Genomic DNA, 71,249 nt, shown 5'->3' on the forward strand with positions numbered 1-71,249 from the left:
TCTGGCGGCTTGACTCCCGCTGCATCCATATTCGGCTCCTCTTGGTGGATGGGGAATCTCAGTGGACTGACTTCACAAAGACAAAGACATTAGGCATGCAAACTACAGAGAATACATGTAAATCTTGTCACTATTGTAGTAAGAGACAGAAACCAGCTTGGAAAAGGTTGAATAGAGAACAACTTGGATTACTAACTTACAAGAGCCAGGTTTCTTATCACATAATACCAGAACATATGTACAAGTCATTAGCTGACGCCTGACAAACACTTATGTTGTGTTTGGTTAGGGTGAATGACAAGAGCCAGGTTTCTTATTACATAATACCAAAACATATGTACAAGTCATTAGTTGACGCCTGACAAACACTTATGTTGTGTTTGGTTAAGGTGAATGATTCCGGAAGGAATGGAATGAAAAATGAAATATCTTATGTACAATTTTTAAGAAATTTCATTCCTTCCTCCATTCCATTCCTTGCATCATATGCTAAATATCACACCTTCAATTTGAGATAGAATGCTCCATTCTCTCCTATCCTCAATTTCTTCTCAAATCTCATCATAACAATTTTGCACTCCCTCAAATTCTTTTCAAAACTTTCTTCCTATCTCTATTAGTTTCAAGTATTTTTACTCATTCCATTCCATTCCATTCTCTCCAACCAAACACAACTTTAGGGCGCGTTCACTTGGATGGAATGGAATGAGAAGAGAATGAAATGAAAAATAATAAAGAGAAATAAGAATGTATGAGACAATAGCGACTAAATATGAGTGAGCCTAATTTTTTTTTATGATACAGATTGTAGAGAAATAGGATGAAGAAGTGGAATGAGCATCCACCTCAACATAAACGTTAAAACAAATGACTCGTCGTGCTGAAGAAACTAGAGACAACGATATTATTCGATTGAGATACTCCATTACAAGCCACCATTTATTAAGCCTACTCTGACAATACAGCTACCCAGATAAAACAGAGTCCATAGGAAATAACTAGTAAAATGCACACCTACTTGAGACTCAGACTCAGACTCAGACTCCCTGAAGTCAGTTATCCAGTTCACCTTATTATGCCACTTGAATATTATTAGATATTTCTTGCCATTCTAACCAAATCCTTTGATATCTGTTAAATACCTCTGTTAATATTCAGAATTTGAAGTTCTCTACACAAGTCATCATGTATATGACTTGGTAAAATTCATCATAGATCACACTGTATGATCAAACTGAGTGCTACAACAATCAGTCATTCAAATTATAACAATCATAAACATACGCAACACATTGCTAAGAGCGTGCTTGAAAAATGATATATCTGTGGTCATCAAATCCTCCATATACCTGCAATCTGTAGCTTGAGGACTTTGACATTGCCAAAGTACGTACCCCTGTGACCTTTTACAATTTACAGCTGATCAAAAAAGATTGGAAGAATGCGAGAAATTACAGATAGAGTTACTAAAAATTTAAGTAGACAATAACAAAATAAAGAAGACACATAACTAAATAAATAAAATGAACAATTTAATCTTGAATTTTGAAGATTTAACACAATCTGGAAGAAAATAATCAAGTTCCATATGAAAGTGACCATAAGTTTTTTCCAAAGCTTATCTGGAACCACTTTCACCACCTTATTGGAGGTTATTTCTTTTGCATGCAGTGGTGTACACAACTGCAGAGAGAGTATGTTATGAAATATGCGATCTTAAATAGCCAGATGGCATTCCATTTGGATGAAAAAATATCTTAAATGTTGATATATGAAGCCAAGAGATTGGATTTTTTCCAAGGATTTCGTTTCTGTGTAGTATCTTGGAATTGTGGTGGTTACGAAATTTAAGGAGGGAGGGAGGGCTGTAGGTATCAGAAAATTTTAGTTGTGAGAGTGCTGTTGATTTACTAACAATTCTGTGTTATGATTCATTCCAGGCACGAGAAGAGGCTTTATATGCTGGCGTTTTAAGTCATTTGTTGCTGCTTCTCTAGAGCAATGTAGTAAGAGGATTTAAAACAAAAGCAAAAAGGCTTCTCCAAGTTACTAGCATCTCCAACGGCGTTGGCTATGATGGTTGGCTAAATTGGACGTGCAGGCTTGCTTCGATGGTATTGGCTATATTGATTGGTTATAATTTAAAAAATAGTATGATATTAATATTTTGGATTTATCACTTTAATATGGTAATAAGTGATATGTAATCTTCCTACAGATTTTCTTACAGTACTGGATTGACAAATATAGTCATCCAAAGGAAGTTGGCTATAATTATAAATAACATGTGGAGATGGTTGAAGCGAGAATTTTTGAAACCATTAGCTATAATTTTCATTTTTGGTATGACGACTAACAACTAAGATCTTAGCTAAGGAGTCTTTGTGGTTGGAGATGCCGTAACATTACACATTTGCAGAGTATATGTAAAAAACTATTGCTGGGAATAACAGGCATCATCCTTGGCTTTATAAAACAAGAGGGTCTGTTGAGAACTCGAGCAGATAATTCGAAACAAATTGTATAATTATCTCTGACCATACATCTTTCGTCCGAATAATCAAAGATTTTGAGAGAATAGAGTATATATGAAAATTAAAAAAAAAGTAGAAAAGAATGCTAGTAAAATTATATATCGAGATTTCAAGTCTCACAATTCAGTGACATGATTTTAACGAAAAAATATGGAGCATATCTTGCCGCCATTATGAGTAATTTCAAAATAAGAGAAGAAGAGAAATGCAAGTAAAAATAAAGAACAATCTTGAGCTTCAAAAGAGCATCATCTGCACGGGACACCCGAAGATGGTTCTTTTGCCGCAGATGCATGCAGGGGCGTAGACAACTAGTGTACACAATTATGTGCACCGAACATTTTTCAAATATATATCATGGACATCTAAAATGACGTCCAAGCCAAGTGCGTGGTCTTTAATTGGTGGAGAAAGGTAGACTTTAATTTAAAATAACTTTATATTTGTAGTGAATCACCTGAATTCCACCGGCATCTCTATATTTTAGTGTATGGGAGGGGAGAAGGAGTATGAGCTATTCACTTGATTAAGATGGATTTATAAATTACAACAATTATGGTCACCGATGATGATTCCTCTGTAAAACTATTGTCTTCTTGCAATTAGTTAATTTTTTGATCAAGTCGAGGACCAAAAGTTGTTTCGATGGAGCTAGAAAGAAAAATACTAAAATAGAGCACTCCCTGCAACAAGTAGCACGTCTTAAAACGAAAAGTTTTTCGATTTCTACTTCAATCATAAAATAATAAATATGATTTATATATGCATGATATTAATTATTTTAAATAAATATTATAAATGAATTTTTTTGAAACATTTACAGAAGTAAAAAATCAGTTTACCTGAAATAGGATAAAATGCGACCGAGGGCGGAGGGAGAATTGTAATTCAGATTTTATGAACTACCCCCTCTGTTTTTAAATACTTATGGGGTGTATTCGATTGGGATTTTAATGGATTGTTTCTTGTCTATGGATTTTAATGGATTGTATGTTATTTTGATTTTATGCAGATTTTATCATTATTTTGATTTTGTGCAGATTCTTAATAAAATGTTGCAAAGTTTATAGGATTTAAGCACAATGTTTCAAATCCCATTGATTTTGGTGTGATTTCAAAAAACTTAAAATACACTGAAAAATATTACAAAATCCATCATTTTATAAAGTCCAAAAAAATCCATCAGCATTTGAATACCATCAGATTTTAATGGATTTTAAACAATCTCAATTGAATACCATCGGATTTTAAAGTATATTTTAAAATCCCAATTGAATACCACCAGATTTTGTAGCATAATTTAAAATCTCAATTGAATACCTCAAGATTTTAATGGAATTCAAACAAAATCCCAATTGAATACCTCAAGATTTTAATGGAATTCAAACAATCCCAATCGAATACCCTCGAATTTCATGAATGAAATAAAATGTTTTAAAATCCCAATCAAATACACCCCTCCTAGACGTTTTATTTTTGTTCACACATTTTTAGGTGCATTAACTGTATAGCTAGAATTAATATTTATAAATTTTTTTTTTGTGAATTAAAGTATTTTTTACGAAAAAATTACCTGAAGTTTTGAGAAGTTTTATGCAAGTTCATTTTGTTTGATATATATTCCAATTATCTTTTGTTAATTATATTATATTGATATTAATATCTTGTCAAATAAATTATAATATATGTAATTTTATTTTATTTTAAATAATGCTATATTATTTTTATTGTAATATTAATTAATTTTATAATCTTGAATTTGTTACTATCTAAATTAGAGATGTCTAGAAAATAATGAAATTCGATCTGAAAAAAACCCTACCAGTCTGGCTCAACCCGCGGACTTTAAATAATTCTATAATTTTTATCGATATCTAGCCCGACCTAAAATTTGAAAAATCCGATATAAAGTCCAGATTTAGAAATATTTAGATAAAACCCATCTCTATAAAAGTCCGGATATTGCCTAGATGATAAAACCCATCAAGGCTGAGTAGGGGTGTTCGCGGTGCGGGCGGTGCGGTTTTTCTCTAAAACCGCAGACCAACCCGCATATGCGGTTTGGTTAAATATTCAAACCGCGACCGCACCGCGTTAATAAAAAACCACATAAACCACACCACATAAATGCGGTGCGGTGCGGTGTGGTTTATGCGGTTTGTGCGGTCTAACAATTTCACTTTTAAAATTATAAAAATTAAAAATTATAACAAAATTTAGAAGTCACTAAGTATTTTTGTCTCAACATTCAAGTGTGGTCACATTACAAATACAAACTCAAAAAACAATGTTATATTGAAAAGGAGTAGAACATTTCAAGAATCGAATACAAATTAGAGAGCTAATATTGGATTACAGTAAAGACTACTCCCTCTGTCCCAGTCAATTGTATACGTTTCTTTTTCACTGCTCGACACGCTTTTTAAGGCGCTTATAAAACATAGTTCTACAACTTATTTTTAAGATTTTCTTTTTTTGTATAAAAGTATAAATGTTATACTTTTATACTCCCTCCGTCCCGGTCATTTCTATACAGTTTCCTCTTTCGGACGTCCCATCATTTCTATACATACCTAAAATAGCAATTTTTAATAATGTAAAACACTATTACACCAACTACTTTCTTCCACTATCTTCATTTTATAATAATATAAACACTATTACACCCACTACTTTCTCCCACTATCACACATCTATAATTAAATATAAATGGGTCCCGCCACTTTACTCACTTTTCATCTAACTTTACTTATTTTTTACACTTTTTCTTGGTCTCCGTGTCCACACCAAATGTATACTACCTATTGGGACGGAGGGAGTACATAAAAAGAAAATCTTAAAAATAATTTATAGAACTATATTATATTGAAGCATTAAAGTCCGTGCCGCGCCCCCGTCCCCCAATGTATACTATTGATTGGGACGGAGGGAGTATTAAATTGGACAAATATGAAATATAATGCATATCTATATGGACTCGGTCTATCACGAAGTCAGTATAATCTTTTAATAAATAAAGATGTAATATATTAATATAAAAATAATATATGTATATAATTATATAATATAAATAATATAAATATTATATATATATATATATATATATATATTATATGCGGTGCGGTGCGGTTTGAACCGCGATACTTAAATATAAAACCACAACTCGCACCGCACCGCGCGGTTTGTAAGAAATTCAACCCGCGACCGCACCACAAAAATTTAAAACCACGTTTTGTGGTGCGGTTTGGTGCGGTGTGGGCGGTCCGGTGAACACCCCTGAGGCTGAGTAAACGATGGGTTCGAGCAAACGATGGGTTGGGTCGAAAATTGAACCGAACCAAAATAACCGAAAACTGATATTTCATACTTTTGGAAGCTGAACCGTATTTGTCTTTCAAACCAAACTGAACTGAACCAAAAATACTTCGGTTTTTTCGGTTCGGTTATAGAAAAATCGAACTTTATATATAAAAAAAACTTCGGCATAAATAAAAGTAATGTTCATTGCAGAAAATACTCTTTTAACAGAAGCAGTTGTCACAGATAAAAGTAATGTTAATTTAATCAAGCGATACATCAATGGATATGTGCAAGACTTCTTAGTTGTTGTCAATTTTTTTTACTAAGAGTTCTCAAATCTCTAATGCTATAAAATTCTTGATCTCTCTTGACATCATAGAATGATTAGAAGTTCTGTCCATGAAAAATCCTCCGACGAAAGATTGGCAAGATGCACTAGTTTATCAATATCGAAGGCAGAATATGTATCTCTAGGATCAAGACAAGGTACTGAAAGAAGCAGCAAGTTTGTACTTGTTTCTGAAAACCGGTTATCTAACTCTTGTGAAATTAAATCAACAACCTAAATTACAAATGATAAACAGTTATATTGATAAAGTGGTAATGTATTGAGAAAAACGCAATAAAAATGGACTTGGTAAATTACCTCACAAAAAATTTCAACCCGATAATGATAATAGTTGATAACATTTTGTCCATCTCGTCTCATTTGGGTACGAGATTTTATGATATCATCCATGTCAATGATGGTGATATCATTTGCCACACAAAAAGAATTGACCTCAAAAGATATCCCATCTTTTTTCTCGAAACTCTCTTAGTTGCTCCTTTACATTTTAAGCAAGTTCATAACTTGTACACTAATTTGATCTTTTTTGTTGAAGCAAATTTGACAATTTATTTGTGTACCCCAATATTTGCTTCAAGTGAAGGATAAACACGAAGTCATAACTTTCCATTTTAATCAACAAAGTTTTAGACCTCATGAATCACTATTATTTTCATCATCAAGCACATTTTTATTTAATATTTAATCTATAAAATCACTTGTGAGCCGGCTCAACTAAATATGAGACCCTAAGTAAGATTTTTTAAGCATTTGGGCAGAACTTAGATTATCTCTTCTTAAATTTTGATTTCATATTATGGCCGAGATAAATACACCGACCCTGGTGCTACGAAGATGCTCGATATATTTAAAAAAAGTTAGATAATTTTTGAAAAAAAAATCATATGCTAATTTGATGGAAAAAAATTAATTATCAAAAAAATCTTTATTATGAATCTCAGTCCACGTGAAATTACAAAGAAAAAGACTTTTAACTATAGAATATATTTAAATCTCATCTACTAACTAGCATAAACAACTCTCCGCAAACCCTATTTCTCTCCTCCGCCTCTTTCTTTTCTTGCTTGGCAGCCGGGAGCTTCCACCGGATCTCAACAGGTGGAAAGTCCTAAAATCTTTTATTTTTTTTGTTTGTTCTTAGTTTTTTTAATAAAATTCGTTTTAAAGATTTTTTCTTAAGTTTTGGTATTAATTTGTTTTTTGATCTAAAGATTCAAAACCTTTTCCGATTTGACCTTCTTTCTTTTAGATTTCAATTCCACGGAGTTACGGATTTCTCGTTCTTCCCGGTGATTTTGTTCTCGACAGTGGTCGGAGTTATCTTGTTTTTGTGGGCTTGTTCCCCAGATCTAAGAATTGTTTTGGTTTATCTAGTATTTCATTTACGTATTTGCAAATTTAAGATTGCTAGGTTGTGGTTTTGGTTTTTGTTGTCTCACCGTTTGCGTGAGTTTTGTTATTTTTCTCACCATTTGTGTGAGTATGGCTCAAACTGGTATGGCGGAAGCAGAAGTGACGAAGCATGTGTATATATCATCTTCAACAAATCACGTGATTTTATCTCCAAAAAAAATGGATTGATCGGTGATTGTTTCTGTATTTTGTTTGTTCGACGCGATTGTTTATGTAGATGCCGTATGGCTTTTTATTATTAAATATATTCAATACTTACGTAGTATACATGACTATACATTTCTTTTTAACTCAGAAATTTGTACGATCCTGGGTTTTTCTTTCCTGTATTTTTGAGATGAGTTTTGCCGATCCTGATTTGGTTGCTTAATTACTGTATAGCTATAATTCGAGTCGGGCAGCTCGCGAGTCGCTTGACTCGAACTCATTTAACTAGGCTCGGCTCGACCCGAACGAGTCGGCTCGACTCGACTCGACTCGTGAAATTAAACGAGCCGAATTCATTTAGAGATTTAAGCTCAATTAAATGTAAAATTGCACTTCTGGTGCTTCTTGATGTAGCTTCCTTTTTTCATCTTTTTCTGGAGTTTTTCAGGTTTCTGTCTTCCTTATTCTTTAGTTCATTTTTCCTTTTTCATTCTCCTTTCTTATTGACTGTGTGCCTCTTTGTTTTGCGTATTCAGGCTCTAAAGTTTTATTATCCAAATGTCTTGAGACATCTATGCATGACTTTCGGTCAGACGGTGGACTTAGGGAATGAATTTTCTTAGTCTTTCTTCATCTTCGGGCCTTGTTTTGCTTTCTGGGTGTTTTTCTTTTCGACGGTGAGGAGATTTTTATCTAAATTTCCAGGCACATCCATGCATATCCTTTGGTTAGATAAAAAAACTTTACTGGAAGAAAGAAGCCATTCCTTTCGGATATTGTACTTTGGTACAACTCATTCACGTGAAAGTGTCTTATGACAAAAAAAAGTGTCAAATTACACGAGCTGCCTCGCTCGACTCGTTAAAACCGGCTTGTTTAGCTAAACGAGTCGGCTCGACTCGACTCGTGAAATTAAACGAGTTGAGTTCGGGTAGAGATTTAGGTTCGATTAGTTAAACAAGTCAGCTCGATTCGAATAAACTTTGTTCAGGCTTGGCTCGAAATTCGACCGGCTCGACTTGACTCGAATTACAGCCTATTAATTAGTTAGGTATTATTATTTATATAAGTGTGTAATTTAAATTATGTGTTCGGGTAAGTTTATATTTTAATGATTTATATTTACCAAAAAATAAATTTGATAAATTAATTATGAGTAAGAAAATTAGTTCTAGACTTTTAGTTAAAAAAATAGTATAAATAAATAAATTGTTCGAAAAATATATACTACTAATTTTTAATTAAAATTAAATTCTGATTTTTTTTAATTTCAAATAAAATAATAATTTATTATGATATATATTTTCCAGTTTAAAACAGACATAAGGGTCATAATCGCGTCGAGAATGTGTTGATTGATAGTATAAATAATCTTTAATGTTGCATAGGAAAATTCTTAATTTAGCTGATGCCTGATGGAGACACGTTAGCGGTTGGTTGAAATTGTCTTTGATATCTAAGTGCTTGTTTGGTTGCCTCTCCAATACCCAGGAATTTCAACTTCCTAGGAAGTAATTATAGATGAAGTTGTTTGGTTGACAAAAGTAAGGGAAGAGCAACTTCCATGGAAGTATGAATACCCATGATTTATAGGAAGTTATTAACCCACCCCACCTTTGGTCATTGGAAATTCCCATGATTTTAAATTCCACTGTAACAACCAAACAATTTTTTTCACTTCCTATATATTTTAATTACCATGAAATTACTACTTCCCATATGAAGTTAATTCCCGGATGCAACCAAACAAGCACTAAGTCATAACTTTCTGGTAAGGGCAATTCTAGAGACCCCAAATATTTTTCCCAAAATTTTTTACCAAATGACGTGGCAAACACTTGGAATATTATAATAATTGGGTGATTGATGAATCTGTAGGGGATCTCATTATTATGGGAGTGAAAACAACTCGACACGTCATTTGGGAAAATTTTTTGGGAAATTTTTTTGGGGTCTCTAGCATTTTCCTTCTGGTAATTCCATTTCGCTCCACAACTTGCTGGATATATTTAATTTTTACCGATTATACATAAATTAAATTGGTACGGTATTTATGTGTTAAATTGGACTAAATGAATTAAAATAATTTACGCATTATATAAATATAAATTTGTAAGTGAGTTCACGGGATTATTGGAAAGAATAAATTATTTGTGACTTGAATAATAGTAGTATCTTTTTCACAATATAAATGAAGTTGAAGTTGGGAATTACTTGAAAAAAATAAATGTGGCTCACAAAATTATAGAGCAAATAATCTGATCCGTACAGTCTAATTTCATCCATCCAAATTCCAACCACAGTTGCAAAGATCCAGCTTTTGTCTTTTCACAATCCTCAGGAATAAAGTAATAAATAAACAAATAAATAAATAAAACCACCACCATTTTTTGAAAATAAATACTTATATTATACACGAATCATATACAGTATATACACGCTCTGTCGCTCTGCTTTCGTTCTGTTCATTTCTATCACCCAAACTCCAAACCCTCTCTCTCCCCCTCTCTCCTCTCTCTCTCTTCACGAGCTTCTTCATGCATGTGTAACACACACATATATGATATATTCACTCACACACGTATATATATGTATAACAAAACACTGATTCTATAGCAACACATACAAACCCTCTCCAATTCATCATGTAAATACAAATTACACACACAAATATACACAGCAACAACAACAACATGATGGACAATGAAATCCCATACACAAAAAGATTCATGGGAATTATAAACACGAGGCCATCATGGGCTTTTCTGCTGCTCCTTTTCACAGTTGTTGCGATCCTCACCCTTCAAATTAAGAACGAAAAATCTGTGCTACCCACATGGGCTGTCCCCGGTCGGGTCGGGTTTCCGGAATCGGGTCGGGCCCCCAGCTGTGTTGGGTTCTTTAAGAACGTGCCGGAGAGGAAGGTGGTCAAGTCAATAGTGGATTTTGGAGGTGTGGGGGATGGGAGGAGTTCCAATACGGCAGCGTTTTGGAGGGCCATCAAGTTTATGGAGAGGTGGCAAGAAAAGGGTGGGGCCCAGCTGAACGTTCCTAGGGGGAGATGGGTCACTGGGAGTTTTAATCTTACCAGCAATTTCACCCTTTTTCTTCAAGAGGGTGCTGTAATTTTGGGGTCCCAGGTTGGTAAATTTTTCATCTTTTTACTGTCTTTTTTTTTCAACTTTTCTTGTTTGCAGTTATGTAGATGCATATATATCTAGTTTTCTTGTAATGGGTTGGAGGTTTTAATGGCTTTGTTGTGCCCTCTTATAAAAAGTTGAGCTTTTGGACTTTTCATAGGCATATTCTAGTGAATAAATGTGTTGAAGTTTTAATTAGCTTTAGTTTGTGACATTGGAAGAATCTACAGATGATATGCTGGCAATTGATGTGTATTGTTATTTTAAGTTTAATGTCAAAAATGATATTTTTGAATTTTTGTGTTTGTCCATGTTCATTATATTTCATTTCTGACCTATTCAATTCTTTGTCTTTGCTATCTGGCTCTAATATTTGTATTCTAGTAACCTATCTCAGTCCCGTGTCTAAAACCGTGTTTGCAACTGATTTTTGTGTTGTACTTCATAAATTTTGTCATGTGATCATGTGACAATATTCATATGCCCAATTGCAGAATCCAGAGGAGTGGCCTATTATTGAACCATTACCTTCATATGGAAGAGGGAGAGAGAGATTAGGAGGGAGACATATTAGCCTCATTCACGGAGATGGTCTCAGTAATGTTGTCATTACGGGTATGTAAAGTTGTATTATTGTCATTACTATTGTTATTGCGTTTGGGAGGTGGAAGGGCTTTGATTCTTGAAATGGAGGTGATGTGTAGTGGCTGTCGGTTTATACAGTCGTAGGAATAAATAACCATGTATCCCATCTGGGATGTAACATGTTAAAAATGATTGTGCCCATGGACTTATTGAGGGATATAATAATATTATAGAAGCTGTTATGAAGTTACATTCTGAATAGTTTTCCGTTGGTATAAGATAAAGAACAAAGAATCATATTGGTAGTGGGTATTTACTGATTGTGGTCGTCAACTAATTGATAGTTAATCTTGAATAATCTAATGTAGACCGATGATAGTGGGAAGGAAGATCTTGATGTGGGGAATCATGGCTTCTAATGTTGGGCATACTAATTGTTTATGTATAAGTAGAAGGGTATAATGACCTTTTGTTATAATAAATTGATGATGAAGCTCAGCTTTTCCACTGCACCTAACCTTTTGCTTCTCATTGTTATTTAACCTTTGCATAGTATATAATAAAATCAACAAATATTTTATTTTTTTTCACCTTGTGGTCCACCTGTAGGCTACAAAGTCAAACACTTGGCTAAAATTGCGTGATAAACTTCCACTTTACGAAAAGGAAAAAGGGTTCTATGCAATAAGATCATAACTGGACCCCTGGATTGGGTCAAATAAATTTATCAAGTAAATCTGGGACAAAGTACTCTTTGTGTGTTATATTGGTCTTACAAGATTAGAAGCACTAGGGATGCTTTTTCATGTTTATATGCTTTTGTCATTGAATCTTTCCTTTTGTACCGATTGATAGTGTGATGTCTTCTCAAATTTTGTATTGTTATGTCCGGAATTTACGAGTGTGACATGAAATATTTAATTACAAAATTGCTACGGATGGTACAAAAATAAATATTAAGCTATTTATTTTTGTTATGTTTATTTTTGATAATGTTGCTGCACTTGGATAAACAAAAAAGAATGATTCAAAGGTGTGCGCATGTCTCGGAGCATAATTCGAAATGGCAGTAGAGATCAGGTAGTTGGCTGGAAATGTGTGAACGTGGAAACTGAATGGAGAGCAAATAAGAGTAAAGCACTGGTACGACTCTAGTCACAGTAGTATATATAAACACTTCTAGCTGAAGTGAGAGGGAGGACCTAGTGCTCTAGCTTATAAAAAACTACATCCTACACTCACACAATCTACCTACTGGAGTTACTCATACCCACCTATCTACGCAGTAGCTTTAAAACACCAACTGAGAAAATGAGCAACGTAGTACGTACTTTGTTTTAGTCATCTGCAATTTGTATTTGTGCTCGCTTGTACTACAAAATCATAGTAAAATCTTTTATTGGCTGGGTAACCATTCCCACCCGCGGTTTTTACCTTTTTACGGGGTTTTCCGCGTCACCATTTTCTTGTGTTCTTTTACTCTATTTGCATATCTTTATTGATTAAATTGCTTAGTAATCAACCCGAAAATTCTGGTTAAAACATGTATACCCATTTAATCGTGATGGAGATCAAAGTGATCTTTTCCTGTTCAATGTCTTCACCTGTATTGAAATTGATCATTTTCTTTGCATTGTTAATACTGTTGTGGTAAGCGGTCCACTTAAGGGTGAGATTTTGCAATGTTCATCTTGTTAAGTAGTCTGCTTATTTGCAGGGCATAATGGTACTATTGATGGTCAGGGACAAATGTGGTGGGAGTTGTGGTGGAATAGGACGTTGGAGCATACCAGAGGACACCTTGTTGAATTAATGAACTCACAAAATATACTCATTTATAATCTCACCTTTCTCAATTCACCCTTTTGGACCATCCATCCTGTTTATTGCAGGTCCGATTTATTATCTTGCACTTGCATTTTTGTTATGATATAATTCATGGTATTTGTGAAGATAATCATTGCTACTTTCAATATTTAAAGTTCCTTTCCATAGTGTTATAATTATAAATCATTTGCTAGTTTCAGAGTGGAGCCTAATGCTTCCTTTTTTATTAGTATAGTACTAGATTTACCCTTTCAAATAGAAAGGATTATAATTGAATATGGGCAACCATGTTGGTAGTTGAAGATAACATTCGCACTAGGGGTATATTTTGAGTTAGGCGCATTAAACGAGTAGTTAGACTGTAATAAATTTGGAAGGTAAAGAACAAAGCTTTAGGCCCCATTTGTTTAGGGAAACTACACCATGTTAACAATAGTTGTCACTTCTAATTGCAATCACATGGCTTTTTTTCTTATTCGAAAGTGATTAGATAACTGATAAAATTTCCACCTCAGAACTGCAATTTTTATGATTTTTCTTGGAAGTGCATGCTCTGAGTTTTTATATGGGAATTAAAATTTTGTCTTTCTCTTTTTCAGTAATGTAGTGATTAAAGATATGACAATATTGGCTCCCCTAAAGGCTCCCAATACAGACGGTATAGACCCAGGTACACTGTCTAGACAAAATAATATTGCACAGTCTTTCGCCAATTCAACATTTCTGATATCATAAAATTAGCTTGATCATAGCTAGATGAATTTAAAGCAAACTTTCTATTTACAGATTCAAGCATGAATGTATGCATTGAAGACTGTTATATTGAGAGCGGAGATGATCTTGTGGCTGTGAAGAGCGGTTGGGACCAATATGGTATTGCCATGGCTCGCCCAAGTTCAAATATAATCATTCGCAGAGTGTCTGGCACAACTCCTACTTGTTCTGGAGTTGGAATTGGTAGCGAAATGTCGGGTGGTATATCGAATGTGTTAGTGGAGGATTTGCATGTTAGGGATTCAGCAGCTGGGATTAGAATAAAAACAGATAAAGGGAGAGGTGGATATATTGCAAATATCACCATAAGCAACATTACAATGGAGAGAGTTAAGGTGCCAATAAGATTTAGTAGAGGTGCTGATGACCATCCTGATGAGAAGTGGGATCTGAATGCTCTCCCAAAGGTGAAGGATATCTCGATAAGCAATGTGGTCAGCTTCAATTCATCAAAAGCACCGTTACTGGAAGGAATTGTGAATGCACCATTTGAAGGAATACGCATGGAAAATGTTAGCATACTAGGCCTGCAACCATCTGCAAGTTGGACTTGTGAATTTGTTTCTGGCTCAAGTGATGGGGTTCATCCGCCACCATGTGCTGAATTACAAAACAATCTTTCATCGTAATGTTCATTAGTATGAGTGTATTAGGGACATGGACATGATTTAGTGGTGGCTTACACAGATGGCCTGATCGGTTCAGAGCACATAGGCCTCTTACTTGTGTTCACTGGTTCCCGTCTATCTGACAAACACAAGTGAAACACGCAAACACCGAGGCATACAGCTTACGTCTGCAATATCCGACACTTGATGTGCACATCGCTGCTGAATGCTGAGACACATGGTTTATGACCGTTCGCATATAGACCCTTCTGGGAATCCAGTGATAGAGCTTGTACTCGGAATTTGTTCGCTATCTTTCTTTATTCTTTAAAATGTTTGTTGGAAGGCCAATTTTATGTTGATCTGTTAATTCAAGGATGTACAAGTAGTTTGTTTTGAACCGGCCTATGATTTTTGGTTAGACATTATATACAATGAGCTTACAAGATCTTTAGTTTTGTCTATTGATATCATTCTTGCATTGCCTTGTCCTTTCATATGCAAGATCTCAATGCGTAAGCCTTTGTTAATAATTGTATATATTTTGAAATGTTGTTCAATCATATGACTGTAAAATCTGATTGCATGGATCTTAATAAGAAGCTCTTGAAACCCTGATAGGTTCTTACTGTCATTTTCTTCGTTTCTCTATTTCTGAGTAATTGGCTAGCATATTTCATATTTTGAATTATGAATATATAGCTGACCGAGTCATTCTAAAATTGGTGAAAGTATGATTCGGAAATCACGGTGTGCTGATATGCTATGTCAAATGTCAATCTTATAAAAATTGGTGTAATATTCTTCTTACATGTTTAAATGATTTTTCATCTCATTAAAAATTAAGTGATATATATTTTATTCGAAATTGTATAAGTTTGTTTTATTTAAAATTGTATAAGTTTGTTTTATTCAGATATTTTAAATATTATTCATCAAACAATATTATTCATTCAGAATTAAGATGATTCATGATTGAATTGCCAAATGACCTCTAAAGATCAAAGAACGAATATATTATTACTTGTCAATTGAAACTTAGATACATGATGGAGATGGAGACTAGAGGGAAATGCAAGCTTCACCATTTCCAGAAGACATTGGAACCACACTTGTATTTATCCTTTCCTTTGCACTCCAGCTCCAGGTCGTCGGTAATGAAAGGCACTTTCTGCAATATTGGCCATGATCCAGTTAGTAATTATGTAATTTTTCACAACTCTGTTGTAAATGGTTTTGGTGAATGTAATGCACTAACCTTTTGCCTGGCAAGATCTTGGCAGCCAGTGAAGTTGTAAGGGAAGTTGCATGACCCAAATTGCACGGTGAATGCCCTGTAGAAGTTTGCTCCACTTGTTGCCAATCTCTTCTTGTCATTCAATTCCTATAATTTTTACAACATGAATAGAGTTTGTTAATAACAGCTAGAGAAACCAGTTGCGCCAACAAGCAATCCAGGAATCTGATCACAATTAGATAAATGACAAGAGAAGACAAACCTTGTTAGTTTTCGATCTCTCAAGTGCATCCTCAATAGGGCCAGCATTAGCAGAAGTAGCCGTGGCGAAAAGAGCAGCTCCAAGGCAAAGAAGTGCTGCCCTCCTTCCTTGGCTACCGGACTCGCTTGATTCAGAAGCTTTGACATTCTGAGCCCTGATAACTGGCACTTTAGCAGCCAAGGCAGGCACTGAAACAAGCTTAGAGTTGAGGCTAAGCTCCGATGATCCGCTGCCTGATATAGCATAGCTGCATGCAAGCACACTAGAGTTCATGGCTGCCATCTGCAATATTTTGATGAGAATGAAAAAGGGCAACAAATTTTGGATTGCAATAATTTGGTTGTGGTGGTTTTAATTTGGTTTATGGATAGGGCATGACAAGTGTGATGATATGTTGTGGAGGAGGATAGATAAGGTGAGATTTCCACACTCCTATTGGCAACTTCAGCTCTCATACTGGTCCACTCTGCTTGGCCAAGCTATATATAATGTGTGGTGAACTTGTTTTCTTCAGGTCCTACCAAGCTTGTAATCAGTATATGTGGTTCATAAAATTTGTTTTGCTGTATTATCTGGGCCTGTCTGTAAATAAAATTGACATATTCCACCAAAATGGTTCAAGTAACATATTTATCCAAATTGGCTTCACTTGCAAAACATCAAAAGAGAATCAAACTTAAATCATTCTTGGGGCATTTTCAAAAAAGCAATGGACTCTGACCGAAACAAAATTAAGAGAGCTCTACAAAATAGACAAACTTAATGGAAAAAATACATTAAAACACCAACATAATACTAATTGTTACACAACATCATCACAGTTGCCCAGAATGAATCTCAATAAGATCAGGATAGTTTACTTATATCATAAATGCAAAATATTAAAAAATGATCTTAATAAGGGTCTATCTTTACATTGTTTTCCTGGATTTAGAGATCAAAAAGAACATCCCTAAGTACAGATACTTGGCATTGAGACTTTAATCTTACACAAAAGTGAGAGCAAAAGTCTGCAGACAAAAGTAAAAACCATACCCAGATGATAGAAGCTACAGGGAAGAGTAGAATCACTACACCTGCCCCGTTGTCTGCTGGTAGAAACTAACCCCTACTTTATGCATGCAGGATTATAACGTATACTGGAACCCGAACGAACGACATATTATTTTAGTAAACCGATATGAAACAGAGTTGGATATACTTGAGGATCAACTATCCGCTGTTTTCACAAGTCATCCTAAACGCGACAACCTCTTTCTCTTCCGATGCTTTTTAGGTGTGGGTGCATTCTTCGTATTAGATGGCAATGTAAGTGCGGTATGTGGCTTGCCAGTAAATGTTCTCCCTTTCTTAGCAACCCATTTCAACGGTAGATTATTTACTACACTGCCAATATCATTCGCATTGTTAAGTTCAACAAGTTTTTGTATTTGATCAAGCATCTGTTGTGTCCAGGCCACTGACAGATCCAGAGAGATCGAACCATCCATTGGCTTTTTATAGAGATTTGCTAGGATTTCCCTAAATGACTGAAATGACATAGAGTTCTTGTAGCTTTGATATTTTTCACAAACCATATTCACCTTGATAATGTGCTTGCAAAGATTGCCTTGTAACGACCACTCACAGTCGCAGAATGCAAATTCAGACCCTGGATTCCAGACTAGATGTTTTGTGCTGCCCTCTTTTTGGCTCAAAACATTTGCAAACCTGTGATCCTTATCATCGAAGGTAACAGCAGTATCAGCAATTTGCATCGCACGATACCAAGAGGTAGAAGCTACATATTCTTCCTTCACATTTTGAAAAGAATCACTTTCATCTGCATATCGGTCAAGCCAGTAACTCGAGTGCAATTCCGTCGTCAACTTGTGGACCAACCAATCAACCCGCTGGAAAGCGCCAAGATGGGTATCATCATACAATCTGACTTTTAATTTCACATGATATGCTTCTATAGCACCTGATGCCTCCTGGCTTGCAAGTGGGAGGCTTTTCATCATACTTAGCCACATTTCTACAAGAGCAAATCAAGGAAAAAAACTAATGAATCAAACACTTGGTATAGTGCAATTTTTTTTTATTTTTTTTTTAAGAGAGAGAACTAACCAATTTTAGGAACCCAGGTGGCAGTGAAATATTTCATAAAAGCAGTTTGATCAACAAAATCTTGGGTGAATTTATTTAGAGCAACGAAAGAATCCACTCGATTCCAAATGCTGTATGCTATCTGTCCCAGGCGTTTAAAAATTTCTCGCTGAATTTCTATATTACTACACTTTTTAACAATATTCCTCAACCATGATCTACGAACACGCCAGAGGGAAAATAACACAGGACATGAAAAAGACTCCCTGAAAGTAATTATCCTGATAAGAAAATTATATTATATATTGATACTGAAACAGGAACTGCTAAAAGTTATAACAACATGCCTTATTGGATCGATCTCTGCTGCTGCATCATCAATCAAGAACCCACTGACCTTCCATCCAGGCTCAACAGCAATAACACGATCTACTAGAGCTTTCATCCATTTAGACACATCTGGCTTCGCAATGCTACGAGTGATGATCCATGCAACAGGGAGTGCATGTTGTCGTGAATCAAATACAAGAAGTGTGCACAGGGGATACTGCCATTCAAACAGATCATTAGTATAAACAGTTCAGACAAATTTATAAACCAACAGGAATAGTTTGAGTACCTTAAGTTTCTTAATACCAAATGTTGAATCAGCTGCTATTAGACTGCGATGCCCAAAACGTATCATTTGTTGAAGTTGCCATTCAGTTTGAATCCCCAAGATGAAAGGATCACTCTCTGAAGCATCTTGGTAAACGAATACGGATTTCTTGTTACGCTCAACCCATAATCGAACGCTAGCTTTATCATCAAGATCCAACTCATGTGTGGAGCGTTTAATGATCATCCCAAGTTTATGAACATACTGTGAAGCAAGGCTATCAACATTCGCATTGGAACCACAGTACCTCTGAATCCCCTCAATGTGCTTCTCCAAAACATTCGCCTCAGGAATGCCAAGATAAATCATTGACATAGTTTGCTGTTGAATCTGACTGCATATATATGGGATCTTTTTAGCCCCAGGTCCAATTGCATCTCTGTCAAGTGGCCCATGACAGACGAATCCAGATTTATTTACATGGCGCCTGTCATTGTATAATATTACTGCAAAATCTGGTTGTGCATACAGACGCTTCACTACAAAATGACATGTACAACCCCGCATGGATTGCGGCCTAGGCGCACGGTTCCGAGTGTTAAGTCGATATTTTCGACTGGGTAATATATCCCCACCTTCACCATAGTTCTCTGGACCAAAGGAACACCAATACCTTCAAAGAGGATGATTAAAAGAAAATATTAACATGAGAAATAGACTTATAGTTACCCTTGAGAAAATGTGGTCCACACTCCACATATATAGAAAGGAAGAGAGCCAAACAAACACATGTTTGACAGTTTAACATATTCAAGATTACCCAGAAAAATAATACCTATTAATTAACATGAAGCATATTGATTACCCCTATTCTGGAGCATGCTAACCTAGCTACTGCAGAAAATACATAATGAGATTCGGAGAAGAGAACTGAAGTGCACAAACCCTCTCTTCAAAAGTGCACAACTTAAATATTAGGTAAATAGGTCATATATCCCATTTTTATTCTACACAAAAGATACAAATGTATTAGTAGTCGCATGAATCATGAGTAGTGTCTTATCATACTATCATTAACTGGAATGAGACAGTTCCTGAAAGACTATTAGTCTTAGTAAACGGAACTCTTTTGCGAAACACAGAAAGTAAAACGTACATTCTATATTCCAGGTATTCGTCATTCTTGTACTTCTTATCTTGCAAGCTTCCTTCAGAACGTTTTCTTCCCCTCTCAATATGAAACTGCGTTGGGCACTCTACGTTGGAACACTCTCCAAGTATAAATGCATCAACGCGTTTATAGGGAATAACTGCTACATCATCATACCGGTCAGCAGTTCCAAATTTAGTCCAATTTAGGTCTATTGACGAGAAAACTTCATCTTCTGGATCTTGCACAGGGATACTGAAAATGGAATTAGTTATATCCATCTGCAATTCTTATAGTTCATTCAGTTTGTCTACCATCCACCATCAGCAGCACCTGAACATAAAATGCTTAATTGATCAGATCATAGTAACCATGGATCCATCCATATGCAAAACAAAAAATAAGTTAAGTACTTGACAAAGGAATGTTTGTTGTTAGATAAGTAGCACTGAATCCAATGGTGAGCAAGAGCAAATATCATATGTATGTCGTGGAGAGTGTTGCTATATGTAATGCAAGCTTATCATGGCACAAAGTCAGGCCTCGGCCCGCGCAACTTAAAGACAAATTGCCCTACTTGTCATGAAACGTTAACAATTTGTTCATATATATATCTACTAGATTTAATACATTAAGCTAAAACAGGTGTATATCCCTCAGTCAATCTATCTATCCTATATAGGAAGCATGAACATTCCCATTTGTTTGTGAAAAAAAATTTTGATCACGCCCCTATGTCACACATTAATTCATAGTTTGAATCAGAAGTAATAGATGATAAGTTCAAATACTAAACCTCAAGCATGTCTAAGGAAAAAACAATAAATAATGAAAATTTAATCAATAAGGTTATATATAATAATGAATGCCTAAACATATTACTGTAGTCATCGGTTGACCAGTTCTCAAACGCCAACTTGTTGACTACTTGAAAACCAAGATGTCCTGAAAATTTGTTGTTGCATTTTATGGATACTGAGATGATAATAGAGTATATAAGTGGGTAGGAACCACATTGGTGCTTCAATATTCCCTTTCATTTTATTGAAGATTTAATCAACCACCAGAGAAGCAAGGAATTCGGTCCATGAGGAGCTCAAAATCCATGCTCAACAAGTTCCTTAATTTTGTTTAAAATCAATTGATTAATCTTAAAGCTAAATCAAAAAACAACAAGTACAAGTTCAATAATATCAAAAATAAAACAAACAGATGAATAAGGAAAAAAAGACTATAAAGTAGAATATGTTACATGTGATAAAAAAAAAAAGTTAAGAAATTAATGAAATACATATCCGGTAAAATCAGGGAACTTCATAAGATTGGTAATACAAAGTGATTAAATAATGTATAGACATATAGCTATAGATGATGTATATATATAAATCTAAATACATGTATGAGGCCTCACTAATATAGTCGAGGACTATGAAGTAACACTTAATGAGAGATTCAGATTCTAGGAAGGAAGGTCCGATTAGAGACTACACTGAAAGAATCTGACTAAAAGAAGTTAAATGCCTACATCAGAGACTAGCGCAGACATAGTAGCTCAGAGACTAAAGCAAAAGAAGTCAGTCAGAGAGTATCAAGTCTAAGCTGTCAAAACAACTTGCAAAGATCAATGACAGAGACATGGAGTGTCAAGTGCATTAGTTTCCTCTTACCAAAATAGGAGGTTACAATACGTAGGAAAGACTTAGAGACTTATCTACAGCAACAAAATCTTCACAGATATAATCATAACCTAGGAAGCATGAGTGCGAGTGCGGGTGCGGGTGCGTGGTACGTGGATACGGGAATTCGTCAAATTCCAAAATATGGGGATACAAGTGCGGGGGATACGACAAATATTAGAATATTAAATATACTATATATATATGTAGATAAATAATTCATAAGATGCATTTAAGTAGAACAAAATAGTGGAATAACTATATTAATCATCCTGAAGTCTTGACAATTAAAATCCACAAATAACTATTGCAATTTAAGTGATTCAATAGATTGAAGATGGAGTCGAGGCCTCTGTTCTCTCTCCTGCAGGTACTCAATTAGTCTAATTAGGTTTTGACCCCTCTTTTCTTTCTTTTGACCAACTAATTTTAAGTTTTTTTTATAAAAAAAAGTTGTTGTAAATTACGATTCGTGCCACTCCCGCACCCCTGTGTATCCCCATCGCTGCCTCCACCGATACGCCACGTGGCGCATCCCGTGCAAATCCCGCCGCACCCCCAAGTATCCCCTACGCAGTTCTACACCCAGATGAAGTATCCCTGCTTTCTAGATCATAACTTAGTCAAGACAACTGCAGAAGGTGAAACCTTAAACCAAAAGAAGGTGTTATTTCCTTATATCTTGTAGTTAATACTAATAGTTATGTGTCCAGTTGATCAGTAGCTGTACAAATATCACATGTATTCGAAATGTTACGGTATCTGTCCTGGGAAGAAATAGTTTATACTGTATAAGCATTGAGTGAAAAAGGTATTATATTGAATGTTAAACAGCGAAGGAGCTTTTGCAAATCTAATTTTTCTTAAGAGTGTGAGGAACAATTGTAATCATCAACACGTGATTAATAATACCGTTTGCTCATATATTTTTGTACACAAGTTATCTTATTAAGTACCAGCATAAAAAAAAACCACGTTTTTACTTGCAATCAACCCCTCCCCTTCCCCCTTTGTCGTTAAAATAACAAAGCTAGTGACATAAACATAACAGAACATAATATAAAAAGAAGAATAAAAAAAACAAACTAACAACGAAAAAAGTGCAGGGTATACATAAGTAACAAATTAATATATCAGCGTAAGAGTTATAACTCTTTCAAAAGCTAAAATGCTGAGTTATAGCTCATACGAATCGAGCTTTACAATAAAAATAACTGACTCGAAGAAAATTCCTAGCTTCTAAAAAACATTCAACAGATAACTAACAGTAATTACGAATAAATTCCAACATTCAGAACTGCTATAGCTCGATAAAGCTACCCCATAAGTTAAACCTCTATAAATAAACAATCTCCGGTCCTGAAAATTTAATTTATTCATCAAGGCCTAATAAACACCCACAGACCCTCTACTAATTTGCCGAGAAAAGATGAGAAACAATTTATCGAGATTCTACGATAATCAGGCCTCAATCACAAGCTAATCAAATAAAGATGATAGCTTTACTAACCTAAACGCATATATACACAGAGAAAACACACATAGTTGTATATGCAGTTAATTAAATTGAAATTAGAGGGTGAGAAAAGAAGAGAGTACAGTGTGAATGTGCGAGAGGCTTTAAACGACACCGTGCTGGCTGTATTATCGCCGTCGCCGCCGTGGTTGTATGTATTGTGTGTGTATTTATAAACCCACGCAGAAAAATTGGGGTTTATTGGTTGTGTTGTTGTGACTCTTTGCAAGTTTTCTTTTTAAAAAAAAAAATGTTTTTCAATATTGTGGACTGCGGAGAGAAAATAGTAAGCATTTAGAATAAAATATTTATGATGTGTTTAGCATTTTTTATTTGACAAAAATAAAAAATATTTTGTTTAATGGGTCCTGCCCAGTGGAGAACAGTTTTAGTATAAGAACCAAAACACTGCTGAACAATACTCCCTCCGTCCCTTTGAATCCTATATACTTTTCTTTTCGGAATGTCCCATTCAATTTTATACATTTCAAAAGGGTTAATTATCAAACTCATCACTAAAGTGAACAAATGGTATCAAACTCATCACTGATCTCCACGGGGTCTCAAGTGGCTCACTAAACTCACTTAGTGGTATCAAACTCATCACTGCCGTTAAAAAAAGTAACGGAAGTTAAACGGAATAACACATTGGCGGTTGACGTGCACATTAATAAAAAAAAGACTAAAGAAAAACAAATGAATGAAAATAAAAAAAAAAAAAAGAAAAAGTAGAAAATAGAAAGAAAGAAAGTAAACCACAAGAGTAAAAACATATGTCAACAGAGCTACATACACGGACACTGCTGCTTCACACGGGAGAAGAGACGGAGCATCAAGAACATTCAGAGCAAATAGCATATAAACCCTAATCCAAATCAAGCCTCATCAACAGTACCAAATCATAAGCAATCTATTTTGCATTTTCGTGTCATATCTCTGTTTATTTATGCTGTAAGCAAACTTTTTTGTGGCTTATATATGTTTTATCTGCATGTTTTAAATTATTGTTAAAGTGTCATGTGTTTGTAGAATGATGATAGTTGATCATGTTAAAACTTTAATTAGTGTTCATTATTTTCAGAATGTCAATCTTTAACGTGAATATCACTCTGTACCATCATAAATTCCAACAATGTGCCACGTCAACCGTCAATGTGTTATTCCGTCTAACTTCCGTTACTTTTTTTAACGGCAGTGATGAGTTTGATACCATTAAGTGAGTTTAGTGAGCCACTTGAGACCCCGTGGAGATCAGTGATGAGTTTGATACCATTTGTCCACTTCAGTGATGAGTTTGATAATTAACCCCATTTCAAAACTTCCCCAAAATAGTAAATTTTTATAATATAAAAATCCCAACCACCCACTAACTTCATCTACTTTTCCCAATCTATCACTTAAATATTAATGGGTCCCACCACTTTACCTACTTTTCATTCTCTTTTTTATTACTTTACATTATTTTATACACTTTTCTTACTCTCCGTGCCCAATACAAATGTATATATATCAAAGGGACGGAGGGAGTACAACATTCAAAAAATGAAAAAAATTCATAAGAGTGTTCTGCACATTCTAAGAAGCGCAGAACTATTGTTCTCAGTGTCTAATAAAAAATATATAACGTATTTATTGAAAATAAGATACATCGAGCAAAAATATTTACTTATATCAAATAAATTTAAGAAGAATAAAAAAAAAGAATAATATTGATATATTAAAATATACTTAAAATTATATATAAATTTCGATGTCAAAAGAAAATTTTAATTATATATGAATTACGATGTCAAAGGAAAATTTTCCTTGGATACAAGTGAGAATATTCAAAATACTTATGACAGATGATGAATTGGTCTTACTAAAATCAAGCCTGACATAATATTTAATAGAAAAATAAAAGAGAGAGCTTTAAAAGTAAAAATAATTGGAATTAAAATTACACCCGACATGTTAACGGAAGGAAAAAAGAGTTATAAAATCCCTTTTTAGAATGAATAAACAGTCGAGGCAACAGCAGTTGGTGTAAATAAATGAATTGTAACTTTACACAAAAAATCAGTTGTGACTTGAGTGGTTAAATGTGTGTTTAGAATACAATCATGTACAAGTATGCTCTTTCTTCTTAGCAACTCTAAAAATAGCAGCAGGATATATATAATCCAGCAAGGAGACATCTACACACTTGTGTCAAAATGCATCTAAAATCATTCTGTCACTGCTGACAAGAAGCCAGGGCATTTATCTTAGTTAAAGCCAGTGTCACTCTATTGTAGTCACCATTAAGTTGTCAAGATTGTGATCTCTCATGCACCTTGGCTCTTGCAAAGAACACTCCAGCAACTAGGCCTGCATGTCGCGATTCAAACTTCATTTAGTTACAAGACTTTAGTCTTGGGTTTTTATAAGCTCTGGCACGTAAAATAAACTAACCAATCAGCATGCTCGCAGAATTTTCCAGACTGGTTGGGACGTTAAAAAGAAGGATGCCAGCCACTGAAAGAGGGATCTTGTTCAGTGATCCTACAAGACTGCACAATGCAAAGGATCATTTTAATTACAAGATTTGTCTATATATATATATTAAGGGTGAGGAATTAAGTCGGAGATTCTCTTTACATTCTGAAATAACATAGAGGCCCCCAAAGACACCATTATAAAACGCCTAATTAGAAACAAGGAAAGAAAGCCCTATCTTTTCAAAGATAGTTGTGGTTGATACGAGACACGTAGATCTTACCGGAACCTTTTTTTTTTTTGGTCATAAGACTTTCAGGTTAGTGAATTGTACCCAATACCGAAAGGATCCAGATTCTATTTTAACTTTTCTAGTTTGATATGATTCTTCTACATTCTTTAAATGTTTTTTAATGATAGACTTAATAGTATACTAATACCACATACTATAAATTATTAAGTTCATATAATGTATTGAACAGAACCAAGAGTCCAAGACAGTAGTACAGAACTGACAATGGTTTAATTTCCCTGGAATAAGTCTTCATTCACTTCAAGTATATTTACATATGCGTCGAAATTGAAAAATCATCCATTGACAGACTGGGTTAGCAGTTGAATCTGTGTCTTTTAATAACCAAATTCTTTAATTGCATAAAGCTGGCAGGGGTCATCCTCTAGCTAAAAGTCAGCAGATAATTGTTATAGCTAATTACATATGACAAGCAACCTGATCAAAAGTCTCCTAATTAATCTATTTAATTTCAAGACAATTATGAGTTTGGTGGACGTCTAGTTACATACTTGCATGAAGTACTATCTTAAACTCCTACACGATTTCTTTTCATCAACAGTGTATGCTAATTATTTGGCTCAGCATGAAATAAGTTGTGTTATGCTCACTCCATATGATAAATTAAAAATTGCAAGTCTAATTAGCTGAGTATGGCCTTAAACAGATATGTTTTAATGTGTCAGCACGAGTGACAGGCATGTCCTATATTAATAAATAAAGCCATCTAACCTGTAGGTAGTAGCGCTTGTTTGATGAAGAAACCACATAGAAGTAAAGCTGATGGCTAATCCCAGTAATCCACTCAAAGTCATCACCAGCCAGAAGGTGGGTTGCCTCAGAAGTGGCCTGACAGTCATCACAAATAAATGTAAGTACTTCTTTTCGAGATAGAATAAGCATAAGATAACCAAATGACTGCAAATGACAGTCACAGACTCACATATATTAGAACAAAAACGAAGGAAAAGAATAATAGATGTCAATGTAAACCTTATTCAATCTTATAAATACAATCAATTATTCCCAAATATACGAAGCCACTAGTAAGGATGTACAAATCATCGCCTAGGTAGAGAATGGAACATTTAATTCAAGAGCTTGCTCACTGAAAGCAAATTTAAAGGTTTGGGTAAAGGTGCAACCATGCAAGGGCATGGGACTCTTAAGTATGCTGTACTAATTTTATAGTTATATATTAGAGATTTCACAGTCCAATTATTCTGTTAGACCATAGAATACATACTAAAATGTTAAATACAAGCAAATTCTGTTAAAGGTATGCAACTACAATTTTAGCTATGTTGGCAAGTGCTTCCTCATATGGAGGTACACCATACATGCAACTCGGAGAGTAAGAAATGATGCATTAATGTTTGAAAAATAGATGGTGCTATGTCATATACTGAGAACTTTTGTAATAGTGAGTCAGTGACATAGGTTGCCAAAACTTACGTCGTAGTGAGGTAGTCCACCTCATTGAACACATATATAAGCAGCAAACCTAAGGGTAAAGAGAGAGTGTTATTTAGCAAAACCATTGAAAACTCATTCAGGTTTCCCGATTTTGTGACTAGCTTTGCGGTATCCATGACTCTCCGCAAGGTTAACTGCACCACAACCATATAAAAAGACACACAAAAATATTCATAAGCTATTAACTGAAGAAAAAAGATTGACATGAAAAAAAACAAAGAACACCTAAGATAGTTTATAGTCTAATAATGATCAATATTTCTCAAAAGGAATGACCAGAAATAGGACAGGGTATTTCAAGGGCCGTTCCATACCATATGAGGGACCAGGGTTAAAACAAAATTTTGGGCCCTCGCGTAAAAAATTCTTATGAAATATTTATGATACTGCGAATTCAGATTGAACTGAATAGGTTAATACATAAATTATACTAATGAAATCAAGGTAAGAAACCTACATAATAGCCTTTCATTTTTTGAATCTTGAGAAGTGGATTAGCCGAAGATGTCATGGGCCTAATTTTGTGAAATTCGAAAAGCAATATAGTACATAATAACACACAGGCTCGTGAGTAGTTGGACAAAACCTATATTAAAGCTTAATGTTACTATAAATGGTTAAATTTTGGGCCCTCTAAAAAGCATGCCCCTGGGCGGTCGCCCTGCTCGCCCTCCCTCTGGACCGGGCCTGTAATAAATTGCTTAGCTTTAAAATGGTTCTGAGCAAAGGCTCCATTGCTGTCTATCTATACTTTCTGAGTCTTTCACAGACATATGTTGAAACACATTAGGGAGTGTTTTCATAATAAAAAACATTGGATACATAAATAAATAAGTTGGATATGTCTGCATAGTATCAAAACTATAGATTAGATATACTCCCTCTGTCCCATTTAATTGTATACGTTTCTTTTTAACTGCTCGACACGCATTTCAATGCTCTTATAAAATATAGTTCCGTAACTTATTTTTGCGATTTTCTTTTTCTGTATAAAAATATAACATCCAAACTTTAATTCAAAAAAGAAAAATTTTAAAAATAGATTGCACAACTACATTTTGCAGGAGCATTAAAGTCCGTGCCGCGTCCCCGTCCCCCAATATATACTACTCAGGGGGGCGGAGGGAGTAACTGTTTAATAAAGCATATTGTCCTATGTTAACCTCCATTTTCATTGCCAAAGACATGTTCTTCATATATCTATCATTTCATACAACAAAAAACACAAAATTTCTTATATGTCAATTTCAGAGTAGGGCTAAGTTTATGAGACCATAATTATGTTATACCACGTGAGGTTTAACTGGAAACTGAAGATATCGTATGACATCCTGCATTTTGACAATTCATATGCTTTTGAAAACAAGTTAAAAGAGCATAATCTTCCGACTCATGATTTAATATATAAGTTAATAAATTTAAATTTAAGATAATTAATCTGGACAGGTAATTATCTAATGTAGAGGATCATGCGTTAAGTTGCCACATCCAATCTACGAGCATTACTATCTATACTAATTATCTGTTACTAAGTGCCTACTGGAGTCCAATATTTTCGTGTATGAGATAACATTAGGTTGCATAATAGGATGCTTGCTTATTAATTAATTAGTATAGGACTGTAGGTAATCACAAGTTCAACCCCTAGACATAGCCTTTGTTAAAAATATGGGTAAGGCAGGGTACACATGACCTTCCTCAAATAGTGCTGATACGGGAGTCGTGTTGGTGTGCCCTGGGTACGACATTTGGAAAAAGGCTGAATTACTTTTCGTGAAGTTAAGATCTCGGAAACAATTTCCACAATATCTTTCTAATAAGCATGAGGGAAAGACTGCAAGTAGACCTGATACACTACTAGGAAAGAGATTATCAGGTACTTTGTCAAACGGTCCTTTCAAGCATGATTAGCAGTGATGACAACCAAGCCAAAGGCCTAATTTAAACATTGCTAGGATGAAAGAGAAAAAATAAAACCAAACACTATGGTAAGACATCAAAGAAACACCTACAGAATAAGATGCTGTCAGGAAACAGTTAATAATCTGCCATGTATAGCCAACAGCATGAAAAGATAGATCAGTAAAACCGCCAGAGATTGCTGAAATGATCTGCAAAATACAAAGAACAAGTTTAAGCTTAACCTGCCCTGTGAAACAAGACACATATAACTGTTAATTAACAAGGCCATCCTATATTTTGATCTGAAATACCTATTGCTATAAAGTAAAATGAATTTGGCTGGACAATTATTAACGCATCAGAAATTTTTATTAAAAATAACTTGCAACCAATCCATATTTCTAGACCTATAAGTGTCATCAACACTTCTACTTAATGAATAGATGTTCACCGAGTAATTGCTTGTAAAGCTCCAAGCTTAACATTTAACAGCCTGATGCCCATCAGCATAATCCAAAATTTTCACCAAAGAAACAAAAATAGAGTGCATAAACACCCCCCCACAATACAACAAACACTCTAAAAAAAATTTATAACTCCTTTAGAAAGAACTCGGTTCATAGGAAACAGTAGAATAACAGTGGCAAGCCCAATTTTATAGAAGTACATTTAAAAATTGGCAAAAAATAAACATCTCCTTTCATCACACATTAATCATTTTTAGATAAAGAAAGTTTGTACTCAGTAGTCCATACACAAGGCTCCTTATAGCAGCATATCAGAAAATCAGATAAATACAGTCTTAGCTCTATTTTTAGATGTGGCTTTTTCAATGACTTGAGAATGTGACTGATCATCCACAAGATAAGTTGACCTATTTACGAAGCACGGCCTTCTTCAAAAGGAAATGGCATGAAATTAAAATAATGTTGACTCTGAGTAGTAAGTCTGGAGAGAGCTATGTATAATTGTACCTTATCATCAGAGCAATCTTAACATAAGCAGCTTAAATGTTAATTCATGAGATGATAAATGGCTAGTTAACGTACCATTAAAAATAGTGCAATCCAAACTCTGTTGTCGTGGTGCTTACTGAAAAGATACATCTCACCAACTGCTGTTATAACATTGGTAACATTCTTCAGAACTGTGACCATGGCGACGTTAATGTACCTTAGACTGCACATAATATGTAGATCCAACTTCAAAGACAATCCTAAGAGACTAAAATAGTAAGACCGAAAAATAAGTTCATAAGCATACTAGTAGATTACTAGTTAAACACAAGTCTCCATGAAATCTTTAAGTGTCAAACGCTTCTTGAAGATAATTAACAGAGCATATGGTTCCATAAAAATCATCTGCTAAAGGACATCACAATTCTTTAAGTGTCAAACGCTTCTTGAAGATAATTAACAGAGCATATGGTTCCATTAAAATCATCTGTTAAAGTAAATCACAAATTTTATATTGAAGTGCTGTTCAAACTATATTACCTACAAAATTAGGGGAAACCATGAAGTGAAGCTCTTAGCTTGTTTTAAATAAAAAACTATATTTTCAGAACACATTACATGTTTTAATGCTGTCAAATATGATAAATAACAACCTTCAGCATAAGAAGTTGACCAGGCTTTCCATGAAGACGCATCTACAGACCTTGCACTTTTGCAGTTTTAATTTCTTGTCAAAAACTCTTAATATAGTAGTCAGGAAGGGGCCAGTGATTTGTAGGGTTTCAGCAACAACATTTAAGAATACCTCAAATGTGGTACAACAAAATTCAGGTCTTAAGACTTGGATGTAAGACAACAGAAGGAATAGAATAATATTAGGCAGGGTAAATGTCAATTGATATGATGGGTAGATAGGCATTGTAGCAACCAACTCCACAGATGTTAATGACTGGAGTATTACATAGGATTTATATTGTGTATAAACATCTTTCATATATTTTTACAAACACTTCCCCTCATACATGGCGCGTTTAACCACAGTTTGAAGGTTTTGTATGTGTGAATAATTATAGTCCATAAACCTGAACCCTCAATCCACTCTACAATTTAGTATGTGTGATGCGCAAGACTAATCTAAACAAGTGCTGCAACCATTAAAATTTTACAAAGGAAAAACTGAGATAATAAGACAACCATTGGTGAGTGGGAGTATAGAAAGAAATTCATACCTAAACATGCTTGTGATCAGCATTCCAACAAAAATTACATTTACAGGCAACCACGCCTTGATTAATTTCCATGTCAATGCTTCTGTTGATATCACACCAAGAGTACTCAGCATAGAAACAATAAATACCGAAATAAAGTTCTGCAGACAAGTAAGACATTCTTTTAAGCAGACGAAGCACTAAGACATAGAGATTTCTAAAATTGATATGAGCACGTCAGAAACATAGAAGTCACCTGGTAGATCATCAAAGATATCCCGGCATTGAAATCATAGCTGGAGAGGACATATTTGTTAACCAGTATCATACTACATGATGAAAGGCAATACGATAGACCAGACAGTAGTGCCTGATTGTTTATTTGAACTGGTCTATTACTTGATATTAATCTTTCTCTTTCGATATCAAACTTTCCTCTTTCCACATCCAAATGTTTATTACCATTCGTCTTCATTGCAAAATGCGGGCCTAACAAGTTAAATAACAGCATCCAACCTTAAACGCAGAAGAGCAATTTGCAATTATAACAGCTCATAGTGTACTGTGTAACCAGTGTTGTTGATAGCACGCATAATCAAAAGTAGCATAGAGTAGTTTGTGTCCTAAGAACGTACTCGTAAAGCATAGTTTCATAATATTTTTCTGAATTTTTTTTTCCTGTTTACACTTTTATTCAAAAAAATAATTTAAAAAAACGTTATGAAACTGTATTTAAATCTGGAAGGTAAATCTGTTGGGACGGAGGAAGTAATACAAATATGCAAGTTTAGCTAAGACACTCACTAAAGTACATACAACAATTTTTAAACTCTGCATGCTACATATTAATCCAACATATCGACAAGTCGAGAGTTCAAATCTTGTCAGAATAATTTGTATTTGGACATAAACGAAAATATGATCATGTTGTGATCGAGTGGGAGAAGAGGAGGTACCTGAAGTGGAAGCAGTGAGGTGTTGAGAGTGTGAGATCAACAGAAATGTAGGTGGCCGGAAAGTGAATAAGTACGGTGGTCCAGCGGTGGATTGAAATGAAATATAATAATAATAAATAATAAATAAATAAATGGTTAGACAAGTTGAATCGCACTGTTTACGTAACTGTCATTGCCTATTATTTTATTCTTGTTCCACCCAATCTTAGACGTATTATTGATTACTAGGTTATTACTTAAATTTTAATATACGTAGGAGGAGGCCTTAGTTTGTTTGTTTGTTTGTTTATTTGCATCGCAAAAAGTAAACAGTAAAGTAAAGGTAATTTAAAAAGTGAAGAAAAATGGTGAAATAGTGATACACCTTAACTATTTTTGATAAGGTTTGAAATATAAAAAATTGAATCGTACACCAAAACGAAAGTTATATATCAAATTAGCCACTTATTCCGTCAAAATATCTCATTTTACCCACTCATCTCATCGCGGACTCGTTTAAGCCACTGTAAATCAAATATATATCATTTTACCCACTCATCTAATCGCGGACTCGTTTAAGCCACTATAAATCAAATATATATCATTTTACCCACATCACTATTCATATCTTTTTACTTCATCATTTATCAAAAATCAACCATTTATTTTTTTTATTACAAAACCACTTCCAGTACCTTCATAATTGTCTCTAGTATTTATCAAAATAATTTGGAAATTAATAAAGCAACATAGTTAGGGTGATCACATAAATATCTATGTATAACTTATTTTTTTAAAAAAATAATAGTTATATTGCTTTATTAATTTCCAAATTATTTTGATAAATACTAGAGATAATCATGAAGGCACTCGAAGTGGTTTTGTAGTAAAAAGATAAACGGATAATTTTTTATAAATGATTAAGTAAAAATGTATGAATAGTGATGTGGATAAAATAATATATATATTTTGTTTATAGTGACTTAAACGAGTCCTCAATGAGATGGGTGGGTAAAATGAGATATTTTGACCTAATGGGTGGCTGGTTTGATATAAAACCAAAAGAAAAGTGTAAAGAGATAATTGGTACAGATACTATATACTATAATTTTCAAGATATTTATGTTGTCATGTCTGAGGCAAATCAAGCGTCTGCTGTAACGCATATTTTTGTCGATTATTTCACCCAACCGATTTATAGTATTGGCCCTTGTTGATTCTTGAGCTACGAATAGACAGTTAGAGAAAAATAATTCATATTAGCAAGATTTGTAAACAGCAAACTCTTTTCCCTATCTAGCTTCCTCTTGGATGTCCATGTCTTTCCAGAGACAAATTTCTGTATTTTCGAATACAAATGTAAAGATCATCGTAGCCACCTTGCATTTACATTCCCTCGCGTAAAGGGAGAGACTACATTCACAATAGATACCAGTCGTGTCACAAGCAAAACCTCTACTTCACATCCAGACTCCGATTAGGCATTAGAATCAACGATGGGGAGCAAATGGAATAGCAGATACTTACATATACCGTGTATGGTGCGCTACCACTTAACTGGTCAGCAACCTAGATTGGAGTGTGTCAGTTTCACATCTTGGTACTCAAATAGGTCCTCTCCTCGGAGATCTGTTGGGTGGTGTTTGGGACTTGTATTGGGGAATTTCAAACCATGGATCCGGAAAGTTTTTTGTGTTGGATCTCACAGGAAATTCGTTAGAATTATTGTAACTGCTCTGCCCTGGCATGGCAAACGATGGGTGTGGAGGAGATAAATAGCAACTCTGATATGCAGGTCCATACTGTCGCAAGGGACTTGAAGTAGGAGATACTGGCAAAGAAATAATGTTTCTTGCGTTGTTTCTGTGCAGAAGAAAAGAGAGAACCTGTTACTTGATGTGATAAACTAGATTTCTAGCATGAGAATATAAAGGGGTGGAATATAATTAATACGATATCTTGTTAGGCTAACCTTGGGATGATCAAATCTCTTGATGCTGTGAATCCTGATTTTGTTGCACGAAAATTATCCACATCGAAAGAGGATTTTGTTGCACGAAGATGATCTCCATCAAAAGAACTGATATTTGTTCTGTTAGATCGCATCTCTTGTGCAGTCTGGTACAAAGTGAAACAGAACACGGAGTTAGCAGAGCATATTGACCACAAGAGAAAAATTATGTAAGGTGTCAACTATCGACATCTCTAAACAACCAAAAGGAGGATCAGCTCATTTAACACCATCATCTAGCTTTTGTAATTAGAACAATTAAGCTAGGCGGCAACCCATAGAAGGCTTCTACAAATTGCAAACTTTTGGAAAATAAATAGTGGAGTACATGTCTAACACAACTTATCATGGAGATAGCGAAGCAAAAAATCAATCAGTTCATGAAATAAAATCACAAATTTTGTGAGTATGTACAAAACGGGCACAAAAGAATACCATTGTAAGCCAGACATTTGGTATGATGTACTGTTATTCTAGATGCGTTTTGCTCTCTTATCTGATAGGCTTTAATAAACATACTTATAGCAGCAGATGCTCCTAAAGCTACGTATTATAAGGACTTGCCCACAACAGCTTTGTGATTTTATTAAATCTTCTACTTCATATTATGCTCGCACATGTGCAAACAAGATTTAAATACTATTACATGATCACTATTGACATGCCAAAATTAATGACATTTTCTCTCTATCACAAGCTGCTTTAAATATCAAAACTATAAGTTGAGGCCTAATAGTAGTAACAAGGTAGAATGTCATTATACAAGGCTTGGAGTAATTTACCGGTGTGCGGCTCCCGTCAAAAGTGTGGGGGAACGCTTCCTTTGTTATGTTTACATTGGCAACTCTTGTGGTAGCTTGGTCTCTGACGAAAGCGTGTTCTAATAGTTGGGCGGCAGTAGGTCGTGCAACTGGGTCGCGTTGCAAACACAGTCTTATAAAATTTTTGGCATCGGGAGATAGATGATTAGGAATTTCAGGAATCTCTTTGCTGTTTCCAATCTTAAATATAGCAGCCACCTACGCAACATTCAGCACAAAGAAATATTTAGTCCCAGATGCCACAATATGGATCTGAAAAGAGATGTTTAATCATATGTAATTAAAAAACCACAAATATCTCACCCCCTCATACTGGCCCCAGGGTGGTTTCGAGGTGGCCATTTCTAGAATTGTGCATCCTAAGCTCCATATGTCAACCGCAAGATTATATCCATTGGAGTTCATAACAACCTGATATCAAACAGTAACATGAGCATCCAATCCAAAGAAATGTATTAGACAGATACAAACCCAATGAGAAGTTCAAAAAAATAAACAGATACATATATACATATGTGTGTGTGTGTGTGTTTGTAGAGAGAGAGGGGGGGGGGGGGGAGAGAGAGAGAGAGAAGACTTTATATGGATAGCTTTATAGAAAAAGAGAGAAAGCGAGATACCTCAGGTGCCATCCAATAAGGACTTCCTTTGAAAGAGAGCATTGAAGTACAATTCGTAATCTGAGAGCAGAACAGAAAATGAGTATTAAAATGGATTCTTTCATCAGATATGGATGAGAAACTTTTTCTCGAAGTTCTTTACCAGCGTCAAACAAATTATATATTTTTAGCAGTCAGTTATTATGTTCATAGGATTTTTTTTCGTCAATAAGAGGGAACAGCAGGAGAATTAACCAAAAAAACTATTTAAAAAAGAAACTGAATTTGATGGTATACTTTTTTTTATTCCATACTGTTTCTAATTATATACTACAGTAATAATCAATGTGTTTAGAAATGTATATCAATTAAACCTGTAGAATTTATTTCCATTTACAATCAGGTGGCACACAATACTTGTTTATATGGGTAAGAGAAACATACATGTTTCGCCATGCCAAAGTCTGCGAGCTTGATTTCTCCATTGGGATCTACCAATATATTTGCACCTTTGATATCCCTGTGAAATCATACAAATTTTGGGTCAAGTATAATTCAAAATGAACAAATTCTACCAACATGTCAATGTACCGCCGGGAAGGCACATTACCTGTGTACTGTATTTCTTCCATGTAAGTAGGCAAGCCCAGAGAGAATTTGCCTGGTGTAATTTTGTATAACTGGCTCCCCAAACGCGCCATACTCCTGAAGTAATTTATGTATGGAACCACCAGAAACATATTCCAAGTAAACAGACAGCGTCTCTTCACCCTAAAAGTAGTAGTGGGAAAAAAGAAGAGGTTATAATTGACAGAATCAGGTTGAGGATTACTAAATATAATCATACATCACATAATAAATAATTAAATTATTAAACTCAAGGCACAGTTTCTGGATAAGAAGCATTGAGCAGAAAATTCAAAAAGGGAAAAACATTGACCATAATATTACAATACCAGTTCACTTCCAAGGTATTGAACAATGTTCCGTTGCGACAGTTTACTAAGCAACGCGATTTCCTGCTCAGAAGAAAAATTGTTACAAACCGAAGCAATCATGTGGGCAATCACTGGAAAAAATATTTAATTTCATCCCGAAGTACAGTGCAAAGAAAAATCAAAAGTAGCAAAATGGAAGGAATACCTGGTTCAATTGCTTGAGACATTCCTTTGAAGTTTGGTCATCTATAACCAACCTTACTTCCTTTATCGCACACATTTGCCCACTCTCACTGTCAGCATTGGCACACAGAATCAGTAAAATATACTATAAACATCAGAAATTCAGTTAAAGCTACATGACAAAGAACATTCATGAAATTATAATTAAATGCTATTGGAATGCAACCCGCTAAATAGTCTTGACAGTTACTCCTCTTGTTCATAAAAAATATAAACTCAGATGACAGCCAGAAGTCTAGTTACCTGTTAAATCCAAGGTATACATGGCCAAAAGTGCCTCTTCCTAGAAGTTTTCCTTTTTTCCACTTCGACAACTGACATGGCGAATGATCTACCGTAGCAGGAGTTCTTAATTTCGGCAAGGTAGAAGGGCTAGTGGGAGAACCTGGCGGAAGAGGAAGAGGATGACATTCAATTTTTCCATCATCTAACTTTTCAGGTGATTCCAGACTTGTGCCGGAAAATCGTGGATGACGGGGCGACGAAGTGGTGGTTGCCACTCTAGATCCTGGGCCTGGGCTCCTTGGTGGTTGGAGAAACTTGGTATCATCATGCCCTCTGCTATAAGTACACAACCAAAAAAACAAATTACATCATTGGGTGGGAAAGAAATGAAGGAAACACGATGTTAAGAACTCTTTACATGTTCTCGGTAGTTATAATGCTAATTCCAAATAATTCATAATGTACATCATTGTTCCAAGAAACCACGCAACTATAATACAAGCATGAAGCATCTCAATATGGTTGCGATTACACTTCAACACCATTATAATAAGTTTTCCATCGAGTGATCAAAATCTACATCTTTGCGATGCTAAAAGCACCATTTCTCAATTATATCAATCTCTTCTTTGGAAAGGCAACATGTTTGACCATCAATCTTGTTCCCTAAAATAGATTAACAGCAAAATTGGACTCACCAACTACGAGAGATGGGGAAAACAATATAAGTAACTATAAATTGGTAACAAAACATCTAAAATAGCAAACACATGTACAGTATGTCATAAGATGCTGCAGAAGGCACAGAACAACACACACAGTCACACACACTTCAGTCTTGGAGTTTTGCACAACAAAGAAAACACAGAGATAAGAATCTTCTAACTTCTGAGTTCTGAATCAGAAATTACTAAATATATACATATACATATAGTCTTATCCATCAAAAACAGCAGCAATAATCACAAAGAGACTTACAAGTAAGTTAACACATTTACAAAGCAAAATTACCACAAAAGGCAGTCAGTTTTGTCAGAAAATGAAAGACAAACAACAAAAATCACCCTTTTCTGAGCTAAACGTTCAAGTTTTTACAAGTCAACTCGCCTCCAAAAAGCAGGAAAAAAATACCACAAGCACACACACACACAAAATCAAGAAAACAAATTACCAACCTAAAAATCCCAAACTGAGAGTGATCATCAGAGGATCCAGAAGAGCTAACACTAGAAACAGAAGCCGACCCAGATCCCAACCCACCCGTTTGATCAACCCCAAGTGTTGAATTACAAGGTCTAGGCAAAGGATGGGCCCTTTGATCCGAATCAAAACCCGAAAAGCCAGATGACCCACTTCCATTTTTATTGATTTCTTTGCTAATTCTTGGAGAGCCTTTGTTTATAACAGCAGAAGAGACATCATCAAAGCTTCTTGGCTTGGAATCTTTAAAGATTCGATTTTTATTGTCTTTGCTCAAGCTTTGATGTATAGTGTTGTTGCTATACTTGTTCTTTTGATCTTCTTTCGTCTTGCTTGATTTTTTCCCCGGCCACCAAGTTGGCATCTTTAAGGTGTCAATCTTGACCTAGTGAGAGACACAGAGTGAAAAATAGAAGGAACTTTACGTGTGTGTATGTGGGGGGAGAGAGAGAGAGAGAGAGAGAGAGAGAGAGAGAGAGAGAGAGAGAGATGAAAATGGAGAGTTGTTGAAGAGGAAAGAGGTTGATGAAGAAAACAAAAGAGTAGAGAGAGAGAGAGATGAGTGGGACCTGAGATATTAAAAACAGCTAGATGAGAAGCAAGTGGGTGGAGAGGTGTAAAGGTCCGACCCGACCCGGTAAGGGAGGTGTGTTGATTGGGGTTCTAGACACTTTTGTTTTGTGTGCGTGTGGGATGAGACTCATCACTATTCAGTATACTCACTAATCAATGTGATTAGAATATTTTCAAATAAATTTTGTAATTAATATTAAACATATATTCATTCATAAAATACATAAGTCTAGATTATAAAAAGAAATGAGTATAGATCCTTTATATATTTTTCTAAAAAAAAAATCTTGAATAAAAATTTGATTTTTAAAATTTTATTTTAAAAAAATTAAAATAAAATATAAAACTATACTTTATAGCACCCTTAATAGGCATGCAAGTACTAAATTAAAATTAAACTATTGAGAATGAATCGTTATTCATAAGACCTCACATATAACATGGAGAAGTTATAAATAAGTAATAGCACATGAAAGATATTATATAAACTAAATTAAAATTAATTTTATTTAAGTTAGTATAGATGAATATTAGCTATATATATATAATAACCATAATAATATATTTTAAATGAATAGTATATATACTTATCAAATTGATATCGTCACTAACGAAAGTCAGGGCCAACCGAGAAAATTAGGTTCCAAAATTTAAATAAAATTATTTAAGTAAATAAATAAATTACAAATTATATTATCTAAATATTTTAATAATTTATAAATCACAACCTACTCATAACCCAAATTTAATTCTTTACTCTATGTAATAATAAATTTTTAAATTTATTCAAACGATTTTATGATATTGAAGCACATTGCTAATTACAGCTTCTCTTTAGGTATCATCTCCTATTTAATCTCAAAGTTTTACCGGGCGACATTGCAGCACGAGACAAAATGTGATTCCTAGCACTCGATATTGTCGCAACTCGCAAGACCAAACGTAAGAGACGCCGTAAGAGAAGCGTGTGGGGTCTTCTGCTCCCTCCTATTGGTGTGCGCTCTACCGCCACCCGCTTAAGCTTATCGTCCATTTTTTATATTATGTTTTTCCACTTATTTACAGTTGTGTTTAGGATGTATATCCACTTATCCACCCAATTTTTTACTTGTATTAACGTTTGTCTAGCACACGTGTGGGGGTCATTTCCCATACACAAATACAAACTACCCTTTGTTTTGTTTATAAAGATTTCTTCAATCTCTAGCACATTTTTTTTCTAGTATTACATATTATTATTTAGAGGAAAGTTTTATGGAGACCGCTATTTTATCGGAGACCACGTTCTGCAATCAAAACATTGTAAAATATATTATTTTGTAAAATATGTTCTACAAATATCATGTATTCATTTAAATTGTTGAAGATCATTAATGTTTAAGAAGTAGATAATGTATGTTCTGCGAGTTGAACAAATGTTCTGCAAATTAAACACATTTCATAGAACAAAACATTTTGCAATGTTCTACATGTAAAACTTATATGATATTCAAGATTTTAAATGTAATAATGATTTCGGAGAACATGATTTGTAGAATTATACGTTTTGCAATGTTTTTATAAAATATTTTTATTAGCAGAACATATGTGGTCTCCAAGTTTCCAGAAAAAATGTGGTCTCCATTGAACTTAATAAATATTAATAAAAATACAATTGATGTTATTATTAGTATAATATATTAAATGAATATCCCCTGTATTACGGTTATATAATTTGTTTTTCACATCATCAACATAACAATTTTTGCTTCTATCTATAATAACCTTTCACACTTGGTTTTTCTATATAATATACTTATAATAACTAAATTTCAAATAAAAAATGCAATTGATGTTATGGGGAGGGTTCTGGTACAAACTTACAAACTTTTTTTGTTCAACGCATATATAACTTGAGTTCAACATTTTTTCAACATTTTTTGTTGAACATTGACTAAAATAGTGGTGGAGAAGTACATAAACCAATTTTTAAATGTAAGAACTAAGGTAAACATGTTATATAACTAATATTTATGTTTCTAGACCCTACCCAAACCCTAGAGGTATAGTTTAAACATATTTTTAGATATATTCAACACAATGATAATTAGTGTTCAACACCCCATGTTGAACCCGAGTTATAAATGTGTTGAAAACGCGATTTATTTATGCGTTATTTTTAAAAATTGTGATTTTTTTGAAAAAATTTCAACATGGATACTTTATATAACTAAGGATTAACACGATAGGAGAATAAAAAAAAGTTTGTAAGTTTGTAACTTAAAAAAAAATTTATTTGATCCTATCCCTTGTATAAATCATATAATAAGTTAAACCCGTATTCTCTACGTTACCAATATATAATTTTCTTTTAATTGTAAGATCATACTTTTTACCTTTATCAATGATAATTTTTAATATTTGAATTTCTATGTATAATACATTTTTGTTAAGTAAATTCTCATAAATTAAATTTAGACGGTGAAGCATACTGTATATGTGAAATATTGGGAAAAAACATACTTCCTCCGTTTCACTCGTTTCTTTACATTGGGGATGGAGGACTCGACATGTATTTTAAGACTTCTATTATGTATAGTTTCATAATTTATTTTTATATTATTTTCTAATATAATTCAATATTCAAATTTTAATGTAATTAAAAAATAAATTATATAATTATATTTAGGGAAAATAGATTTTTTTGTCACCGAACTTATTATGTTTTTAAAAACATACCACTCAACTAATTTTTTTTTCCTTTTAGTCACTATGTTAGGTTTGGATTTGTTTTTAGTCACTAACTTAGGTTCGGTTATGATTATTAGCATTGTGATAATTTTTTGTAGCATCATTAATACATAGTGATAGTATATAATTTTTTGATAATATGATGTATGTTTATATCTTTGCATATAGCAATAATAACATAAAATGAGGTGATATAATATTAAAATCAGGAAAAATCGTAATTAGAATTCTAGAAATTCATTAAATCATCAGTATGGAATGAATGACTTCAAATAATTTATGCTCTTCATGATAAAATAAAGTCTAATTGAGTGATACAATGCATCATCTTTCACTATTAAAGTTTCAATCACCTAGTTCAGCCTAAGATCTCTCTTAAATTTATCCTCATAATTTTTAATAACTTTATCTTATTATAATATTCAAGATAAAGATAAATAATAAGAGAGGAAAACTTAATCTTCGATGATTTATGTGATTTTCTTTTTGCGTATAAAAATTCAAACACTAAATTTTTATTCGGAAGAAAAAATAAAATAATTTATGAGAGTACACTTTTAGAAACCGTAAAATGCGTGTTTAATTCTTATCACCGAAGATAAACGATCTTGAGTACATAAAAGTACTATATATAAAGATTACTCCCTCCGTCCCACCAGGTAGTTTACGTTCACTGTTTGCACGCATTTTGAGGCTCTTATAAAGAATAGGTCAATAATATTTTTTAAAATTATTTTTTTTTTGAATAAAAGTTTAGACATCAAGCTTTTTTTCAAGATTTTTTTTTAAAATATATATATAATGTAGGTATACTTTATAGGAGTCTTAAAATGCGTGCCGAAAAGTAACGTAAAGAACCTGGTGGGACGGAGGGAGTATATATCAAATCATCAAAATATTACAGGTTATCACTATATTTTAATAATACTACAAAGAATTAATATAATGGTAATAATCAAATCCGAACCTAACTTTAGTGGCAAAAAAAATTCCGAACCTAACATCAGTGACTAAAAGGAAAAAAAAAATTAGTTGAGTGGCAAGTTTCTAAAAACATAATAAGTTCGGTGACAAAAAAATCTATTTTCCCTTATATTTAACGAAAGCTTTAAAATACGTGTCGAGATTACGGTCTACGATATAAAGACCGGTGAGACGGATGGAGTATATAATAAAGTTTAAATCATCTAACATCGAATAAAAGTGAAAGAAATATAGTTACTTCGTAATAATAGTTCAATGAAGTGACTAGAGTTCACTTAAATTTTTGTTAACTAATCATAGCTATTCCAAGAGACGTCCGTCACGTTGATAATATGTTAATCATGTCAGTAATTTTAGTGTAAGGAAATAAAATGAGTGAATCCAATATACAATCAAGTCACGATAGTGATCATCATAATATTATTTTCAGTTCAGTATCACTTAAATTGATTTCGGAACCACAGATTTATATCAACAGATTGCTTTCAACTAAATGTACCAAAAGGTTAATGAAATAAATTGTTTTAGTTTTTCTGGGAAATGGAGGAAATGACCTAGAGATGATCTCACAAAATAGTCATTGCTTACAACTGCATGCTTCACTTACGTCATCTTTTTCCCTTTTATATAATACTGTATTGAAAAGAATTTATTAATGGATAAAAGAAAAGAAGTATAAGAGGCGGTGACAGAAAAATTAAACTAGTTTATTTTACTGGCGCTGACTTTTTTCATACCTGTAATTTAAATATTTTTTTCAATAGAAACATACTCCGTAACAACTAAATTTTCAATGTCAATCATCCCACTGGACCTAGTAAAGTAACAGCACATTGACAGGTGATTCCGCTAAATAAAAACCTTTATTGCGGTAGAAACCAAATAATAAATCTCAAAATAATCACACACTCTTTTGAACATTTCACACTCACATAACACGTCGATTGTTTACGATTCTGAAATGACCTTTTCAGAAAGGAGCATAGTAGATACGAGTACAGGTGAAAAATTATTATTCAGTCTTGTTAGAAAATAATGATAATATAACATTTTGTTGATATCACAGCTTTTCTCATATTTTATTGTAGAGATGATAAATTATAGAATAATATTTTCAACTTTTTATATATTTCAAATATTTTTTTTGTGGATGGCGGATATGCTGTTTAAAACTTTTATAAATGATATATAAAAGTGTCGGTAAAAAATTATTATCTCCAATCAAATAATGTTTCATAATAATTTGATATGCGCATGTAGTTAATTAAAACTTAAATTTTTTTTATAATGCTATATATTTTTTTTTAAGAGCAAGTCCAACAATATCCAATAAATATCTTACAAACATAGGGGCTATTTGCCAACGGCTTAAAAGCCGGTTTCTGTGTTTATAAGTTACAAACACTTATTTCGTACCGTTTGTGTAAAAATTCAAGAAGTACTTATAAAAAGCTAGGAATGCTTTTTATTTTACACAAATTATAAGAAAGATTGTAGAAGGGGGGTTGAATACAATCTTTTACAAAAATAAAAGGTTCAAGAACAAACACTTTAAAACAATAAAATAGAAAACACCAAGTATTAAAAATACGGGTGGATTGAATGATCCACCCGTGAGATTTTATATAGAAGAATCTGTGGATTGATTACAATTCGCACAGCTGCTGGTTCATCACTTGAACAAATTCTAGCTCTCAGATTTTCTCTCAAGTAATTCGAAAAAGTTCAACTGATACTTCTAACTTGGTTATATACTCCAACTTTTACAAAGCTTTTAACTAGAATACAAATTGCACTCTAATCTAAAACTATGCTGCACATCTTTGTCTTATGCATGCTTTCTGAAATGTCTTCATCTTTGACCATCATCTTGATTTGATTCAGATTGCATTGCACGAGATAAGAATGTTTCTGTTTCTTCTTTATTTTCCTAATCAGGCTTCCATGTCTATTTTAGTGTAATTCGATCCATGTGATTTTCGATCCATGTGATTTGTCAGAGTTAAGCTCTAGTCACTTTCAACTGCTCTTTGCTTCATCAGTTGAAAGTTCTGGTTACTTTCAACTGCTCTTGACTTCATCAGTTGAATGTTGTGCTAGCCTCATCAGTTGAATGAATTACAGACTTCATCAGTTGAATGTTGTTCCAGTTTCATCAGTTGAATTCCTTAGCATCATCAGTTGAATACTTTGTCTTCAGTTGAATGCTTGGTTTTCATCAGTTGAAACATGATCCAGTCTTCATCAGTTGAATAGTTACATCTCATCAGTTGAATATCCTTCACTTAGATAAAATTACATGGCATTGGATATTTACAATTAGCCATCCTATTTAATCACTTATAAGTCTTAACTTGTTTCTAACTTCTACTCCAATTTTTTATTTTAAGCAAGAAGCACTTATTTTAAATTCAACCAAACGGCCCCATAATAAGAAAATCAGTGTCATAGTGATTTGGGACATTATTTTGATTTATGAACTCTTACAAAATGTTTTAAAATTGTGTTTTATTTTTATAATAATATAATTGAATACTATCGGTAAAATATGAAAGGATGGATATTTTAAAATAAAGGAAAAATATTTTTTATTTTAAAAATGGTTTAGAAGAAGTATAAAAGTATCTTAAAAATTAAACAATTATTTGATGTTTCAGTATTTTTAAAAATTAAAATACCATCAAGAAATTATTAGAGCATTCATTTCTTCTGATATCTTAAATTTGAGCTCATAATATACTTTAGAACTTTCTTGGATTTGCCCCTAACTTTAGAAACAACTTTTCTTAAAAGAAAAACAAGCTTATAAACCAAAAGTTAGTACTGGTTTAAGAAATTATGTATTAGTATAATATAAAATGAACTTTTTTCATATTTAATATATTTATTTTCAAAATTGATATATTCTTCTATCTGATAGGAATAATTTCGAATAATTAATTAATATTTACGATTTCAGATAATCAATATGCTTATATAAAGGAGAAGCGAGGGGCGTGTAGGTGGCGCCTCTCACACAGCTCCGTCCTATTTTTCTAATTTTTCAGAATTTTTGGATGAAAAATATCAATATCAATATACTTATATAAAGGAGAAGCGAGGGGCGTGTAGGTGGTGCCTCTCACATTGCTCCGTTCTATTTTTCTAATTTTCTAAAATTTTCGGATGAAAAATATCAATAAATAGAACTACCTTTTTTAGTTTTGGATATATTGGAAGCAAGTTTCAGAATCTGATTTTGTTTATATAAAGGAGAAGCGAGGGGCGTGTAGGTGGCGCCTCTTACATCGCTCCGTTCTATTTTTCTAATTTTCTGAAATTTTCGGATGAAAAATATCAAAAATTAGAAATACTTTGTTTAGTTTCGGATATATTAGAAGCAAGTTTTAGAATCTTATTTTGTTTCAGATTATTTATGAAATATAGCAGTTTGAAAGTTTTAATCTGATTTTGTTTCAGATTATTTAATTATGGGAAAAAGTAGCACACAAGTCTCTCTGCACCTATAAATACCGGTTGTAGGGTTTTGGATCATCTAAACACAACTTACTCTCTCTCAATAATACCCTACCTCTCTCTGGTGATAGTTCTCTTGCTCGATTTCTAAATAAAGGTTGTTGCGATTTCTAAATAAAGGTTGTTGCAAGCAAAGATAGTTATAGCCCGCTATGTGGGAGTCGACAAATTCAAACACGAGAGAAAAATATAGTCTTGACATGATATTGATGAATGATATCAATAAATTAACCATTAATAATGTATGTTTGTTGGTTATTCTTTTATAATATTTGTTTTGTTCATTGGACATGTTTGTTGTTGTTAATTATTATATGATTTACTTTGTATACAGGAAAATATTATTCATGCATTATCTGTTTGCTCCGTTCAAGCAACTTTTAATTGAAGACTGTTAATACAGTATTAAAAAATAAAGGTTGTTACAATCAAGGGTAGTTATAGACCGGTATCTCACGGATTTAAGTTAGAATTTTTTGTGCACAATCAATCCAAAAAAATTGGAGGAAGGTGACAATGTAAGAACATGATCACTTAAAAATAACACAAATAAAATTAAGATTCGTCGTGCTTTAAATTGTTAATTACGTGTAGAAATTTATTTTCATTTTTTCACCATGATGAATTATAGTCCAATTTTGCAATTTTATATACTCCGTCCCAAATTAACTGTCCTGTTTGACTTTTTTGTGGTCAATTTGACTCAATTTTGACTGAAAATTAAAAATTATTTTTTTACAATTTTACAAAACTGAAAAATATATTTTAAAATAGATTTGATAATCTTTTCAATGATATATTTTTCATAATTTTATTCAATCATTTAATAAACAAATTTTTCAGTCAAAGTCGAGTCAAATTGACTATGAAAAAGTCAAACAAGACAGTTAATTTGGGACGGAGGGAGTATTAGTATTGGTATTACATCAAGATTTTATAATATAAAATTTATTTTATCCTTCAAATATTAATTTTTAATCATCAATATATTTTTTATAGAAAGTCATAAAATTATTGCATTCTACAAATATTAATATTGAATCATTAATATAATTTTTATAGGCCGCCGCAACGCGCGGCTTCTCAACTAGTACTTATATAAAAGAGAAGCGAGGGGCGTGTAGGTGGCGCCTCTCACACAGCTCCGTCCTATTTTTCTAATTTTCTAGAATTTTTGGATGAAAAATATCAAAAATAAAAAGTATATCTTGACATAAATTAATCTGATTTTGTTTCTGATTATTTATGGAATATAGTAGCTTGCAAGTTTTTTTAATCTGATTTTGTTTCAGATTATTTGGCATAAATTAATCCGGTTCTGTTTCAGATTATTTATGTACTATAGTAGCTTGCAAGTTTTTTAATCTGATTCTGTTTCAGATTATTTAATAATGGAAAGAGTAGCACACAAATCTCTCTGCACCTATAAATACCTCTATAGGTTGTAGGGTTTTGGATCATCTAAACACAACATACTCTCTTTCTCTCTCAATACCACGACCCTACTCACTAGTGGTGCCGTTCTTATGCAGCGACATCGTAACCCGTTTTATTCTAAGAAGCTATCGTTCTACACATACGGTGAGGGGGCGAATATGCTTTATAAACTATTTTTCTTTTCCTATTCATCTTCTCCATCTAATACAATAATGAGTTACACTATGATAGATGTTTGAATGGCGATAGAAACTATTGATTGACAAGAGTAAGAGTTTGTCGGATGTGGGAGTAGACTGTTATCTCGTGAATTTAATTGATGTTTTTGTGGACAACCAATCCAAAGAAATTGGAGGAAGGAGTCACTAAGATATAATTGCATGGATCGGAATTCAAACGTATTAATGTTCAATAACTAGAACATAATGTTCATCCCTATTAAAACTGGGGATGCATAATGTTCATCCCTATTAAAACTGGGGATGGTTTCGGAGTTGCATCTCAATATCTTTTTGACTTTTACATACTTATGTTCTTGCAAGCGTACTGTTTGTTTTATTAGTCAATCAATGTATATGGCTAGATGTCATCAATCAGTTCTGTTAAAGAGCCGTATGCTTTTTAGATGTAGGGCATATTTTTTTTTTTTGCTAAATGAAAATTAAATAAAAGAGAAGGGATTACATATCTAGGGGCATACCCCGCGAGATAAAAAGAGCAAGAACAGATCAATCATAAGAACATAGGGGTTTCCTCCAAACATAAAGCCATAAACGGCAAGCTCTTAACAGGAATTAAAACAGAGATAAGTTAATATAAATGAGAAGCTAAATGGGGGTTCTTCTTGCCGCACCGCTGGAAGTCGACACAACTAAACAATTTAGCCCGGACATCTCTTTTAACTCCATCAACCACATTTTTCAGTGTGTAGTTTCCCCTCGTTATGGACTCTGAAGTTACGTTCCTGCTAAACCATGTAAAAACCACAGACACAAACAAGTTTGTCATTTCAAGGAGATGTTAAAAAAAATACTGTTTGGAAATTAATAACAATGTTTGCGAAATACACTATTTTAAAAAAACACACAACTAAAATTAAGATTCGTCATGATTTAAATCGTTAATTATATGTAAAAAATTATTTTTATTTTTTCACTCATGAATTATAGTCCAATTTTGTAATTTTATATATTAATATTGGTATTGCACCGAGATGTTTATAATATAAAATTTATTTTATTCTAAAAATATTAATTTTAAATTATTAATATAATTTTTATAGATTTCCATACATTTATTTTATCTTACAAATACTAATTTTGAATCGTTAATATAATTTTTATAGACCACCATAACGCGCGGCTTCGTAATTTCTGACTTCGTAATTTGATACTCCCTCTGTCCCATTTAATTCTATACGTTTCTTTTTAACTGTTCGACACGCATTTCAATGCTCTTATAAAATATAGTTTCGTAACTTATTTTTGAGATTTTCTTTTTCTGTATAAAAATATAACATCTAAACTTTAATTCAGAAAAAAAAAATATTAAAATAAATTGCACAACTACACTTTGCAGGAGCATTAAAGTCCGTGCCGCGTCCCCGTCCCCCAATGTATACAACTCAGGGGGACGGAGGGAGTAGTATTTTATTAAAACCCAAACAATAGACACAAACACGACGTAAATGGAAGATTTTTAATGGTGTCGGGGCCATTGGTGGGAATATTTCCAGGTGATGACAGAGCTCAATCTGAGCTGGCAGCCTCTCTGCGGAAGCCCCCGAGTAATGACGCATTTTATATCGCACATTTCACGTTTTTCATCTCTCCAATTAATTTATTACCACGCTGTAACTTCTAAATCGGGTCTGAGACAGGGTCAATGATGTTGTACTTTAGAGAAGAAATTAAACTACGCATTTTTGACTTGGTGGCGCTTTAAATCTTGTGAGGTGCGACCAAGTACTATCACGATTCACGCCCTGGAAATTAAAGCTACTGCTCTCGTTTGAAATGTTCTAGACTCCATGAAATATTATATTCGTGACTGCGTCGTGATATAGTAAAAGTTAAAATAATACATTTTATTGAAATAAAATTCCATGCATACTGAATAATACATTCTTATTTATTATCGGTTTCAAATTAGTAGTTCTCTTATTATCGTCAAATTAATTTGTACTTCATCTATTCCGTCATATATAAACACATGTTCATAAACTTAAGAATTTTGGATATTATCACTAATCAATTAAAAAGAACTATTTAGATATTTTAGTATGGTCGGAAGACGAATTTCGTTATATGGCAATTAACCATCAAGGATGTGTTAATTAAATAAGGACTTGATAATGCCTTAGAGCGGACAAAACCAAGAAATGAGTGATACAGATTGGGCAAAAATCTAAAAGAGAGCGGCGAGTACAATCAGGCTGGCACTTGTTAGCAAGCATATATTTTTCGAAGTCGTTGACCAACTGACTTAATTTGAAGATGGAGTTGAACTTATTAAAACTGGATGAAGAAGGAAGTCTCCATGGTCACATTATTTGTTTTAATAAGCTGGTATGTCATATGGCTAATGTTGATGAGCAAATGAAACACGAGGAATAAACTTTGTAGTTGCTCTCATCATTAACGAAGTTCTTCAATTATTTCAAGCAAGTATTGTTAGTGGGTGGGGGAGGGGGGCATCACTTGCGCTTGATGATGTGTTAAAAGCGTTGAGTATTAATGAGAGAATGACAAAAGATGTTGTTTCACAAAGTAGTGAGACTGTTTAACCGTCAAAAATGCTGAAAGAGGGAGGATTCGCGCGAGATGACCCGCAAGAAAGAAGTAAATCTCGGCCGAGTAAGAAGGATATGAACACAATTGAGTGCTATTATTGTGGTGAAATGAGTAATATGTGGATGTTATGCCCAAACTTTAAAAAAAACTTGAGATCCTTTAAAGATATGAAGGGAAAGAACAAAGTTGACGATGCGCACTCTACACATGTGATCGAGGATGAAGAGTTTTTGATGGCAAGTGAGGATATCGTTTCTAATTCGGTGGTGAATAAATCATAATGGGTGATGGATTCTACTGCTCTGTGCACATATGTAGGGAACGAGTGATGTTTGAGATTTTATGCACGGATGGAGATCAAGGGGATGGAACTGTTTGTCTTAAACTTCATCATGGTACAATTAAGAAAGCTCTCAATGAGAGATATGTACCATATACATAAAAGGATGTGTTATCTTTGAGAGTATTGGCATCACGAGGGTACAGATTCGTCGGACGAGGACGAAGTTGCAAGGTGTATAAAGGAAAGAGCTTGATTCCACAAGGGGTGATGAACAAAAAAACATCTATTATTTAGATAGTTGAGCAACGAAGAAGAAGACCGATTAAAAGCTGATATTCTCGAATTCAGTTAAAGTGTTAGTGATATCAGACCCGATGATTAAGAAGTTGATCATGCGGTCGCGGGTTATAGTTGTGTGATGTGGGAGGCTGTCCAGAACTACGATTGAAGACCTTGGACGACTTGTTTTGAAAGTCTTCCTGACTAGGGGGTTGGACGGCGTGTCTCGCAAGATGAGGAACCACAGATGAGTAGCGGCGGTATAAGGCTCACAAGATTAGTGGTTCTTGAATTGAGAGGAGATTGTTGAGTGCGTGTCAATCAAATCCCACATCAAAAAAAAATTGTCTTGAATATAAACAGGCAAAGAACTCAATTAATATGAAGTTTTGAAACAAATCTGTACGGGTTTTAGCCACGTCTAGAACACAAAATATTATATGAATGCGGTGTAACGATAGCAGGCTAAATATTACTCCCTCCGTCCCCCTGAGTAGTATACATTGGGGACGGGGACACGGCACGGACTTTAATGCTCCTACAAAGTGTAGTTGTGCAATCTATTTTTAAAATTTTTCTTTTCTGAATTAAAGTTTGGATGTTATATTTTTATACAAAAAAAGAAAATCTCAAAAATAAGTTGCAGAACTATATTTTATAAGAGTATTGAAATGCGTGTCGAGCAGTTAAAAAGAAACGTATAGAATTAAATGGGACAGAGGGAGTATCTACTTTACCGGTTTCAAAAAATAGATAATTTTATCTCAGTTTAAAAAATTTAATTAGAAACAAGTTAAAGTGAACTACAAATTTGACACGGAGAAAGTATTTTATAGTTAATGATTACTTTTTCTATGTCGCAATATGTTAAAATTGTCAGACATTTTTGTATATATTTCATGCACATGAACTGGAAAAAGAGAGGGGGAAATTCATATGAAGAGAAATAATAAATGAAATATTGGTAAACTTTTGGGCGGAGATATAAATTTTGGTTGGACCATCTGAAGGAGTCGGGGCAGGTCCTTATTTGCCACCGTTGACGCGGAAGGAAAATAAAAGAAAAACGAGAGGAGAAATAATAATGAAATAAAAAATGTTTGACACAGACAGTTGAATAATTCCAGAAATAAAAAGTTAATGAATGGCCATCTGTTTCATTTGTACATGTCTCTCTTTCACGCCCCGTCTAACTTGTATTTATAATTCACAATGCTCATCACGCACATCATTTTTATAATAACTTACATGTACATCCGACGACGTTTTTTTTTAACGCTATTTTTGTCTTTCCTCGCACATTTTTATACAAATTTATCTCAAATCAAATTCTTGAAGGATTAGTATATTTTAACATGTATAGCTATATCACATTTAGGTAATTTGTCAAAAAAATGCACTCCAATACTATGCTAGTAATTCCCTAAATCACTAGCACAACCTCAAATCTCCTAGCCATTGCCCATTTTCAAGTAACTCCTGGCCGTTACCTATTTAATATTTATGAATAAAAAATTCACCTCTCTCTTTCTTTTTTTGTCTTTTTTCTTCTTTTCCCCTTCTCTCTCTTAAATTTATTATTAAAATAATTTTAGGTGAACAAATATAGAGATTGCTATTGGAGTCGACACTAAAAGTAAATTACCTAAATCCCTATAATATACTGAGATCATTATTTTATATTATTAATATTATTGATAAGTAAGAAGATAAGTATCCTATTAGACTTGCTCTAAATATATCTTCTACTCGAACTCGAGATTAAGGTTGATACTTGATAATTATCGAACTCGAAATTTGGATTTATAATTACCAAAAAATTGATAAAATGGAAAAAAGACGCTACTTTTTCTCTGAAGATTCATCAAGATTTAGAAAGAAACATGTATGCTTGGAATCTTAACAGATTCGGATACGGTTTAATAAATCGAATCGATATTATCATACATCGACAAAAACTCACATGTGATAGATACATTTTATATTCAATTTGATTTTAAAATTAATTCAAATATTAAATTTAGATAAAATCAATACACTTACAATAATAAAAATACATAGAAACTCGATTAGATTGATGAAGCCTAAGGCTAATATAAAAAAAATAAATTAAATTCGTTTCTTATCAAATTAGATTAGATTTGAAGAACCGAATTAGTGAGGAAGACCGTAACTCGGTCACGCTCCGACACAGAACGTATATTAATATGTGGAATTGTGGATGTGCATAATTAAATAGTATTTGTGAGTGATGGTTGTTAATTTAATAATGCTAATAACAAGGAAAGGAGTGATATCGATGTGCGGTTTTTGTTTGTATTTCACAAAACCCCACTGGATTTTCTTGTTTATTGTTATATATGTTCATGTGGCCGGCATTGATAATAAATTGGCTTCTGCTAGTGACAAGTAGTTCAAATGTTCAATGTACTGAGCTTAAAGCAGATTTCAAGTAAACCACAAGTCATAATATTTTACAGATTTTTGTCTTTGTTTTGTCTAGCAGTCTGGCATTTGGTTTCACATTATCTGAATAGCTGCTTTTGTAATTATAGAAATTGTAGATTTTTAACCACTTCCGTTTTCAATTGAAACCACACCATCATGAGTTTCCAGATCAAACATCTGGTTGTCCCGTGGACGCCGGGGTTCAACTCTAACTCATCCGAGAAGTATTACAACAGACACTCATTTGTAAAGCATATAAGCCTCAATTGTCAAAAATACAAATCTTAATAGTCTCCTGCAAATCGACATATTTTTACTTGCAGTGAGGAGAAATCTTCAAGCATTACTGGCCGAAAAATACTAATACAAAGACAGAATCACAACATCAAAAGGACAACAAAATTCCCAGTCAGTAACCATCAATTGAGAAAAATGGGCAACAGATAGTCTCGAATAGGGAATAACCATTAGAATGTCCAGGCCCAGAAATTAATCAATCAATGAGTAGTCACTTGATAGTAAGAATAAGAAATATATAAGAGGAAATCATTCACAGTGAAGAAACAGCATATAGCAATTATCGTGCATTTTAAGAAGCTAATTTACTTCATTGATCAAAACATAGTACCAATTTTCTAGTATGTCACAAGAGACCAAGTAAAATACTGGCTTAGAGAAGAAATAAAACAGACGAGACCTTTAGAAATAAGAAATAACATCACTCGTTTAAAACTCTATGAAGTTGGAGTCTCCTCTGCTACAGCTTCAAAAGTCTCACCAGGAACAAGTTCTGGGACTTCATCCTCATCATCGTCCTCTTGAGCGGCAGCTGCTCCAGCTTCTGCGCCTGGTGCCTGCTTCTGGAACTGTTCAGCAAGCTTTCTCAAGTTGTCCAGATTATCCGGCCCTGGTGAACAGCAATATAAGTGTCATAAATTACAATATATTCATATTTCTACAACTAAATAACACATGGAGTTGAACAAAGAAAAGGGGACTTCATACCCAATTGATTTATAATTCCCGGAAGAATATCTTGTAATTCTGGAAACAAGAGATAAATTATTAATCCGGGCAGTCAAACATGGAAGTTAATCAAGGAAACATGACATGAATTAGTAATGTAATATTGCTCAAAGATCTTGCACAGAACTTAATAATAAGAAATATAAGACCCACAACTGACTACTAGAAGAGAACTATCCTCTAAATACACACTGATAAACGATGTCAGCTGCAGTAGATACAATGTCAGCACAAAAATATAAATCGGAGATTAAGGAATTACTCTTGGTTTGAGGAGAACCACTGACAACCCATGTGTTGGCAGCAATGGAAGCTTGAACTGAAACAGAAAAGAGAAACTTATAAACTAGATATTCTAGGAAGAAACCAAATCAGCTTAGAGGTACTATCATAATTATAACCTTTAGGATTTATAAACTGGATAACTACGTCATCCTTAAAGATATTGACTTCCTCAATTGCGGGAATTGCATTAACACCTATTCTCTTTAGAGTGCTTTGGAGTCTTTTATCATCAGTGGTGGTTGTCTTATGGACAGCCTTCTTCTTTCTGTGATCGTAAATTGATATATTTTAGTGAGTCACAGGCAACACAAAAAGTTTGTATTTATACATACATCAGTCTCAAAGTTAAAAATTATATATATCAAGTCCAGCTGCATCCCAGGGATAATGTAATGTACTATATTATTAAAATCATAATCCTTGTCGCTAGATTTTAGAGTTCAGTTGCACAGAGACAAACCTCCTCATGCTACCTTTTCCACCAGTGCGTACTGCACCAGCCATTTTCATTAGCTTCTCCCTATTCATCTGTGTGAAGCAATAGAAGAATGGATTAGGCAAGATTATTTTATTTTATTTATCGATGAACAGAAGACCTGAAACTATCAGCAAAATAGCCACAACGATAGCAGAGATGGAAATTGAAGGCTTGCATGCATGTTTTTATTCAGTGCAACCATCGTATCAACATAAATCAAAAAAGAGAGAAAAAGAGAGACAATAATCAACCTCTTAAAAGTGCTTATTCGTAAAAAGCTCTGATAAAATTGAAAACCAAGCATAAAATAATGGCCCTGTTTGGCAATTAGAGATTAGCGGTTAGTTAGCAGATTGAATTAGTTGTGTTGACTAACTAATCGAAGTAGCTCTTTTGACTAGCTGATTGAATTGACTGTTCTGTATGAAATCGTTTGCCAATTAGCTGTTTAATTAGCTTTTTGCATTTTAAGTAGACACATAGCAAACCTCAAATTGAAAAAGCTCCTCCAACTAGCTTTTTCAAAATTAGCTTCTCGAGTCCAAATCGCTATTTCAATATGCAAATTACCAAACACCAATATTACATGAATCACATTGTCAAACCCCTGGTATGGCCCTCAACTTTTAATTTTTTCTCAAACCTTTAACTTCCGAACAAGGCCAATATAAGTCATAATAAGCTGGGTCTTAGTTAGTTTATAAGCTCTATATCACTTTGGTGAACATTAAATTGTTAACCATGTACAAGTAACTATCTTCTGAATTACTAGATTACAGGAAAAAAAGCCAGGGCAGAAAACAAACTTGAAAAATTTAAGCTAGCACATACGCTAAAAACAAACTATCTGCTCCTGTGGTTTAATTGCAATGATCTGAAGTGAAAGGAAGGCACGGAAAAGAAAGTAGTAGAACTTTCTCTTATGTTCTCAGAAATTTGTACAACAGAAGATGAATGACCTTCTCTCACATATTTCCTAGTTCATAAGAAAATGAAGGCAACTCTTCAACAAATTTCCTACATTAAGCTTATGCCAAATGGAGTACTACAAACCTAATTGGAGGATAGATTGAAAAGGAAAGATAAGAGCAGATATATCAAGGATATGAAAGTAATAATTAACAATACCAAGACAGCACTTATACTCCAAAGCATCTCACTTCTATGATTTCAGTTTGCAGGAGGGGTCATTTTCTCTACTAAAAACCTTGGAAGTTCGGAGTGAAGAAACATCAAACAAGAGCTCCAGTACTCATTCCTTTATTTTTTTCTCAGAAAATAAGAGATATGGGCATACCATTAAGAAATATAGGCAATGTCATAAAACCCCCCAAAAAAATATCAATCACATTCATGTCTTATTTAAAGAGAATTATGAATTTGGAAGATGGAATGAAAATTAATCTATGTTACGAATATTGTTTAGAAAATTTCATTCTTTCTACCATTCCATTCCTTAGACCCTATACAAGAAATCACACCTCCAATTTGAGAAAAAAAGCCTCATTCTCTCCTATATGCGATTACTTCTCAAATCTCATCATTATAACAATTTTACGGTCACTAAATTTTTTCCAAAAACTTGCCTCCCATCTCTATTATTTTCATTTATTTTCCCAACCAAACACAGCATAAAAGTATATATCACAATATTCTATCCCCCCCTTTCTTTTAGTAAAATCATAGGTGGTAATTTCTGATTAAAAGTGTTACTACTATCTTATCACAGTCTCCTTCCTTAAGAGGTGAGCCCCAGGGGTTTCTGATATCCTTAATACAGCACTAGAAATCCCATCCTCTACCTTAACAGCTAGGAACCAAAAATATATTCTCTACTGCAAGAAACGTTTACAGGAGAACCCCGGGATCCATAAGACCCATATGTACTGCCAATTCATTACCAGCATATATGCCTCATCCTCCCCTCCTCTCAGAACACTATATTTTCCAAAAAACACTTCCATTCCCACTATAAATTTTAATTTTGCAGAAAAGGTTCTCACAGTTCTCCACATATAAAAAATTTTGTGCCAAAAATTTCTAAAATTTAAATAACAAAACAAGAAAAAGCAAACACCTTTACAAAACAAGAAATAAAAATCCAAGCAAACAACAGATCTTATCAAACATTTGAGCTAAACCCCATCTTTCACACATAAAAAGAAAGTCATTTGAACTACAAACACACATACGCATTCACATATATTATCTAATCAAAAACCTTATATTCACTTATTCAAGAACACCCATATACCACATATACAGAGTATGCATACACATATATGTATATTTGAAGAGAGAGAGAGAGAGAGAGAGAGAGAGACCTTGACAAGCTTCTGGGAGAGGGGAGCGCTCGAGCGAGTGAGAGAGTCAGAGAGATGTTCGGATAACAAACGAAACCCTAGTAGTACCACTTTGCCATTATATATTTAAAAATTAAAAATATCGCGTTTACATATTTATTTATGTATTGGACTACCCGGTTTGGTAAAAGCATTGGGCTGGTTGGTCAAGGCCCAATTTGTTTCTGTGAAGTCTTTGGGATTTTCTTTAAAGTTAAATGCATGTTGTGTACATGTAATTTACAGGCAGATGTATATGGTGTACTCCAAGTTTATTATCTAGCAAAATGCACGTCATAGTTTTTATAATCGTGCAAGTTGTGTGTTTTTATTAGATTAGTTTACGCCCGTTATGTTTATTACTACCATGCATTTTGCCGGTCAACTATTGCATATATTACTCATCATCTTTTGTTATACATGCCACCTATCAACTTCTTATTTGTTTCCGTATCATATCTAGTTTCCGCCAAATTTATTTAAACAAACACATTTTAAGGTACTTTTATCGCATAGTAAATATTATATTAAAATTTACATGGAAATCATGACTTTTTAGTCAAAGGGTATAACCGACCACTTTCACCATTCCTTCACCTAGAATACCGACTGACAAAGCACATAACCGACCACTTTTACCAATAAATAATCTAGAAATCGACTGCTTTCAAAATAAATCGGTCGGTTTTGTACGATCGGTTTTACCGGACAGATGTAGAGCTGGAATAAACACAATTATGACCTTAAAATTGACCATCAGATTTGGTCGGTTCAGTTGAGTTTCATTTGTTATGGAATAAACCTGACTAGTGGATCTTATGCCACACTGATTCCGTCTATCGGTTTTAGTGCTTCATAAAGCCATCGAGATTAAAACCGACCAAAGATGTTTAACTGACCGAAAGCGGTCGATTTTATGAGTTTTCCAAAAGTTTATTAGTCAATTCTGCATAACCTATAACTGACCATCGGTAGTCGGTTATAGTTTCTCATGTGACACTTGTTGTCCACATGGCAAACAATGGACCCCTTTAGTCTGAGTTTTTTGTCAAATAAAATCGACCGCCTCGTTGGTCGGTTTTGTCAATTAAACATGATTAAGTCGACTTAACCGACCAACTTTGTTGGTCGCTTTTATCCTTAAAACTGACCGTTTCGCATCTTAACCGACCATGTTTGATAGTCGATTTTTTTTTATAGTGAGTTTTCATTATCACCGCTCTTTTCTTAAACACGAGTCCATAAAAGGTTTTCTGCTTTACAAAAAATGTTGTAAAACTCCTGCTATGACTTTTAGGGGTATGCTTGAAAATGATTTTGAGCAGATTGCAGAGTTTCTCCACCGGGCTGTCACCATTATCTTGAACACCCAGAAGGAACATGGGGAAGGTTTGAGAACAAGAAGGAGATTGAGCAACTTAAAATTGATGTGATAGAAGTTTGCATCCTCCTTTGACATGTCTGGATTCTCGATTGCTGACATCAAGTACAAAGATTCGGTTCATCATTGTCTACGTTCATCCAGTTCTCAAATCCAAAATTGTCAATAAAGTCCATGGTTTAACCTATAGGGTTTTAGCTTTGTGCGGTAGAAGATGCAATATTAATAGTATATTAAACACTTTCAGAAGTTATTTTGAATACTATATCATGTACATAAACTTTTAAAATCGCATCTTATCTAAAATTGTTCATCTAATTTTGAGGTCACAGCATTGCTGAAAATACTAGTGCCTAAAATTGTTGTTATGCAGATGGGCCTTAGAGAATTCCAGCACTAACCTGTTTCCCGCTTGGGGCGCGTGAAGTGGTTTGGGCAACATATATATGCAATGGAGTAGCACAAACAGTGCCCAGACCTAGTAAAGTCGTCAAGCCCATTTCGAGATTGCGTTTAGTTTATTGCTTGTCTAATATATAATATCTTGTTGTAATAAATTTAATTATAAATTAAATATGATATTTTTGTTGAAATTAAAAGTTTTTTTATGTTTTTATATTTTTAATTATTTAAATTAAATATAATTCTATAACAATAAGATATTTATAATTATATTATAAATTGAAACAAATATTATATAAAAAAAATAAGGTTTGATGGGACTAGTTTATAAGTGGAAGTGGACTTCTGGTTTGGAGTAGGATGGCCATTTTTTTTAAAAATCCACCTTTTACTTATATAACATTAAAAAGGACCCATGTATACTTGAAAAGAAAAGAAAAAAAGACCCACATATAAGTGGGCTTGTACTTCCCCACTGGGGATGCTTTTGGACCATCTCCAAAGGATGTCACTATTCACCTAAATTGCTTTTTTCAAAGTCGGATCGTATGATTGTGATTTTTCTATATAATGTGTGTAATTGATGTTTGATTCAAATATTGGCTGATGTATGCAATCTTCCGAATATATATTTGTGATTAGTCCGCTAACTTTCTATAATTTGGTATAAAATTTGACCACAACTCTGAAACTTTTTCCACAATTATATTAGTTAACGACAAAATTATAACGAGACTTAACGGGAGTCACATTTTTAAAAAGAAAAATAAATCTGGACCATCTGGTTTTTAATTTCAAAACTTAGCCAACATGTAACTCAACATAAAGTGCCAAACTCTAAAATTTACTCATCAACTAATCATAATAATACACATGTACTTGTACGCCGGGTCTAACCACCTATGTTGAACATAGCTAGTTTGGAAGTTCCGATTCAAAGACTCATGCCAGAAATGTCATGAACTCCCGAAATATTTATGAAAAGAAAGCAAAGATTCATAAAGTGAGTGAAGGGGCACGATATTGGTTTCACTCTTTCTTTAGTGAGTTTAAGAAAAGAGTAGACTGGTCCCGAGTTAAAAGGAAAACATTTAAATATCATGTGGTCAGGGGATCATGTCGTAAGAAAGCATATAAGTGAAAAAATCACACTAACATAAGGGCCGTTTGGGTGAGCTTAAAATAAGTGTTTCTTACTTAAAATAAAAAGGTTGAGCAGAAGTTAGAAACAAGTTAAGACTTATAAGTGATTAAAGTGTTTGGGAAAGATGTGGAAGCCCTCAAACAAAAGCTAGCATTCTTAGCTTTTTATAAGTGCTTCTTGACTTTTTACACAAATGGTACGAATAAGTGCTTCTAACTTATAAACCCAAAAACTGGGCTTAAAAGCGGTAAACAAACGCCCTCATAGTATGTGGATATATGAGCTATTTAACCGGCAAAATATTAGCAGCACAATTGATGTAAGAAATACTAAAAAGAAATTTACAGATATAGACATGCAATTTGATGAAAAAAAAACAAGCATTGTCTAAATCTTTATAACAAATCTCAAGCTGAACACAAAATCTGTTCGCGCAGCAAAGGGGAACAAATAAGAAAACAAGTCTTTAAAAATATATTTGATGTTCCTGAACATAAACGCCAGGTCAAATTGATGTTAGAGCATGCTTACTGTTTTCACTGTTTTGACATGGACGACTGCATTTTCATATCTTCTGTCGATACCAATCACTGCCACTACTTTCAGCATCAGTACTTGATGATGAATGTGAATCAGCAGCAGGTGGACTTCCAGAAAATCATGCATTAGATTGTCCCCCATTTGGTGCTTTCTTATTTCTATCTGTTATTTGCAGCAGTGGCCTTTTCCGGGAGCTGTTCGAATCAACTGCCCTGTCTTCACTGCTCAAACCACCAAGTACGGCCAAACTCACTGAAACACAATAACAGATGTGAAAGTTATCAACACCAAATAAAGTGATATAACAAGACGTCATCTCTCTCTTTTTTCTTTTTTTAATTTCGTTTTCTTTTGTGCCCATTAGTATAGCTACACATCAGAACATCCACTCTATAACCTTGAAGTTTTATTGATACTTAGCATTCCAACAATCTAATTATTATTTATTTCCTTTTTTATTATTTAGTTAAAACATGATTTTCATTATTAGGGTTTCAGATGACTCTTTAGAGCAGCATCTGGAATAAAGCCAAAAAATATTGGTGTTGGGGGGAGTACACTACCAACCATGGATGATGAGTATTCTCTCTAGAACTGCAAAAGACATTTCAAATGTTTTTCTTACCTCTTTCTACTTTAATTATAAGTAACCATCTTTGATGGAATTTAACACTTGATCAAATGATTAAGAGCAAATCCAACCCTACTATCCAAATAACTAGCTAAATTTATATAAAATATCGACAAACTAATTTTCTAGCTAACTATTTATATTAGTCCAATTATGCTAAGATATGTTGACTAGCCATTCTCTTATCATACTACAAAATATAAGAAATTTCGACTCACTTCTTGGACTCAGCCCTGTTGCAACACTAAGATCAAGCACGTCCCCCATACAGTTCACCACTTCTGAGATCTGCACAATAAAGAAAGATATACAAGGATTAACAATTATGGAAATACATTTCTCCATCAATATGTTTGCATCAATTGTTAGCAATATATAACAATAAAACACTGTCAATTGTTTCTCAATTCTATCTTTAGCCTCATGAGGTATTTGTTTAGAATTTAATTCATAAAACCACAAAACAATCCAAGTAATATATGGACTCACTATGTGGAGTGCTGCAGATAAATTATCTAAGCTGTATTTGTTCTGTCTTATAAAGAAATAAGTTTAAATAAATAAAACTTTCATATTGCGGAGTGTTGCAGAAAAATTAACACATTTTGAGAAGGGAAGAGTTACAAACAAATGGGAATAAATGAAACATTCAAAATTTTAATTGATCATAAATCTCCAAACCAACACATATATCTTGATCTTATATCATTTTACCTTGTTCATTTGCTGACATTCATACCCCGGCACATAAAGAGTCAAACTTTGATGAGATAAAAATTCAAAGGTTTTCGAACTACAACATAAGTACTATATGAACAGAAGGCAATATCCCACAAAGAAGTTGCAAAATACAGGAGTCCTTGTAAAAACTTCATTTACCCATAAATCATAATACCTCTATGCATCGCAAGTATCTTCTTGTATACCCTACATCAGTAACTTGAGGCATATTTAAGGCTTTTTGGAGGCCGGAGGCTGCTTCGACTAACCTGAAAATTTGAAAGCAAATTAAGTATGAGGCATTATGTTCTTCTACACATGCAAATGCATTTCATTATGTCTCCTTGTTTAAAATAAATGACGGTTGAATTGAATTTTGAGTTAGCATGCAAGATATACAGCTTTGTGTTATCTGGTTAACCAAAGTAATTTAAAACAAACTATTTGGTGCACAAATTAGTCGGAGAAAGAAAGAATATTTATGATAAAACAAAGTTTTGATTTTGTCATGCTGAATGGTGCGGCTTTCATGATGGACTCCCCCTGCTTACTTTGCAAACTATAATCCATCTATACTTACTATACTATAATAAGCCAACATGGGTATAATTTGTAGCCCTAAATTTTGTTCATATTTTTTGGTTTGGTCATGTATTTTTAGTCATTCTTATATTATTATCTTGCTAAAAACAAAAAGAATCACACTAGAAAACTAGAAATCTATTTCTTAATAGGTACAAATCTTAAACAATTACAAGACTAAAAATCTATCTCTTATAATTACAAGTTTTAAATAAACTACAACACTAAAAATCTATCTCATAACAGGCATATAACTTTCGAGCCTTCGGCTTGCTTTATAATTTTATTAAAAAAATTATAATGACGATAAAATAAAATTATAAATATATAATTTTGAATATTTTTTTCAATACAAACACGAATAATTACATAATTTTTTCTAACTCTAATGTGTTACACGACAAATTCTTTTTTTCATACATTTGAAGATATACGAAATATGAAAAATATGATTTAAAATTAATTGAATAATAAATTATCCCATATTAATAACAAAAAAATATTTTTTAATAGATAATAAATTGTAAAAACTAAATTTTCATGAGAAAATATAATCCGTTGGTTAATATAATTTAATTAAAGTTTAATTTATTGATATTAAAATACTAATAAAATGATGTTACAATTTAAATTATAAAAAATAAATTACGACTTATATAACCGCCCGTGCTTCGCACGGGTTAAAGGCTAGTATTAACTAAAAACATAAGCAAACTATAATCTGTATTAACTAAAAACTACTTAGTTAGCTAACATATAGGCAGTCAAACACTTTGTGCAATATTGACTAAATATCTACTTCACGGTGAAGCCATGAATGCAGTCCATATAATTCCACGTGACATCATGATATTGTCTCCTTTGCTCAGATACTGATCTGTTTTCTTTAGTTTGGATGAGGGTAAAGGCCTGTCCAAGCCACCACATGGTCCTTTACAAAAAAGAAAACTACATAGATATGTTTATTTTGAGTATGTAAAACTAGAGCTAAGTATATCACAGTTACATCCTTTCTCTTTTTAACTATTTTTGTAATGAATTTTGATATTTTTATACCAAAAATTATGTTGAAGATGATATCCATCCGAGTTAAAACAAAAGAACTTGTAGAGTTGTACTTTAACTTTGGACCCTCCTAACAGAAAATCTGTGGCCATCACTGCCTTTACTGGAACATCTGTATATGCTTGAGAAAATAGAAAGATCACACTTTTGATGAATGTTGTTCGTAAATATAGAGATTGAAACACAAGATCAAACAAATCAAAATCCTAAAAGAGAAAATTTATATCTAAACTTTCATCCCTGTATTGCGCCTCATGAATGATAAGACACACAAGTAGTATGCACCAACTGGGATCATATGAGCAATCTGTTGTTTTTGGATGATAAATGCAACTAAGTTATTTATATATTATGCTGATTTGGCTAACAATACATCATATATAATTATACAAATATATTAAAGAAAACAAATTCAATATGTAATAGAGAAGAAGAAAAAAACTCAGTGGACAAATTAAATAACTGCTTTAATTCGGATTGTGTACCTAGAATCTCGTGTGTGTGTGTGTGTGTTTAAAGATTATTGATAATTAACATGTAAAACTAGGACGGATGGGCTGTATGGAGACCATCAGAAGTAGATTAAACTATGAAAACAACGATAAATGTAGTACATATGTAGAGAACTTACTTTTCAGAATGCCTCTTCAGTTCACTAGATTGTAAGATGGATGAAGTACTCCGAACAGCACGATTGTAATTCCAAGATAGAAATTCAAGCTTATGAAGCTGAAAAGGATAAAACTTGATCAATTCTCTGACCAGTCGTATTGCTTATAATTTCAACACCACTATATTAAAATAAACTAGCAAAACATGAATGGTGTTATCCTAAATATTAGCATCAGAAACTTACATAAGGATTTTATAAGTATAAGCTATCATATAAGCCTCCCCGGTGATACTCAATCTTTTACTGGATTAATAAGGCGTCTTAATTTATTACTTACAAATAAAAAACACGTGACACAATTTTTAAGATTTTCTCAACAACATAGAATAATAAATAACCTTCCAAATAAACCATATGTGTTGAATACAATTCAATAGCTATAAGGACAAGTATATAGAAATTTCATTATTTAGATGCAATATCGCCAGCAGTATCCTTGATCTTCACTTATACTACTGCCAAATATGCATTGTCAAAGCACTTCTGATCCTTTTTGTAATCCATAATGGAACTTATAACGATTGTAAATATACTCAAAATTTATTATAACAATATGCAATCATAAAAATGCCTAAATTTATTCAAGGTTTGTAGCCTCTAAAATCAAATTGCCGAAAGATAAATTTTCTTAACCATCTTGTGCACATTTAAAACAAGATACGTTTAGCTATTAAGTGATTAGGTAATGTCAGAGTTATCACCTGAGGTAACAAGCTTCTTCCAGATATGTATTGCTCCACATTTCTAATGCAGAAGTCCCAGGAAGTTATCTAGCATAACAAATTGTTGAAGTATAAGTTGCAGCAAATCTGGCCACAAATTAAATTACTATCAATTTTTCAATCCTAACCTTCTGATCAGGAGTAAAAACGACGCACAGGTGACCATCATGAGCTATACGCAAATTTTCATAAACAAGCTCCACAGTTGCCTTATTATAGTGTACAGCAATTTCACCCGACAATCTTGGGTGTTCACTTGGCATATCAACGTACAAAAGCTCTTGCAGAATACCCGTCTCATGACCAACTCTGGCTAATGTAGGCAACATTTCAGCAGTAACTTCTGAAAGTGCACAAGAGGAAATAAATATTACATAGCCGACCAGAGAAAAATTGAGTTAAATTATGAGTAATCTGTACATAAGGAATTCAGTTTATGTAATATTATTGTATCCCTAAAGTTGATGCCATCTAATAATATGTTAAAACTCCTAAATAAAAATACTATATCATAGATTAATAGAACACTAAAAAGTAAAAGGTCGAAAGAAAGGAGAAAAGGCAAGAGCTGAACAGAAAATATAATAAGTACAGATTACATACCATAACCACAACCCGGCTTTTGCTCGCATACTTGACAATGCCATTCCCTCTGTACTTGTAATTGAAAACGTATTTAAGTTTAAAGACACGAGACATAAACAATCCAGAATCACGTAGGTAGAACTGTAGTGACACTCATTGCTTGTTGTGTCTAGCTTTACTCAGTCCAAGAATATAAACATTTATAACTCCAGTACCAACATCACGGTAAAATATAAAACTAGCAATGTATATTTCACAGACTGCTTTCTTGAAATGAATAACTAGTCACACAAGAAGAATTATTTGCGAAATACACTTGCACCAGTAGGTATCAAACAATCTACAAAGTTCTCCACTCAACTTTGGGTGTAATGAATTGAACCAACACATAAAAACTTTAAATTCCTTCTATCATGTCCACTATTATTACTATCCGAGTAAAATTTTATATAACCAACCTGAGCAAAAGTAGCACCCTGTTTAGGGCGATTCTTGCATAGCGAGAAGCACCATCTCTTTTTGGCAGTGGGGGCAAAGAACTCTGCAACAACCTTCCTCCAGAACTCTATGCTAGCCTGTAAGAAATAACACCATGAATACAAAGACTAAATTTACCCTATGCTAGAAGAAGATCGACCTCAAAATAATAGATGTTTTACATTAGCATTTCGATGAAGCTGGTGCATGTACTGGATAAACCGTCTTGCGCAGTTTCCAGGTACATAAAGTGGTCGATTGGGTAAAGAAGGCTGCATGGCACTCTTTTTCGGTAGTTGCATAGTTGCGGGCTCTGAAACTGTCATTGAAATTTGACCATTTTGCTGGTTGTGCCACATCTGTTGCTGTCCGTATATTTCTTTATCCGACTCTTGTTGCGCTAAAAGAGGTCCATGACTCGCTACAACTGAATTGGATGAGAGTACGGGCAGGGAACTAACTCTCTCAGAATTCGAGGGTCCATGGCCTAAAAGTTCTGCCATCAATGTGTGGCATCCAGAACATGGGGTACTTGGTGTGCTAAAAATAAAATACATACAAGTTAAACTTCAAGCCTGGACTTTTAAAAAGCAATAATATCTTGCACTTCAAACTTTTATATAGTTACAAAATATGAAAATTGCACAGATGCTTAACCAACCTAACACTAAACAAACAAATTATGATCAAATACCTTTATATTATTGACATCCAACACTGAACATTAAAAGGCAATTTCCCGATTAAGCATGAGAAAACAAGCTAATCTTTATATTTTGAGTTCGATTTTCACAGTTACTAAATTTCTACATTAAATTCTACATTTAGTAGAATGTGCTTATTCACCATCTTGTACTATGAAACTTAACTTCCTAACAAAAATAAAAACAAGAAACCATTTAGCAACAAAAAAACATATAACAACATAAAGTCCTATATACAATAAGAGTTAAAGGATTTCTTCAATCGTTGTTTGTATATAATGTCCAGGACAAGTTTATGATAAATCTAATGATGTTGTCACCATGTAATATTCAAGAATAAGAATTCTATGACTGATATAACTAATTATAATTTTATGTATATTAACCGATTAAAAAAATCTTGGCCTGTTTAAAATTAGTAAAATTGTAAGAAACTGAATTTGTTAAGGAGATTATGACCACCATATATAAGAAACTTAGAATTATAACATTGACATATTCTAATGATAATATCATATTCAATATATATAAACACTTAGACACAAATTTCAATATCATACTCATGTATGCATAAACAATAATTCTAAGGCAGTTAAAAAAAGTAATAATGATTATGATAGCAAAAACAATAACGATTGATAACTAGGATAATAATAACCATTACAATTACAATATTAACATAAATTTCATACACAAAATTAAAGTCATAATGTATGCAGAAACTATATAATTATAATAGACTTATGGAGTAACTACTTCGACTCTGTTTGGGATTGATGTTCAAAGCTCTTTTGTTCAGTTGAAAAAGTAATGTTGTAAAAATTATATGACTGATTGTTAATTTATTTTTATGTGCATGATTTGGAGTATAATATATAAGATACAATTTTTTGGTGGAAATTAATGGTGAAACTTGTAGCTGCTTTCGTCAAAAGTTAAACAATACCTTTTCCTTAAAAGCATGGGGGCTGCTCTCCAACTTTTAGACCGAAATATACTTTAAAAAAAAGTGCTTTAAAATTTTACCATACATCTTTTTAAGCTAAAAACCGAATAAGTCCACACTCTCTCTTTACGTTAGTGTTGAATTCCAAGCCATTAGGACAATAATATAATTCAAAAATAAATCGAATAAAAACAAATTTCAATAAGAATTTGAAAAACAATAGCCATAACTATTATTCATTGTAAAACGCATGACTTTCTTTTACTTAGTTTACCGCCTTTTTAAGCACAAAGTTGTTCGTATGTGTACCAATTTGTCAAATCAAGAGGTTAAAATTACTCACTTTCTGCTATTGTGTATATGTCAACATGATAACAAACTTTTAGCATCATCAACATTTTACTTTTAACAATAACACAGAAGTAACACATAACAATTGCCAACTACTTACTCAAATCATACAAGCTTGTTTTTTTAATCATTTTACCATACGCGTTCACTGTAAATCTAGATGAATCTAAGAAGAGACATAGTTTGGATGTCACAGGTGAATTAACCATTTTTGTCAAAAGTGCATACTAACAAAATAGAAATTAATTGATTATTCCTAGATTTTAACTCAGTGTCTCTTAAATTACTACTTGCATTTTCATTTGGGGGGGATCTCACAAAAATTAACTAATTCACGCCTTAACATATCAAGACTAAATAAACAAATTGTATATATGTACAATGAAACGAAATATATACCATAATCCTTCTGTACACATTCAAACAAAGTACTCAAACAATAATTAAAAAACGATTTATAAGAACATAAAACAATGAGAAATAGTACTCACCATTGGCATTTGAAAGACATGTATACAGAATAATTAGCTCGATTTCGATTTGCTGTGTAACAATGTAGAAATGAAAGGGAAAATGAATATCAATTTGTAGACATAGGTGGATATACTCCCATTGGTGTATGCGGCGGTTTCAAACCCTCAACGGAATTTTTTGGAATATCTCGAAGACTCCAGAACAATATATATATCTAACTAATACTTGACTCCAGTTATGTATTTTTTTATAATTTATTTTAACTTTTTATTAAACTTCAATGCCCAAATTCAATTATTTTCTTTCAACAATAATATTAAGTTACCTTTTATAGTTGTGCTACTAATTCAGTTAATACGAGAAGTAAGAGATATGACAATTATATCTCTAACAACCAACGATTAACCACATTAAGTCTCTTACGCTAATTATATATGGGATATATATATTAGGATTGTAAATTAGTCTCTTGCGCTAATTATATATAGGATATAATTATTAGGATAGGAAATAATTACAATATTAGGAAAGAATATCTATTAGAATGCTTAGCAACAAAAATATCAAAGCTTAGTTGCACTTTTCAAGTGAGACCCTACCTTTTTCCAGAATTCATAAACTTGTATCCTGACTTCACTAGTATTTCAAATCAAGTCTTGTAGTTTTAGAAAATTTCGTTTTGGCCCCTAAAATTTCTCAAAATCACTAAACAATCCTTATAGTTTTGAATTTTTTTATATCAAGTCATGAACTTCTCCTAAAAATACAGACCATCCCGATTTTCTGATTTTTGCATATTTTCACAATAGAATAAGAAAAGGTGAATGTCAAAGAATTTGATATGAATTTTAAGGATTACATTCACAAACAAAATGGATAGAATGTATATTGTACAAAACAATCTTTAAGTCGAATAAGCATATGGCCATAATTATTATACAACAAATAATATTGCAATAGGATCTTAACCATTTATTTGGTTATCGTGAATATGCAACAAAGAATATTGCAATACAATCACTTACTTGGTCATCGTGAACCAAGAATAAAATTATCTCAACCAGTGTCGTGAAAAGCGCGCCTAGGCGAGCGCCTAGGCGCAAAGCGAAGCAAAGCGCACCCTTAGCGCCTCATATATGTCGAGGCGAAGCAACTTCAATGAAGCGCACGCTTTTAGCCTTGAAGCACAAAGCGCGCTTAAGCACGAAGCGGTAGAAAAGCGCGCTTTAGCGAAGCTAAGTGCATAATAAGATAATTAATGTTATGGGGCCACTTTTAAGGCCCAAAAGTACTAACCCATAACAAAAAAAACAAATTTTGGGTCACTTTTAAGGCCCAAAAGTACTGACCCATAACAAAAAAAAGAATTTTTGGCCCAAATAAAAAGGCTATATCAGGCTCTCAGCTTTCAACAACTTTAAAAGGGGAAAACCGTAGCCGTTCAAATAACCCCAATCCTTCAAGTTCAAAACAGAGCAAAGGTAAGAGGCCTCGACGTTTAATAGATGAGGACGAAGAAGAAGAACGGAATTTGAATTTGAAGAGAACACTTTAATACATGAAGAAGAGTCAAATCAGGATTTTGAAGATGACTTTGGTGAAGATGATTGATAAAATATCTACCTGTTAAGAGCTGGAAGCCTGAAATTCTGCCTATGAAACATTAATTTTGAATTTTAATATTAAATTTTAGGATTGTTTTTCCCTCTAAAAGTATTATTTAATATATTATAAAGGATAAATCAAGTTATTTTGGCTTAAATGTGATTTAATATATTATGAAGTATAAATTATGTTATAAATCTATATACATATATCCTACATAATAAATAAAAAATTTGTAAAACATGCGCCTAGCTTCAAAGAAGCGCGCGCCTCGCTTTTGCGCTTTGCGCCTAGGCTCCAGAGAGTTTTGCGCCTCGATGCGCTTAATGCTTCGGATAACATTGATCTCAACCCTAAAGAACGAGAATATTAAAGATTTAAGTTAAAGCAGTAAAGAAAAAGGTTCATAAAACTAAAAAGTAAGGTCATGGAAATGTGTTACTTGTGTGTATATATAGCTTAAAGAATTTATTATGAATTAAGTAAGGAAAATCTGTTTTGCCAAGAGTGAGGTACAAGTGGGATATTGAAAAAGATATCAATTATTGTATAATTGAACTACAAGTACTGTTATGTGATGAGATTTAATTTTCTCTGCAATGACCTA

General features: G+C 33.3%; 7 protein-coding genes across 14 annotated transcripts in view; 1 reads left to right on the forward strand and 6 right to left on the reverse strand.

Annotated features, from left to right (window-relative positions):
* Positions 1-10,176: 10,176 nt before the first annotated feature.
* On the forward strand, positions 10,177-15,125 carry LOC108202887 (probable polygalacturonase). The gene is made up of 5 exons (XM_017371490.2): positions 10,177-10,883; positions 11,378-11,498; positions 13,186-13,360; positions 13,895-13,965; positions 14,082-15,125. The coding sequence occupies exons 1-5, from the start codon at positions 10,437-10,439 to the stop codon at positions 14,696-14,698; spliced, it is 1,431 nt and encodes a 476-aa protein (XP_017226979.1). The 5' UTR covers positions 10,177-10,436; the 3' UTR covers positions 14,699-15,125.
* A 527-nt stretch (positions 15,126-15,652) lies between these two features.
* LOC108202895 (photosystem I reaction center subunit N, chloroplastic) lies at positions 15,653-16,626 on the reverse strand. 2 transcript variants are annotated; one of them, XM_017371501.2, is made up of 3 exons: positions 16,177-16,626; positions 15,936-16,061; positions 15,653-15,848 (listed from the first exon to the last, which is right to left on the reverse strand). In XM_017371501.2, exons 1-3 carry the CDS (start codon positions 16,456-16,458, stop codon positions 15,759-15,761), a joined length of 498 nt encoding a protein of 165 aa, XP_017226990.1. In that variant the 5' UTR covers positions 16,459-16,626; the 3' UTR covers positions 15,653-15,758. The 2 variants fall into 2 exon arrangements, with proteins under 2 accessions (XP_017226990.1, XP_063948650.1); XM_064092580.1 differs by having other exon boundaries at positions 15,653-15,844; positions 16,177-16,616.
* Positions 16,627-16,997: 371 nt separating this feature from the next.
* LOC108218732 (uncharacterized) lies at positions 16,998-23,444 on the reverse strand. Of its 2 annotated transcripts, none has more exons than XM_017391819.2 (6): positions 23,288-23,444; positions 20,019-20,345; positions 18,884-19,535; positions 18,612-18,811; positions 18,286-18,530; positions 16,998-18,193 (listed from the first exon to the last, which is right to left on the reverse strand). In XM_017391819.2, exons 2-6 carry the CDS (start codon positions 20,291-20,293, stop codon positions 17,409-17,411), a joined length of 2,157 nt encoding a protein of 718 aa, XP_017247308.2. In that variant the 5' UTR covers positions 20,294-20,345; positions 23,288-23,444; the 3' UTR covers positions 16,998-17,408. The 2 variants fall into 2 exon arrangements, with proteins under 2 accessions (XP_017247308.2, XP_063948640.1); XM_064092570.1 differs by having other exon boundaries at positions 18,286-18,526; positions 18,608-18,811.
* Positions 23,445-25,212: 1,768 nt separating this feature from the next.
* LOC108200610 (GDP-mannose transporter GONST1) lies at positions 25,213-33,526 on the reverse strand. 3 transcript variants are annotated; one of them, XM_017368837.2, is made up of 9 exons: positions 32,452-33,526; positions 31,752-31,984; positions 31,517-31,656; positions 30,381-30,510; positions 29,442-29,540; positions 27,409-27,563; positions 26,686-26,802; positions 25,638-25,735; positions 25,213-25,553 (listed from the first exon to the last, which is right to left on the reverse strand). In XM_017368837.2, exons 2-9 carry the CDS (start codon positions 31,968-31,970, stop codon positions 25,495-25,497), a joined length of 1,017 nt encoding a protein of 338 aa, XP_017224326.1. In that variant the 5' UTR covers positions 31,971-31,984; positions 32,452-33,526; the 3' UTR covers positions 25,213-25,494. The 3 variants fall into 3 exon arrangements, with proteins under 3 accessions (XP_017224326.1, XP_017224320.1, XP_063948662.1); XM_017368831.2 differs by having other exon boundaries at positions 31,752-32,011; XM_064092592.1 differs by lacking the exon at positions 32,452-33,526 and having other exon boundaries at positions 31,517-31,598; positions 31,752-31,891.
* Positions 33,527-33,669: 143 nt separating this feature from the next.
* LOC108204080 (mitogen-activated protein kinase kinase kinase 3) lies at positions 33,670-39,026 on the reverse strand. 2 transcript variants are annotated; one of them, XM_017373376.2, is made up of 11 exons: positions 38,443-39,026; positions 37,286-37,603; positions 37,005-37,092; positions 36,818-36,880; positions 36,472-36,632; positions 36,306-36,381; positions 35,883-35,942; positions 35,566-35,673; positions 35,224-35,460; positions 34,403-34,548; positions 33,670-34,293 (listed from the first exon to the last, which is right to left on the reverse strand). In XM_017373376.2, exons 1-11 carry the CDS (start codon positions 38,829-38,831, stop codon positions 34,035-34,037), a joined length of 1,905 nt encoding a protein of 634 aa, XP_017228865.1. In that variant the 5' UTR covers positions 38,832-39,026; the 3' UTR covers positions 33,670-34,034. The 2 variants fall into 2 exon arrangements, with proteins under 2 accessions (XP_017228865.1, XP_017228872.1); XM_017373383.2 differs by having other exon boundaries at positions 37,286-37,600; positions 38,443-39,012.
* Positions 39,027-54,025: 14,999 nt separating this feature from the next.
* Positions 54,026-57,736, reverse strand: LOC108206634 (nascent polypeptide-associated complex subunit beta). Its single transcript, XM_017377005.2, has 6 exons — positions 57,623-57,736; positions 55,281-55,348; positions 54,937-55,085; positions 54,798-54,854; positions 54,515-54,553; positions 54,026-54,416 (listed from the first exon to the last, which is right to left on the reverse strand). Exons 2-6 carry the CDS (start codon positions 55,346-55,348, stop codon positions 54,244-54,246), a joined length of 486 nt encoding a protein of 161 aa, XP_017232494.1. The 5' UTR covers positions 57,623-57,736; the 3' UTR covers positions 54,026-54,243.
* A 3,091-nt stretch (positions 57,737-60,827) lies between these two features.
* LOC108197299 (transcriptional corepressor SEUSS) overlaps positions 60,828-71,249 on the reverse strand; it is a 13,310-nt gene continuing 2,888 nt past the window's right edge. For 2 of the 3 annotated variants that reach the window (XM_064092613.1, XM_064092611.1), the window contains exons 3-11: positions 66,745-67,102; positions 66,544-66,660; positions 66,104-66,152; positions 65,629-65,843; positions 65,480-65,548; positions 64,737-64,834; positions 62,634-62,727; positions 61,957-62,026; positions 60,828-61,359 (exon numbers count right to left, since the gene is read on the reverse strand). In XM_064092613.1, coding sequence (XP_063948683.1) covers positions 61,226-61,359; positions 61,957-62,026; positions 62,634-62,727; positions 64,737-64,834; positions 65,480-65,548; positions 65,629-65,843; positions 66,104-66,152; positions 66,544-66,660; positions 66,745-67,065 — 1,167 coding nt within the window. In that variant the 5' untranslated portion in view covers positions 67,066-67,102 and the 3' untranslated portion in view covers positions 60,828-61,225. Of the gene's footprint in view, positions 61,360-61,956; positions 62,027-62,633; positions 62,728-64,736; positions 64,835-65,479; positions 65,549-65,628; positions 65,844-66,103; positions 66,153-66,543; positions 66,661-66,744 lie in introns of all 3 variants that reach the window. The other variant, XM_017364882.2, reaches the window with a different exon arrangement.

The sequence above is a fragment of the Daucus carota genome, chromosome 1 (assembly GCF_001625215.2).
Source record: "Daucus carota subsp. sativus chromosome 1, DH1 v3.0, whole genome shotgun sequence".
In the NCBI taxonomy this organism is placed as follows: domain Eukaryota; kingdom Viridiplantae; phylum Streptophyta; class Magnoliopsida; order Apiales; family Apiaceae; genus Daucus; species Daucus carota.

Excerpts from the sequence above, each read along its gene's own strand:
- LOC108202887 (XM_017371490.2), top strand. The coding sequence starts at position 10,437 with ATGATGGACAATGAAATCCCATACACAAAAAGATTCATGGGAATTATA. Across the intron at positions 11,499-13,185 it reads CAGTAATGTTGTCATTACGG|GGCATAATGGTACTATTGAT; the intron begins GTATGTAAAGTT and ends GCTTATTTGCAG. Across the intron at positions 13,966-14,081 it reads TACAGACGGTATAGACCCAG|ATTCAAGCATGAATGTATGC; the intron begins GTACACTGTCTA and ends TTCTATTTACAG.
- LOC108202895 (XM_064092580.1), bottom strand. The coding sequence starts at position 16,458 with ATGGCAGCCATGAACTCTAGTGTGCTTGCATGCAGCTATGCTATATCA. Across the intron at positions 16,062-16,176 it reads AGAGATCGAAAACTAACAAG|GAATTGAATGACAAGAAGAG; the intron begins GTTTGTCTTCTC and ends TAAAAATTATAG. Across the intron at positions 15,845-15,935 it reads AAGATCTTGCCAGGCAAAAG|TGCCTTTCATTACCGACGAC; the intron begins GTTAGTGCATTA and ends TATTGCAGAAAG.
- LOC108218732 (XM_017391819.2), bottom strand. The coding sequence starts at position 20,293 with ATGGATATAACTAATTCCATTTTCAGTATCCCTGTGCAAGATCCAGAA. Across the intron at positions 19,536-20,018 it reads GAATACCTGGAATATAGAAT|GTATTGGTGTTCCTTTGGTC; the intron begins GTACGTTTTACT and ends TCCTCTTTGAAG. Across the intron at positions 18,531-18,611 it reads GCAGAGATCGATCCAATAAG|GGAGTCTTTTTCATGTCCTG; the intron begins GCATGTTGTTAT and ends AATTACTTTCAG.
- LOC108200610 (XM_017368831.2), bottom strand. The coding sequence starts at position 32,006 with ATGCTGTTATTTAACTTGTTAGGCCCGCATTTTGCAATGAAGACGAAT. Across the intron at positions 31,657-31,751 it reads TATCTTTGATGATCTACCAG|AACTTTATTTCGGTATTTAT; the intron begins GTGACTTCTATG and ends ACTTGTCTGCAG. Across the intron at positions 26,803-27,408 it reads GTGGACTACCTCACTACGAC|GCCACTTCTGAGGCAACCCA; the intron begins GTAAGTTTTGGC and ends GATGACTGTCAG.
- LOC108204080 (XM_017373376.2), bottom strand. The coding sequence starts at position 38,831 with ATGCCAACTTGGTGGCCGGGGAAAAAATCAAGCAAGACGAAAGAAGAT. Across the intron at positions 37,604-38,442 it reads TCTCAGTTTGGGATTTTTAG|CAGAGGGCATGATGATACCA; the intron begins GTTGGTAATTTG and ends GTGTACTTATAG. Across the intron at positions 35,674-35,882 it reads CTTATTGGATGGCACCTGAG|GTTGTTATGAACTCCAATGG; the intron begins GTATCTCGCTTT and ends GTTTGATATCAG.
- LOC108206634 (XM_017377005.2), bottom strand. The coding sequence starts at position 55,348 with ATGAATAGGGAGAAGCTAATGAAAATGGCTGGTGCAGTACGCACTGGT. Across the intron at positions 55,086-55,280 it reads GGAAAAGGTAGCATGAGGAG|AAAGAAGAAGGCTGTCCATA; the intron begins GTTTGTCTCTGT and ends TTACGATCACAG. Across the intron at positions 54,855-54,936 it reads CCAGTTTATAAATCCTAAAG|TTCAAGCTTCCATTGCTGCC; the intron begins GTTATAATTATG and ends TTTCTGTTTCAG.